The sequence below is a fragment of the Henckelia pumila genome, chromosome 4, assembly GCF_033568475.1.
Source record: "Henckelia pumila isolate YLH828 chromosome 4, ASM3356847v2, whole genome shotgun sequence".
In the NCBI taxonomy this organism is placed as follows: domain Eukaryota; kingdom Viridiplantae; phylum Streptophyta; class Magnoliopsida; order Lamiales; family Gesneriaceae; genus Henckelia; species Henckelia pumila.
This window is the reverse complement of record NC_133123.1, coordinates 203,763,303-203,835,391: the sequence shown is the minus strand read 5'-3', so window position 1 is coordinate 203,835,391 and position 72,089 is coordinate 203,763,303. Positions and strand designations below refer to the sequence as shown.

The window sequence follows — 72,089 nt, the reverse complement described above, 5'->3', positions numbered from 1 at the left end:
ACCTTGGTGGTTGTCCAGGTGGGTTATTGAGGTAAGCTACCTTAGTCTTGAACTGTTGCACAATATTAACAAGGGATATGATCAGGAGAGTTTCCGAAGATTGTGGAAATCTTTGGGATTCTTTAGTTATTCTTCTTGGACTTGACGAGCCGTGGTGTTCATTCTGAATGAACGAGGTAAGGATAGTGAGTCCAGTGGTTGCGCTAAGTACTGTCTGATATTTCAGAGATTGAGCGTAGGATTTTCCATGGGATGGAAATGGGCTTAGTTTATCTTAATGTTTGCCTTGGGTGAACAAGACAACGATTAGTAGTGCTAAGGTGGCACGGGATCTGTGCTAGTGACTACTAGTGGTTATTGGATAACTCTGTCAGAGTTAGAATGGTTAAGTTCAGAATACGAAACAGCGGTAAGTAGTGCCGAAAAGGCGCGGGACTTGTGCCAAGTAAACTACTTATGTACTGTGATCTGACACCGTTTGGAAATGGTTCTTTGTGACAGCTGAGTCATAGTTATTGACCGAGCCATGTAGGTTGGATGATCAGTGGTGGTCTGATCTGATAAGTGCGAGCTTAAGTAGATCGACGAATTCGATTGGTTGAGCCAATCAGGGTTGATCAGGATGTAGCAATTAAGAAATACTTGGGATAGTATTTTGTCGAGTAATGCTTATGGGAAGAGTACTGAATACCATCTCAGAGAAATCGGAGATTTGAGTTATTTAGTCTCAATGATCGCCAGAGATGAATCTTCTGGGATTATTGTAATCGGGAACGATTGCAAGTGGACTTGTATGATCAAGTTAGGTGCTAACTTGACAGTGGAGACAAGCAAGGGATTTGGTAGTTTCCAGTATAGTGCATTCTTGTTAAGAAGGAAACTGATATTGATCCAATCAATTGCTTAGTGATAGCAATAGGTCAGGAAAGGATCATGTTGTTGTTTCATGTGAGAGTTTTCCATTGAACAGCAATAGTGAAGATTGTTGACTGGACATTTCGGTTAAGTGAGGGCATCTATGTGTACCGTTGTGGTTGGATCCGACGAGTAGTTAGAAATGCTAATGGACATTAGCAAGGAACATTAGTTGTCTAATCGTGTGGTATGACATTAGCTGGGATCTAATTCTCGAGATCCAGCAGGTTGTGTCACTAGTCTTCCAGCGAGTGATGTGCGATATCTGACTGAGATAGTCAAGGATCGACTTAATAGCCAACGAGGTTTGCCTTTAGGGGTCGAAGATTTCGCAAGATCGTGACGGATCGAGTTTGTTCTATCGAGTCAGTGAGTCACATCTATGCAGACTGTTTGTAAAAGAATATTGCGTTGTAGCAATAAAAGACAATCAGAGACGCATTGTGTGACAAATTACTTCGAGCACAAGTATTTCCCAAGATTGACTAGGGAATCGACGAGTTAGATCGTTCAGTACTGAGACTGATGCGTTCAGCAAGGGAGCGATTTGACTATTGAGAATCCGTTGGGATTTAGTTCCAGGATCAGTATGTTCGACCTTGGGAGGTTGGTATGAACTAATGGTATTATCAGAGACTCTGAGTTGAGTTATACCAGGTGCAATGACTGTCGAGTTTTGAGACGGAATAGGAAGCGTTTCCATATGTCTGTGCACTGTGGAATGTCCCAGTCGAGCATATTCGTGGGAGCTTGCCTTAGTCTTGATGTGTGTACAGTGATTGCGAGTATGTATAACTAACCAGGATGTCTATCGATTGAAATTCATGAGGTGAATAACCTATGATCGAGATGATGTAGATCATCAGAGGCGTAATGACTTCCATTGCAATGTATGCGTGACTTCGCAGGCCAATGGCTAGGAGATGACTTAGTGTCATTATTAGTGATCGATGATAGTTTTTATCAAGGCACAGTTTTGAGTTATACTGAGAAACGTGGACAGCAGAATGCACTAGACATGATGGTTTAAGTTCCCAGTATTCCTTGGGAAGCCGGTTGTGCTTCAGGGAGAGTGGGGAGGGTAACCAGTCTAGGGAACATTGTGAACAGTTACGTTGAAGTATAGACTTGAGTCCACTGGATTATCTTAAAGCGAGATTCATGTTAGAATGTGTCAGCACAATGTTGGGATTAGTGTTTTCCTGACTAGAGGTGTTGAGCACCGAGAACTTTTGGAACCATTAGATGGTTAATTTGATTAGTGATTCGACGATTGTCGTAAGCCAGTCAGGATATGACTTGGTCTTCGTCAGTATAAGATTTCCTTTGAGACGATAATCTCGATCAAGTGGATGTTGGTATCCTTCGTGGTCAGGAAGATCGTGGTCCGAGTGAAAGATGTATCAGTGTTACGATACGCTAGCGCTAGGGAAGTTCGACTATCGACCAGTAGCGCAGTAATCTTTAGTGAAAGAATATTAATGTGGTTAAGCATTAATGGAGCTTAGGGAATTCGACGAGAGTCTAAGTGTGTCGGAAGCTATTTTGACCAGACACTCGAGCAAGGGTTTCTTGTACGTTCTCGAGGTTTTACCCTAGATTTCGAGGACGAAATCTTTTAAGGGGGGGAGAATGTAGTGACCCGTATCCAGAATTGACGATTAATGAGTAATTAATCATGTAATCATGTTTAGATTAAGTAAAACATGATTAAGGAAATTCCAAAAGGGTTAACGGAGTCCAGAAATGGATTCAGAACACTCGAAAATGGTGGGTAAGGTTCGAGGGGTTCGGACACTCCGAACTTCGGTTCGGAGGATCCGAACATGGACGGAGCCAGGCTTCGGAGGCTCTGAAGGCTTCGGACGATCCGAAGTGGGTTCGAACGATCCGAACCATGACCCAGCCAGTTGTCCTAAATATTATGTCATCGGTGATGTCATTCAGGGTAAGTTCGGATGACCCCAATGGTGGCTTCGAACCATCCGAACAGTGTATCGGACAGGTTCATGGTTGCATGCAATTGGATTGACACGTGGCGGAGATCGGAATACAGGTATGAATATACATTAGATATGTTGGGAAGAATAACTCAAAATCGTATTGAGTATCGAGTTTCCTAAAATCACATACTTAAGTGTTTATATGCTTTCATATGAATTGTTGTTTGTTATTGCTTGGCTTGATTAAGTAATTTAAGTGTTCAAGATGTTTTACAGTATTACTGCATACAGATTATGTTGCATTCATCTTGAACCCTACCTTGATAAGCACAGAGGGCTGAATGGCCTAGATTGCAGATGACCTTTGGAGAACTGTAGTTGAGTGGCACGAAATGTAGATTTACTTCCAGAGTCAGATGACTCATGGCACGGAATATAGATTTATTTTCAGAGCTAGATAACTCACTATAGTTGAACCAACGTCAGGGGATTGAGAGATTTGACGCCACCTCGATTGGAAGAGCCGGTGGTTAGTTAAAGATTTTATTTCCCCGGGATCCCAGAATTACGATTTATTGATATCAGATTCGATAGCCTATTCATTGGCACATGCATTGCATTTATGCATTAACCTAGAGATTTTTAGGGATTAGAATATGCGTTTATAAATGCTAGCATGTTATGTTATGACATTCAAGATTTGAATGAGTTTATATACTTGGTATTAAAGATGAACATACTATCATGTTTTACCTCCTATTACATGATTGAAGATTTATGATTCATTTGGCATATAGATATCATATGTTTAACTGATGTATATGCATGTTGTTCATACTGAGATTTATTCTCACTGGAGTTATCCGGCTGTTTCTTTGTTTGTATGTGTGCATTGCATCAGGTTTGGGGCATGAGCGAGTCAGATGTGGCTTGGATAGCTCAAGATTGAGAAAGATTAGCATGTGGTGACTTCGGGCTAAGAATAGATTGCTGTCAAATGCATGTTAGAAGGTGTTGATTTAGTTTGAGCTTAGAAAACTTAGAATTGAGTTTATTGTATTGCACCTTAGAAATATGTATGCGATTATTGTTAGGTCTAGATATGCATGTGTTTATGTTTTGGACATATTGAGATTAGGTATGCAATTTTTCAGATTTGAAATAGCCCTAGCAACTTTGATCTTTGTTGTAGCCTTTGATATTTTTTGTAAATTTTTGCACCAACCCTTCTTGGTAGAATGAGCATAACTTTTTACTGAAAACTCTGATTAGGGTGCGGTTGGCGGAATTGGAAAGCTAAGACAAAGATCTACAACTGTTATGTTTATCATTTTACTAGATTCTGTCCGAAACCTATGCGCGGGCGCGCCTGAAGTGAGGCGCAGGCGCGCGTGGGGTTTTGAAAAAAAAAAATTTGGTTTGAATATTTTTTTATTATATGATTAATTGTTTATTAATCGTTTATTGCCCTAAGATGAGATTAGCAAACTGAGGTCCCCACAGTCACGAAGTTAATCGGGCATATGTTATGATAACACTATTAAAATACGGAGATTAATAATTGATAAAGATAAAAGTTAATTTGAATTAAAACATATGGTATACTTCATTTTAAAATGGGCTAAATGAAACGCTATTTAATTTTATTTTTTTTATTTATGTACCCGGCTAATATATCATTTGTCCAAAAATAACATGCAAAATTATTTATAAAAATATATAGTACACATTAAAAAAAATTAAAAAAAGGGCCAACCGGGCTAAAGCCTGGGTAGCACTATATGTGCTTCCGCCCGCATCCGCCCTTGGGCATACTAATTAATATCCATAAATATTGCTACATTCCAAGACACATTGTAAATATGGAATGGTTGAGATAATCAAAGCGTCAGAAATTCTCTTATATAAACTTCTTGTGTCATAAACCAATTCATCATAGATCTTGCCATTTGCCTCTACGAAAATGGCACATAGAACACCAATGAAGAAATTTCGAAATAACGAATGCTCTGTTCCTCCATCGCCGAAAAGCATGGAGGCGTTGTATCTTAATCTCAGGGAAGAACAGAAGAAGCTGACAGAGGAAATGAAAGAGCTGAAGGAGGAGGTGAAGGAGTTTATGATTAGGATTTTCAAAGACACCACAGAGGAATACGTTAGAGACATGTTGCTCGAGGAATATCCTCTCCCAAATACATATGAGATGTTTCTAGAATGCGTGAAAGAAGAAGTTGCTCGTAAACCTATCGATGTGATTGTGGTTTCCGATAGCTCTTCTGGAAAATAAATTTATTTTCAATTATGGATGAAGTGAATGTATTATCCATTGAAACAATATGGTCTAGCAATGAATAAAATTATGTTTTATGGTTTCTGTAAGCCCGATTTATTTATATGCAAATTTAGCTTATAAGACATACGAAATTGAGCTTATCAGCTTGTTCTGATACAAACTCTAGCTCATATTAATGCTAAAACTGTGTAATCAGTCAAAGGACCAGTGTTTTGATTGTAGAAGCCATTGAAACAACGTCCAGTCGTCTTTATTTATTTATTTAAAAAATTAAATAATAATACATATGAAAATTGAGCTTATCAGTCTTGTTCTGACTACACACTCAAGCTGGTATTCGGATCAAAGTGATTAATTAAACCATATAACACTTGTTTTCATTGTAGTAGCAATTGAAACTAAAATATTTCTAAAAATTGTTTGTGTATCATCCAGCCATCTTTATTTAGCCACAAAACGAGCTTAATATGACTGAAACAAATTGAGCTTACTAAACGTGTTCTAAAAGGTGAAATCAATTCAAATTATATTCATTAAAAAAATAAATTTAATTTACCGCCCTTTGTTCCAGTTTTCAAGTATTCAAAATTTTAAACTTATACATAAATATGTGGACACGTGACTGTAAATTATGCTTACACGATTGTTTCAACGGCATCGTATAAAAACCCCCTGATTTTGATTTGCATACCTAATCTTCTTCCCAAAAATTTTCTAATTCTCAATCCTCTCGAAACCCTATTCTCTCTCAAAATATTTATCATTTTATTCACAACAATCGCTAGAAAATGTCTTTGTACACGGGAAACATACTTCAAGTTGACTTTGAAAATGTCCTCAAACTCCAGGATCCTGGTATGGTTGAGATGTTCTCCATACTTTAAAATTCTGGATTGACCACATTTTTGAGCTGCGGAGATCACATTTACAAGGAAGCTCTGTCCTCTTTCTTTGCTTCAGCTAGAGTTGAAAATGGTACTCTCTATAGCTCGATCAGGTATGTTCCAATCTCTATCACAGAAGGAATCTTTGTTCGAATGTTCAAGCTGCCGAATGAAGGTATAACTGATTTCACTAATCTGCCAGCGGAATTAATTGATAAAATGAGAGTAAAGTTTTCTCTTAATGGATTTCCTATCAAATCATCATGTAAGAAGAAAGAAAATAAAACTGGAGTATCATCTTCTTGCTGATATAATCTCCAAATCACTAATGACAAAAGCGGGATCTTTCGATGATATTACAGTAGAGAAGTTCAAAATCATGGTAGCCATAAATGCTGGCATCAAAATCAACTGGGCTGCTGTGCTTTTCAAGGTTCTCACCTCAATGATTATTATTCCAACAATTCAGTCCCAAGGGTTTTCTGTTCAGATCAGTTATTTTCTAGAAAGCTTAAATGCCGAACTTGGACCCTCTAAGACACTCCATTTCCACAAAGTTCTCAATGAAAGGTCTATCGTTGCACACAAGTCCAAAAATATCATGTCTGTTCAGGAATTTATCGAAGTTAAAAAAGAAATTGGTGAAGATGAAGAAGCAACAAAAAATATGACAATTGATCGTACCAAACGGGGTCATACCAAAAGAAAAGGAATTCGTGACTCAACTGATTCTGAAGAGGAAGAGTCAGACGATCAAGGCAAAACACCAATCAACAAAGTTTTATCTCCTCCGAAATCATGTAAAAAACAAAGGAAAAAGAATCAAGCTGATCAAGCACATCAAATGTTCTCCCATCCGTCCAGCACCTATTCCAGCTATAAGTAAGTCAAATCTTCCTGATAAAATCTTGATGTCAAAAATAAGTGGCGTCATCATGGAATCTGGTATGGCTGAGCTCAATCCACAAAGTAAGGGAAAATAAAAACTAGAAATCGGCCTGTCAAATGTTCAGACGGCCATTAATCTGGCAATGCAAGAAGTAAACTCAGCAATTGAACTAAAAATGAAGTTCTTTGACAAGTGGGTAGATTACAGGAAAGTGGTCCATTTTAATCATATCAAGTCCTTCAACGCTTTGCAAAATCTTGCTTCTCTCGAATAGAAAATTTTGGACTGGTCTGAGACCAACCTAATTTCAGAAGCATTAACTCGGAGAGAGTTCATTGCCACAATGCTCAAGGAGAGTGCATTAAGAATATTGTTGGATAGAAAAAGGGCCAATTTTGATAAACATAGCCCAACAACAAGAGATGATGCAGCTGTGATCAGTCAACTTGAAATGAATGATGCGACTCTCTCCAACACTGTGCACGTCATGAGACAAGATCTTCAGCTTTCTTTGCAAATTGCTTCAGGTACAAGTCATGAACATAAGGATGAACAAGTTCAATCGAGAACTACAAAAGAAAAGTCTGGTTTCCAAAATCAGACTGGTCCTAATGAAATTGTTTCAAGCAAACAATCATCTGAGAAGCTTCCTGAAGTTACACTAACTTCGACAGACAAAATGCTGAAGTCAATTACAGATGTCGTTCCGCCAGATCCCCTCAAATGAGATAGTTCTACCACTCAAACATATTTTCAAGAAGATTCTGACATACCAGCAAATATCATTTCAGATTAATATATTACTCAGCCGACATCTCCATAAAAAAATGCAAAAATACCAACCAAAGATGTTCTTTCAAATGCTCCAGAAATTCAAAATCAAACTAACAAAATTACCGAAGCTTCCAACAATTCGACAGACCAAAAGATGAAGTCAATTGAAGATGTCATTCTGCCAGATCCCCTCAAAGGAGATTCTGATTCTAATGCATTCATACCGAAAAATATCATTTCAAATGATTTCATTGCAGCTGAGCCGACATCTCCAGAAAAAGAAGCTGCTCTACAACAAACAAAGGAGCTAGTTCCAAATGCTACAGAAATTCCAGATGAATCTAACAAGCATCCTGAAGTTTCCCTTACTTTCACAGATGAAATGGTGAAGTCAGCTGAAGATATTATTCATCCAGATCAACTCAAAGGATATTCCACTTCTGCGAAAGTATAGAATATCCAATTTGAGTCCAGTTCTCTATTAACTGCAGTTTCAAAGCTTTCTGAAATAGTAGCATCTATTCAAGCTGACCAGATGAGTTCCCAATCGTTGTTTGAGAACTTCAAAAATCAAATGCTTATCAAGTTGGCCGATGTTCACAATCATATAACTTGCCGAATGGAAAGAGTGCAAGATGAATTGACTTCTCAGTTCAATACTATTCAATCCACTTTTGGCACTCAGCTATCTGAAATTATGAAATTCCTACAGCATGAGCCTTGTGATGCCATGAAGGAAGGAAAGGCACCTCCATCAAGAAAACAATCTCTTCCTAAAAATCCCTGAAGTGATGGCAGTAGCAGTCAGAGTGGCGGAAGTTGATTGCGGAAGTTGAAAGAATTAATCGTCGTGTAGTCCTTATAGCCATGAAGAAAATGTATTGATCAGATTTTTTTTATTAAATTTTGGTTGAACTATCAGATCAATATATCAGTTATGTTAATTTCGCCTGAACAACTTGAAATTAAATTCATAAAGAGCACCTCTTCGAATACTTTTTAATTAATGCATGTCATCTTGGAAAATACAATACATCTTTATTACGGAAGAGAGAAAATAATTTAAAATTTTAATCTGAAATATGGTGGAAAGGTTAAAATTATCACTTAAAATATGATATTACATGTTTACCCTTAATGATTAGCCTGAAAATTACTAAAAAAAAACCCATTCTGGCTGTTTAGCAGCGTCCATTTACTAATTTCTTGCAACTAATTGGTTTTCTCATCATCCATAAATGAAAAACTGAGGTCAAGATATTCCAGTGATTAAAGATGAGATACCCAATCAAGATTTTCACTATGAAGATGATTGCTAAGATCAAGATATATTAATTTGGAAATATTTCCAATACTTTGGAGGAACCGTTCCACCAAAATTGGAATAAGAAAGATTGAGATAATGCAATTGGTTGAGTGAACCAATGAACTCTGGGATGGAAGAATATCCAAGGTCATTGTGACTTAGGTCTAGGTAATTTAAATGCTTCAGTTGAAGCAATGAAGGGCTGATTGTACCTTGTAGAGGAGCATAGCTATAAAGTGGTAATGGGCCACTAAGATTCAATCATGTGACATGATTAGTCTAGTTATGGCAGTGGACACCTTTTCATTTGCAGCACTCCCATTTATTATCTCATGTTTCCCAAGACGAAAGTCAGCCATTAAACATACATGATGTCCTTGAATTGTTCTGACGTTTATGTAAATTAAGATATACTTCACATAGGACTCTCCCTGATACTATTCATTTCTCATGAATGTGTTTGTTTTGGCCATGAACACACGTCTGGTTCTGCAAGAGGGTTTAGAATTGAACCTTGCAATATTTTTGAAGCGTCCCCACTTCTCTCTCACATAGGTGATTCTATGTTGGCTTTCATCAGAATCATTAAAATTTATATACTTATCCTCAACATTCACTGTTTACAATAGGAATAGATTGGGGATAACCCACACAGTGATCTACCAAACCAGTGCGATTAGATTGTCCCATTGAACCTAGTTCTTGATATCTCCATTCAGCGTAGGTTGGGTTTTCCTTCACACAAATTTATTCTACAGGCTTCAGTTTCATTCTTTTTGACGATTTTTCAACTAACTATCTGTTTAACCCTTTGGTTAATGGATCTGCTATATTATCCTTTGACTTTACATAGTCAATAGAGATAACTCCAGTTGAGGGTATTTGTCTAATGGTATTGTGTCTACGACGTTTATGTCTAGACTTACCATTATACATATTGTTTTGTGCCCTTACGATTGCAGATTCGCTATCACAATGTATGCAAATAGCCGGCACAAGTTTTACCCATCCTGGAACATCTTTTAATAATAGACGCAGCCATTCAGCCTCTTCAGCACACTTGTCTAGTGCTATGAACTCAGATTCTATCGTGGATCAGGCTATTACAGTTTGTTTAGAAGATTTTCATGCAATTGATGCACCTCCTAAAGTGAATACAAATACACTTGTAGATTTTGAGTATTTCATATCAGATATACAGTTTGCAACACTGTATCATTCAATAACAGTGGGATATTTGGTATAGTGCAGCCCATGGTCACGAGTGTACCTTAAGTATCTCAGCAATCTGACAATTACTTTCTCCTGGAATAGTACTCGTGAATCTGATCAATTTGTTTGCTGCATAAGCTATGTCTGGTCGTGTACAACTCATTAAGTACATCAGACTTCTAATTACTCGAAAGTATTCTAATTGGGAGACACTCTCACCCCGATTATTTGATAGATGTTGACTCGTATCTATCGAGGTTCTAGCCCATGCAGAGTCATCCTTATTGAACTTCTCAAGTATTTTGTCCACATAATGTGACTGACTTAGAACCATCCCTTCTGATGTTCTATGGATTTTAATTTCAAGGATAACATTGGCTAAGCCTAAATCTTTCATGTCGAATTGCGTTCAACAATTTCCTAGTGAATTTAATCATCTTATCATTGCTCCCGATGATAAGCATCTCATCTACGTAAAGACATAAAATGACATAGCCACTTTCAGTGTTCTTAACGTATACACATATGTCTTATTCATTGACTTTAAATCCACTTTCTAGCATGGTTTTTTTCAAATTTTTTGTTTAAAATTCCATTTATAACCTAGTGTTTTGCTTTTCGGAGGAAGTTCCACTAGTTCCCATGTATGATTTTACAAAATGAATTCTATTTCTGAATTTATAGCCTCTTTCCATTGAGGTCCTTCAGATGAAATTAACAGCTTCCTTGAAGTTTTAAGATTCGCTTTCCATCATGAAAGTGATGAAATCCGAACCTAAGAATTTCTCAATCCTAGCTCTCTTGCTACGTCTAGGTACAACCTCATGGTTAATCTCTTGTTCTTGTTCCATTGTCTCATGTAATATTTTGGATGAACTAGGTTCTTCATTAGATTTGCAAGGAAACATATGTTCAAAGAACGAGACATTTCTTGATTTCATTATCATATTCTTATGAATGTCAAGAATTTGAGATTCATATACAAGGAATTGATAAGTGCTACTGTTGTGTGCATATCTAATGAAAAAGCAATCAACGGTTTTTGGTCCAATATTTACCTTTTGTTGGAAGGATTGAAATTTTTTTTCGAGCTTTGACCATACTCGACAACATTTGCTTTAGCAGCAACCTAAAAAAATAGTCGTCTTTCAGAACTCTTGTTGTCTTCCTCGATACGAAGTTGAACAATGAGCTCTTCAACATTCATCTCATTGTGCTTGTGTTTCAAGTAGTTTTTGAAATCCTTCCATGCTGGTGGTAGCTTCTCAACAATGGCAGCCATTGGAAGGATTCACTCAGGGATGAATCTCGTGAAGAATCACTTGGATCTCTTGAACTTGGCTGATAACAGAATTGGAATCCACCATCTTAAAATCCAGAAAGTGGCCTACAAAAAACTTCTTGACCCTCGTATCCTAGGTTTTGTACTTTCTGTCAAGGGATTCCCAAACCTCCTTGGCCGATTTATTTTCGCAATACACATTGTAGAGTGAATCGGCCAATATTTTCAGTATGTATTTTTGGCATAGGAAATCAGAATGATTCCATATCTCCAAAGCACTGACGGATTCAACATCTCCCTCACCCTCCTTGAACTTAGAAGAGTCCTCTGATACGAATCTAGCTAGGTTTAGCGTTGTTAAGTAAAAGAGCATTTTCTGCTGTCACCTCTTGAAGTCCACACCAGTGAAATTCTCTGGCTTTTATCCATGACTATTAGGCGGATGAGCAGCAGCACCACTGGGGCAACAGGAGGAACGACACGAGGTGGAACATTGATATGATGGGCAAAAATAGTTGTCCAACTTGAAGCAAAAGCCATTTTTGAAACAATTCACGTAATGAATACACGGATCTGTTTTAAGATTGTTATCCAAAATGCTAAACTTAAAAAACGTGAATATATAATAGAAACAGTACAACATGAGTAATTAATAAAGAGAACAAGAAATAATTTGAAAAGTGTAAAGCAAACTGAGGCCTGTAGATAAGTACAATTTTCTTAAAACAGAGTCGTCACCTCCACAAGATGTTTGAGGATCAACACGTACAGACGTCTGTTTCCCAGGATACAACGGTTGAACCAGTAGCAAACTAAGCACAAATTCACTACTCTAGAGAACGAGAATCGTACCTTCACTTTATCACCAAAACTTAACGGAGGCCAAATGAGAAGCTAACAATATAAAATGCAAGAGAATAACTGAATGCGATCTTTAATATCTTTTTGTATGTGTGGATTGAGAAAATGAACACACTATTTATAGGATCCAAAAGACACACCAAGAGTCATTCAAGATTAATTAACTCAATTAATGTTGGAATTAACTCAAGAATGTGAATATCCAAAAATCTCAAATTAACTCAAGAATGTGAAAAGTCAAAAGACACTCTCACATTCATCAACCATAATTTTCATTCAAAATTTTAATTGAAAACAAATTTCCAACAATCCCTTTGTTTCTTAAATCTGTTGTATCACATGATTTGGTGTGATTAATGTATTCAACTTTTTGTCCAAAAAAAGGTATATTTGTAGACTAAAAATATTACAAAAACAATTTATTATATATTTTTAAAAAATGATTTTGCACCCCTTATTTATATTTTAAAATTAATTCTCATGATGTAGGCTCCTCATTAATAGAGGTGCACATGGTTCGGATATCCAATTGGTACTATGATATTAATTTTTTTTATATCTATCTAATTCAACTTATCGACACCACATCTTTTTCCATCAGTTTTCATTCAATCAATCTATTGTGAGAGCTTATAAAATACTATCAAATAGGGTGTTAATTTTGGTGAGTTCGGATCGGTTGGCAAAATATTATTTAAAAATTTTTCAATCCGAACTTGAATCAACTCGAAAATAGTTAATCCGAACTCGAATCCGATTAACCCGATTAACCCGAACCCGACTAACCCGATTTTTATTTTTTAACAAAATAATTATATAAAAATTCAAAATATATGATAATAATATTAATATTTAATTTAATCGCATAATAAAAAAATATAAACTTATACATAATATAATATGAAACTCTATTTATAAAAATTTAAGTATACTTACTAAAAAAAATAAAAAATAAAAAATAAAAAATCAAAGGAATAAAAAATTATTTGTACATTAATTTTTTTTTTTAAACATACAAATATACAACGTATAAAACTGTAGCAAATCTTTCTTAGTATTATATAATAATTATAATAATAATAATAATAATAAGTTTTGGGTCAACTGAACTCAACCCAACCCCGATTAATTTTTTCGGGTTATAAGCTTTCGACTAAACTCGATTCGACCCGAACCAAAAAAATCTCAATCTTTACCTGGTCTTTCTCGGGTCAACTCGTGCCCGGTTGACGAGTTGAGTTGATTTTTGACACCCTACTGTCAAACAAAATGCTTATAAGCACTGAATTTTTTTTGTAAAATTTTAAAAACAACTTATATAACGTCAAAATAATTTGTTTGATATCTTATAATAATGTGCATATACATGCACATGAATATAAGTGAGTTCGATGCTACTGATTTTAGTTAGAGAATATGAAATTCATATTCAAAGATTGGGTGCTCATAATTCTCATCTCACTATATATTAGTAACATCTCTTACTATTTATTAAGTATAAGCCCCTTATAAAAACTGTGGTGTCTTGGTCTATTTTATCATTATCCCAAAATACCCCTACACCCATATTCATTTTGAATTCATCCCACGTTGTTCTTCTCTTCTTCCCATCTTCCCACGTCAAAACATCGTTTCTCTAAAATCGAACTCCCACGCCCGCAAAATCGAACAGAATCAGATTCTTTGAAACAGAAAGCTCGCAAAGCAAGCATGGTGGTTGTTGCTTCTTCTACTCCGAAAAAACATTACGCTCGTGGTGAACTTCATGTATTGTTTTCTCTGATCATATTGCTGTTTGATCTCATGATTTGTGTTCAGTTTCTATTTTCCTTACCTCCTTGTTTTTTGAGTTTAGTTGATTTTCTAAACCGTTTCTGCACATCAAGCAAATGTTTATTTGGATGAAGAACGCTACCTGCTCGACGAATTGCCAGAGATAAATTTTGTATCACTTTCTGGCCCTTATCCCTTTTGCTTGAATACTTCAGCCAATACCCCACATTTTAAATTCTCTCAAACGTCGTTTTAGTTTGGTTAGAATGTCGGAGAACATCTAGATTTCTTCCCGTCGACATGACCGAACTTCCTCAGGTATCAATTGTTAATATGACGTGCTAACTTCTCACACTTTTTAGTAATCAATTTGTGTCGATTATTTATGGGTTTTTCTTTGTTTGGGAGCTTAGTTAATATTCTGTATAAATAGAGAATTAACACCATGTCGCAAACGTCATTTTTGGTTTGTTAGCATATCGGATAATTTTTGTAAAATTGTGTTGGAAAACTGGAAAAGTTGGACAAGATGTGAATGAGAATTTAATTTCATCCCACATTGAAAAAATAAGGAAATGGAACTCAACTTAAATAGCCCAAGTTGAGCAAATGGGTTGAGGCCCCAAGGGGTACCCATGTTTGTTAAGGGGAGCGGACCTAGACTATGCTAGGTTCGAACCATTAGCCGCGCGTGCGCCGCCGCCCGTCCATCCGACCGGGCGTGGGTGTGGGTTGGTTTTGGCACATTTTTAAATTTTTGGATAAAATAAACAATTTATTTTGTGTGTGCGTCCCTTAGCCTAAATCTGTGCATCTTTTCAGATGACAGAGTGCAACCTCTCAGTCCGAACCGCACCTTTTCGCATCGAACCAGGAACCAGTGTATCTTTCCGGCTGAGTTGCAGCCAACTGATGAATCTGTCTGCATGCAGCCTTCCAATATCTATAAATAGGCCAATCCACTTGCATTAATTTTACTCATCCTTCTCGTTCTTCTCTTGTCTTGCATAGAGAAATCTGATCTCTCTTCCTTCTCTTGCTGAAAAGAGTTTCTGAAAACACTTTTTGTTCGAAGTTCTTCAAGTTTGTTGTGTTACTACTCGAGGTTGTCAGCGTTCTATCTTGGGAGATATTTTATGCTAAACCCGTAAACACCTAGGCGGGGCAAATCTGTCTTAAAGATAAAGAGTTAAACTCTTGGCTCGTTGTTTTGTTGTTGTGCCATTGATTGCGCACTAAGGTTTTTCGTGATAATATTGATAACAAGTTTAAGACAGATTTTTATGATGGCTACTGATCCATCGGCTACTGAAACTCTGCCCCCTATTACGCAGCCACCTGTTACACCGCCTGTTGTCATGGCCCCTGCCGCTTCTAATGCACATAGAAACCTGAGAAGTTCTCTGGTACTAACTTCAAGGCATGGCAACAAAAGATGTTGTTTTACCTCACAAAACTTCATCTTGCGAGGTTTTTGAAGGAAGTTGTTGATGTTCCGGCACCAGATGCTGACACACAAGCAAGGTCTACTTTCGATGCATGGTCTCACAATGACTTCTTTTGCCGGAACTACATTCTGAATGGGTTGGACAATACGTTGTATAGCGTATACTCTGCAACCAAGACTGCTAAGGAATTGTGGGAATCCTTGGAGAAAAAGTACAAGACTGAGGATGCTGGCACAAAGAAGTTTGTAGTCGGAAAGTTTCTCGAATTTAAAATGGTTGATACCAAAACGGTGATAAACCAAGTGCAAGAATTTCAGATCATCCTCCATGAAATAATGGCCGAAGGGATGATGCTAAGTGAATCCTTCTAGGTTGCTGCCTTGATCGAAAATCTACCGCCTTTATGGAAGGAGTTTAAAAACTATTTGAAGCATAAACGCAAAGAAATGGGGCTCGAGGACTTGATCGTCAGGCTGCGAATTGAGGAAGACAATCGCAAAGCGGAGATTAAAGCTGGAAAGATGCCGATGGAAGCAAAGGCACACCTCGTAGAGCCGAACACTACGAAGAAAAAAAATAGTTTGGGAAATATGTGAAGCAAGGGAAGAACAAGAAGTGGAAAGGAACCTGTTGGAACTGTGGGAAGACGAACCACAAAGCCAAGGATTGTCGCTTACAGAAGAAGGACAATCAGTACCGGGCAAATGTTGTCCAACACAAATCTGTGCCTATTGACTTGTTTGAGTTAGATCTGTCAGCAGTAGTCTTCGAGGCCAACATGGTTGATCATCCTAGAGAATGGTTTATTGACACCGGAGCGACCCGACATATATGTGCTGACAAGGAGTTATTCTCGAAGTATACTCCTATAAGTGAAAAAAACAACTCTATATGGGTAACAATGCGACTTCCAACATCATTGGCTTAGGAAAAGTGGTGATCAAGATGACTTCGGAAAGGAGCTTACTCTCATCGATGTCCTTCATGTTCCGGACATAAGAAAGAATCTTGTATCGGGCTCTAGACTGGTTAAGGCCGGATTTAGAATAGTGTTTGAAGCCGGCAAAGTTGTAATCATGAAAAATGGACAGTTTCTAGGCAAAGGTTATATAGAAAAAGGACTGTTTAAGATGAATGTAATGAACGTACTTCAAGATTTTGAAATCAATAAAGTTAAAGCTTTGAATTATTTGGTTGAGTGTTCTAATTTATGGCATACTAGATTAGGACATGTTAACTTCAACACTTTGAGGAAACTCGGAAATTTAAATCTTATTCCAAAGACTAAGATTAATTCAAACTACAAATGTGAAGTATGTGTTGAAGCTAAATTAAGTAAAGTACCTTTTCACAAAGTGGAAAGAAGTACGATACATAACGTTTGTAATTTAAAGTTTGTACAAACTAGAGGTGGGAAAAAGTACTTTATTACAATCATTGATGATTGCACAAGATTTTATTATGTGTTTCTTTTAAGAAGCAAAGATGAAGCTCTTGAAGTGTTTAAGACCTATAAAAATGAAGTTGAAAATCAATTGGGCAAACGAATCAAAAATATTCGTAGTGATAGAGGAGGCGAATATGTAGCTCCATTTGAAGAATTTTGCAATGAATTTGGCATTATTCATCAAACAACTGCTCCATATTCACCACAATCTAATGGTGTCGCAGAAAGAAAAAATTGTACTCTGAAGGAGATGATGAATTCCATGCTGATAAGTTCTGGATTACCCCAAAACTTGTGGGGGAAGCAATCCTTTCAGCAAATCATATTCTTAATAAGATACCACACAAAAGTAAGAATGAATCTCCTTACGAATTATGGAAAGGTCATAGACCTTCATACAAATACTTGAAAGTGTAGGGGTGTTTGGCTAAAGTAGAAATAACAAAGCCAAAACAAGTGAAGATTAGACCTAAGACTGTAGATTGCATCTTTATTGGATATGCCAACAATGGCAGTGCATATAGGTTCTTAGTGCATAAGTCAGTAATTCCTGATATACATGAAAATACGATTATTGAATCAAGGAATTCTGCATTTTTTGAGAACGTATTTCCTTGTAAGGAAGGGAAACAAAAGAGTTCTTTAAAAAGATTTCATTAATCCACTAATGAGGAAACTCATGAAAGTGACGAACCAAGGCGTAGTAAGAGAGCTAAGATAGCTAAAAGTTTTGGTCCTGATTTTCTTAGTTATGTTATAGAAAATGATCCAAGGACCTTAAGCGAAGCGCTATCTAGTCCTGACGCTCCGCTTTGGAAAGAGGCCATAAGCAGTGAAATAGATTACATCATGCAAAATCTTACTTGGGAATTAGTGGATCTCCCACCAGGAAGCAAACCTTTAGGATGCAAATGGATCCTAAAAAGGAAATACAAAGCTGATGGATCTGTTGAAAAACATAAATCAAGGTTAGTGGCTAAAGGATTTAGACAAAAAGAAGTGTTGGATTTCTTCGATACATATTCACCTGTTACGAGAATAACGTCTATTCGAGCTCTTATAGCAATTGCTGCTTTAAATAATCTCGAAATTCATCAAATGGATGTAAAGACGACATTTTTAAATGGTGAGTTGGAAGAAAAAATATATATGGAACAACCTGAAGGTTTTATTGCTCCTGGTCAAGATAAGAAAGTGTGCAAACTCGTTAAATCATTGTATGGGCTAAAACAAGCTCCTAAACAATGGCATGAAAAGTTTGACAAAACAATGATGTCAAATGGATTCAAGATTAACGAGTGTGATAAATGTGTTTATATAAAGGGCACACCTAACTCATATGTAATTTTATGTCTATATGTAGACGACATGCTCATAATGGGTAGTAGTCATGATATCATCATGAATACTAAGAAAATGTTGACAAAACATTTTGATATGAAAGATATTGAAAAAGCAGACGTTATCTTAGGAATTAAGATTGAAAAAACGTCTGAATGAATTACCCTAACACAATCTCATTATATTGAGAAAATACTTAGGAAATTCAATGCATATGATGTTATGCCTGTAAGATCACCCGTAGATTTACATTTACATTTATCTAAAAATCGTGGTGAACCCATATCTCAACATCAATATGCAAGGATTATTTGAATTTAATGTATATTACAAATTGTACTCGTCCTGATATTAATTACTCAATAAATAAATTGAGTAGATTCACAAGTAATCCTAGTCATGATCATTGGAAAACATTGGAAAGAGTATTTAAATACTTAAAGTATTCAATGGATTATGGATTACATTATGCAACATATCCTTCTGTAATTGAAGGATATTGTGATGCAAATTGGATTTCAGACACAAAAAACTCGAAGTCTACAAGTGGATATGTGTTCACCATCGGTGGAGGAGCTGTGTCGTGGAAATCCTCTAAGCAAACGTGTATAGCTCGTTCAACTATAGAATCGGAATTCATAGCTCTAGAAAAAGCTGGAGAAGAAGCGGAATGACTTCGTAATTTTCTAGAAGATATTTCGTGTTGGACAAAACCAGTGCCAACAATAATGATACATTGTGATAGTCAGTAGGCTATAGGAAGGGCACAAAGTAGTATGTATAATGGTAAGTCAAGACACATACGTCGAATACATAATACCATTAGGCAGTTGATCTCAAATGGTGTTATTGCAGTTGATTATGTAAAATCAAAAGATAACTTAGCGGATCCATTGACAAAAGGTTTAGGGAGAGATCAAGTAAACTGCTTATCAAGAGGAATGGGATTAAAACCTACAAAATTAAAGAATATTCATAGTGGAAACCCAATCATGTAGATTGGATCCCAAGATATTGGTTCAATGGGAAAATCAAGTTATGAATGTTCGCGTGCACTTAGAACTTCGTTCTATTCTCATTCCTAGGAAAAAAGTGCAACTTGTGCAAGTAGTGAAGTTAAGTTTTAACAAACTTTTAATGATTCCTATATTTTTTTAGGAAAAAGAGTATGACAGGATACTCATATAATAGGATCGCCTATTTAAGTGTGAAGACGGGCTTCAATGAAACACTTAAGAATCCAAGATGTTGTCCAGGGCCAAAAAGAACAAAACCATGAGAAAAAATAAAGTGTGAGAAAAATTATTGTGTGAATATTGTTGTTTAGGTTTACATCAACAGCTGAATAGTTCATGAAACGACCCTAACTCGTAAATTTTTTTTAAAAAAATATTACATATATGCATCTATACTTAAAATAGATTTTCATAAAATTTAATGCATAATAAAAATCGATTGCATCTTAAAATTTTAAAAAATCGAACAGGTTAAAATCCATGGAAACGACTATAATCTCAAAAGTATGCAAACTAATGAAAAATAGTAAGCATGTGCGCAAAATAGCTCAATACATAAAATATCTCATCATAAACTAAATCAACTGAAACATGAGCTGGAGAAGGTCACGGGTGTGCTAGCTCGCCACGGATGCACAGAGGTCTTCACCACCAGTCGGGACCACAACCTCCTGAATAACATAAAACTCACCTGCACACCATTTAGATCTAGTGAGCCTTGAGGCCCAGCATTCTCTACCTTTAATAACGAGTACTACTAAATAAAACCACATGCAAGCACATAACGTATATAAAAATAACCTGAGGATTCTAATTAGAACTGTCAAACGGGCCAACACATGGCGGGGCGGGCCGACCCACCATCCTGGCGGGCTCAAAATCCTCAATCCAACCCAACCCAAGGTGGGTTGCAGGTTAGGCGGGCGGGCCCGCGGGTTGAATCACAACAAATAAAAATAAATAAAAAATATTATAATTAATTATAAAAATCATTTCATAAATAAATATTAATATAAACATATTAATAAAAATTTTAATTATTGATTTCAGGTGTGTAAATTTTATATAAAGTAATTAATACAAAAAAAATTCACAACTTTTATTAAAAAATACGTATATAACAATAAAAATTAAATTAAATTATTAATTCTCTAGGCTCGCGGGCCAACCCAGGCCCGCGGCGGGCCAACCCGCGCAGGTCGCGGGCCAAGGCGGGTTGGCCCATCTAGTCCCACCTTTTGTTGGGTTGAAAAAATTTCAACACAACCCACTTAAATTGTGTGGCGGGCCAGGCCAACCTGGCGGGCCTAATCCAAATTGACGGCTCTAATTCTAATGCATGCATGATCGTAAAATTGTATGCATAAACTTCGTCGTAATCTAAATCATAACATAATACGTAACATAATACATAACATGAGCATTGGCATGTCATAAACATAAAAATTATTTTCTGTGGGTCATATCAATGAAGTGTAACCTAATTCGATTGATCAATCTAAATCCATCGTACGTGGTGGCGGCCTGTGGGGTGTACCCCTAACGCCATGTGCCACTTCACCCAACCTTTGGGGATCCATAGACTCATAATCGTAAGTGAAAAGGTCACCGGGCCCGGTATCCCGACCTCCAGTCCCGTGTTTGTCACAAATCACTTCAACTTCCCAAAAATATTTTCTTTACATGCCCGTTATCTCATCATAAAATACATGCATGAATCATGAACTTAGAAATATCATTTTCTTAAAATTTTGCTCGTAAATATATATTTAATTCATTTTTCATAATAAAAATCATACTTATATGAAAATATACATATACATCAATTAAATATATATTTATGGACTAATTTGTTTGTCACTGGCTAGTTCGAGTTGTTGCCCCTTAAATAAAGCCCATAAACTTAGACTGACTCATTAACATTTATACTGGCCAAAAAATACTTAGACTAGCTCAATCACATTTAAAATGACCCAATTAGACATATATTGGCACAATAGTACTTAGTCCAACCAAATAATTAAACAACTTAGGTTCATTAACAAATTTATCTCAATTATTAAATTATACCTCCAATAAATATCTTAAGCCCAATAAGCTTGGCTCAATAACTAAATCAATTCATTCAAGTCCAAATAACACTTTATTCCAAATAAATAACTAAGCTCAATAAATAAATTAAACTCAATAAACATTTTACACACAATAACTAAATTAAGCCCAATGAACATCTTAGGCCCAATAACAAACTTGGCCCAATGAATAAACCAAACACTTGGACTCCTAAATAAATTACCCGGCCCAAAATAAAATAATCCGAAACCAAACCATAGCATATGACCCTAATACACTTTATCCGACCCAGACAACCCACTCGCCCGAGCCCTTCCTGAGCTGCCCGCTAGATAGACCACCCTTACAACCATCCAAATGTTCACCTAGCCGACACTATTTCAAGACATCTTAAACCAACACCCAAAGGGACCTAATCCAACCATCAACCATTGAACAACAACTATGACCTAGCCATGGCAGAAAAATCATCCACAATACATAAAAACGTGAATAATGCATGAGTTAAAATTTGAGCTATCATATCCACATACAAATGCAACAACACAATTTAATAAGGAAAACAGTGAATATACTGATCTAAACGGTGTGAGCAAGAAAGGGTATAACATGTCTTTGCGTTTAGAACGCATGAAAAACTTATACGGTTATGGTTGCGTATATCGGGACTCGGGAATCCCATAATTATCCAATTCTGGAAGATCAAATTCCTAATATGCTAATTTCTGCCTCTAATTATCCTCAAATGGCTTCCGATCTGCGAAAAATCATACAATGGTCAAAAGTCAACCCTGGTCAACTCTGGTCAAACTTTGACCAAAAATTATCAAAATTTATTGCGCTCTCACTGCTTAATGATTTCGAATCTTAAATCGAAACTTGGATATTCGGATCTACCACGTCGAGACGATCAAAAATGGGTAACACATCGGAGGTCGCCGGAAAAGCAAGGGAGACGGCGGCGCGGCAGCGATGAGCAAATCAACTCCAAAAATTCTGAAATTTGGCAGAGTTGTAGATCTCGATGAGACAATTCTAACGCACTAGGCCACGGCCGGAATGGACCACCGTGGCGGCCGGAATCGGCGATAAACAATGGCGGCGGCGGCGAGCTTCCAAGCTCCGATCTATGCCTGAAAATGGCCTAAAAATTACGGGTTAAGGTTGGAAAATGCTCTACATCTCCTATGCCAAAGGTTCCCTAGCTCAAAACCAACAAAAACAAGCCAAAATCGCGATTTCTCACCGAAGAAGATGATGAATAGTGTCGCGATTCTCGGCTTCTTTCTCGCCAAATCGGACACCAAAACTCATGATTCTTGGTATGGTTGTGACCGCCTCGACGAGAGCTACAAGATGGGAGGGTCAATCGACGGCGAAGGGCGGCGGCTGGCGGCCGGAGGCGTGAATGGGGGTTAGCGTTTAGTGTGTGTTTTAGGGGTTTAGTGCGTGAGAGAGGTGTACCACTTAATATTATAAAATTTGGTCCTAAAATGATCCGGTCTGATCCATTTTAATGCTCTTGTGTTACTTTACTCCAATATGTAATTTAACACATTTTTACAATTATCTGAAATAGCGAACTTTGACCTGGCAACTAGACCAGTAAATTCCCAAATAAAAAAATTGAGTCATTCTTAGGCTTTGACCAGTCACACAAACTGATTAATTTCTACAAGTTAAATTATCTAGCATAAATAATTATTTTAATTCCGATATCTCAATAATTATCTCAAAAATACCAATATTACCAGATATCCAAAAATAGTCAAACTCATTGACTAATTGGAACGTGTATTTTGTAAATACACTCTATACTCATTTGGCAGTAATAATTATATTTTCTAACTCAATAATTATTTTAAATTGCCAATTAAATCGATAATAAATTTTTGGGGCGTTAAAACTCTCCCCCCCCCCCCCTTAAATGGAATTTCATCCTCGAAATTGGAGTAAGTACCGATAAGATTTGGAAAATACAACCGCATAACGACCTCGGCCTCCCAAAGAGCCTCCTCCTCTGACTGATTCTACCACCGGACCTTTACCAAGGGAAAAACTCGTGTTCTAAGTCTCTGCTGCTCCCGTGCTAAGATCTTCTCTAGTCGTTCCTCGGACGACAAGTCTAACGCCAATTGTAGAGGCTCATATCCATTACGCATCACGCCCTTCATGGGCGCAATACTCACAAACACATGGTCTCCAATAGCAACTCGAGGTCTCATAGTCGTCGATCAGCATAACTCTTCTGACGACTCTGTGTGGCCCTAATCTTATCCCAAATTCGAACCACGATATCTGCAGTCTGCTGAACTAACTCGGAACCTAAGAGAATCCTCTCGCCAACAACGTCCCAATGCACGGGAGATCTACACCTTGTTTCGAAAAATTCTCGTATGGAGCCATACCTATAGACGCCTGACAACTGATGCTATAGGTGAACTCCACTAAAGGTAGTCTCGAATCCTAAGAGCCCTGAAATTCAATCACAACAGGCTCTCAACAAAACCTCGATATCAACAGTCTCATGATTCTATATGATGCCCGCCAAACACTAAATTCTAGTGGTGCTAACAATCACTATCAGTACGAGCCAAAACAATGTCAAGACGACGTTCAGTATAACTCAGCTTGATAAATAACTTGCTGGGTCATAATCAAATCGAAATCGAAGAGACATGGTTCAGAACAATATCAAAATACAATAATCTGGAAAATAAATCTGCTAAAAAGAAACAATTCGTTTGCAGTCTAATACAAAGGGTGAGCGAATCAATTCAAGGCTCTATGAACAAGGGATACGAGCCAATCAATCAATATCAAATCAGGTGATCACCTGTCAATAGGTATGACATCATGCCCATCATCAATACAAATCAAAATCAAGGTTGTCAGTGTGGCTTGCACACGAGGAAATCCGCACGCACTCAACGAAAAAGAAATAAAATCCAAAGGTGTAATCCGATGTCAACAAAATAAAATTGAGATCCCAATGAAATAGAATAACAATACTCACCCAAATCAATATCCATATCTAGATTTAGAATTCAAGTTCTCAAGAAATATGAATTTCCAAAATTCATAACCGAAATATCATTCGAAGCCAAATTGACTGAATCTTCAATGAACAATGTCATGTGAATCAAGGAATGCATGAACTACAAAAAGGATTCCAATATTTTCAGAAAGAATCGATAAAATGGCTCACGTAACCAATTTTTCTCTATCTCAAAAGCACCTTCCAAATCCTTCACAAAATCAACTAAACGTCAATCAACATTTAATTACTCAATTAGGACTATCACCAAATTCCCAAATTTCATATCTGCAACAAAGTAATTCATCTCTCAATAGTACCCTTCACCCGAATCATTTGGCTCAACGATTTATAAGAAAAATGAAATCTGAATTCCTCAATAGCAATCAATCAAATCTCTAAAAGAATTCTCAAAACATTCTCTCCGACCCAAAATTCGCATCTAACTTATAGCAATCAATTACTAAAAATCCTCAAAAACTACTGAGAGATAAAAGAATGTAGCTCCAGAATCTAGCAACACAAACGTAACAATACCTCTAATGCTAATCTTCCTTGTACGCAAAATATTTCCCAACATATATAGATCATTCTTATTCTATAACAACCAATTAGCATCCTAAGTTCAATCCTAAGCATGCTAATTTAACAAATTCCCAATTCTCATCCTACACATCCATTTCTAAAACACAATTACAATAGTCAAGTAATTTCCAATGCAAATCTTAACTAAGCATCCCAATAATTGGAATTTAAGAACGCAAATTAAGATTATCCGAGATAAGATAAGTATCATGATCTGCATCCTCAGCCTGCACCACAAACAAGCGCCCTGTGGTCTGCCTCGCTCTGTGACAGTTCCTCAAAATAGTTCTGGATCCTTGCAATGGTAGCACCTGCCTGAACCAACCAAAAACTTTCCAGCATGAGGCCTCTGACACTGTCTGTAGAAAGGTACCCCTCCAGTGCTAGGAGCAACTCTCCCATGATGTTGCTGGCCCTGCGGCCTCTGCTGCTGCTGCCAAGAATGCCCTCTAGATGACTGTTAGAACTGCCTCTGCTTCTGAAAATCAGCTTGCTTCTCCTTCCTCCCCTTCTCGGACTGGTACGCTCGACTAGCCGCTACCTTATTCTTCGTCACGTCTGCCATGGAAACATAAGCTCGATGTCGGACATCAAGTCATCAGTGAAATATCGCAGCCTCTCGCTCTTCACTGTAGCAATCGCGGGCACGAAGTGACATCCCCACTCGAAATTCCTCACAAACTCAGCCACAACCCTGTCTTCCTGTCGAAGACTCATGCATTCATGAATCAGCTGGTCTCGCACATCTTCCGTGAAGTACTACTCAAAGAAAGCCATCTTGATATTTTTTCAAATCATCCTAGTCAGATCAAGACCAGTCACTATGTCTTCCCACCAGAGAGCTGCATCATCCTTCAACATGTAGATTGCGCATCTGGCCCAATCGGCATCCTGGGTCCCCATGTAGGCAAAGATCATCTCCAACGCTAGAATCCACTCCTCAGCCACAAGTGGATCACGGGTTCATGCAAACTCCTTCGGTCCCTGCTTGCAGAACCTCTAAGTGATGTCCTCCTCGTGCGCCCTCATAAGCTGTCCAGCCTGATGCTACAATTAAACTCGTGATACCAGCTAGCATGCTCATGCTGGCCTTCTCAAAAGCTGCGAGTGGTAGAGCTGCAGGTGAAGATAGAGGCGAAGGTGGATCCTGATTACCCGCATCGCAAACTACGCGACTCGGAGGCATACTGCAATTCCCAATAATTCCTCACGCAACCGTATTGCATAGCTATGTATTTTAATTTAAACGCCTTATAACATAAATTTCAGTGAAAACTCTAACTCATGGGTCCCATTTGTAAAACATAATTAAAACCATTTAAAACTCACAGGCTGACAATGCGACTTCTGAGCTCCACGTAACATACTAGCTAACCCTTCGAGGACCTTGCTCTGATACCAAATGAAACGACCCTAACTCGTAAAAAAAAATTTAAAAAAATATTACATATATGCATCTTTACTTAAAATAGATTTTCATAAAATTTAATGCATAATAAAAATCGATTGCATCTTAAAAGTTTAAACACTCGAACAGGTTAAAATCCATGCAAACGACTATAATCTCAAAAGTATGCAAACTAATGAAAAATAGTAAACATGTGCGGAAAATAGCTCAATACATAAAATATCTCATCATAAACTAAATCAACTGAAACATGAGCTGGCGAAGGTCACGGGTGTGCTAGCTCGCCACGGATACACAGAGGTATTCACCACCAGTCGGGACCACAATCTCCTGAATAACATAAAACTCACCTGCACATAATTTAGATCTAGTGAGCCTAAAGGCCCAGCATGCTCTACCTTTAATAACGAGTACTACTAAATAAAACCACATGCAAGCACATAACGTATATAAAAATAACCTGAGGATTCTAATGCATGCATGATCGTAAAATTGTATGCATAAACTGCGTCGTAATCTAAATCATAACATAATACATAACATAAGCATTGGCATGTCATAAACAAAAAAATCATTTTATGTGGGTCATATTAGTGAAGTGTAACCTAATTCGATTGATCAATCTAAATTCATCGTACGTGGTGGCGGCCTGTGGGGTGTACCCCTAATGCCATATGCCACTTCACCCAACCTTTGGGGATCCATAGGTTCATAATCGTAAGTGAAAAGGTCATCGGGCCCAGTATCCTGACCTCCAGTCCCGTGTTTGTCACAAATCACTTCAACTTCCCAAAAATATTTTCTTTACATGCCCGTTATCTCATCATAAAATACATGCATGAATCATGAACTTAGAAATATCATTTTTTTTAAAATTTTGCCCTTAAATATATATTTAATTCATTTTTCATAATAAAAATCATACTTATATGAAAATATACATATACATCAATTAAATATATATTTACGTACTAATTTCTTTGCCACTGGCTAGTTCAAGTTGGTGCCCCTTAAATAAAGCCCATAAACTTAGACTGGCTCATTAACATTTATACTGGCCCAAAAATACTTAGACTAGCTCAATCACACTTAAAATGACCCAATCAGACTTAGATTGGCACAATAGTACTTAGTCCAACCAAATAATTAAACAACTTAGGCTCATTAACAAATTTATCTCAATTATTAAATTAAACCTCCAATAAATATCTTAAGTCCAATAAGCTTGGCTCAATAACTAAATCAATTGATTCAAGTCCAAATAATACTTTATCCCAAATAAACAACTAAGCCCAATAAATAAATTAAACTCAATAAACATTTTACACCCAATAACTAAATTAAGCCCAATGAACATCTTAGGCCTAATAACAAACTTGGCCCAATGAATAAACCAAACACTTGGACTCCTAAATAAATTACCCGGCCCAAAATAAAATAATCCGGAACCAAACCATAGCATATGACCCTAATACACTTTATCCGATCCGGACAACCCACTCGCCCGAGCCCTTCCTGAGCTGGCTGCTAGATAGACCACCCTTACAACCATCTAAATGTTCACCTAGCCGACACTAGTTCAAGACATCTTAAACCAACACCCAAAGGGACCTAATCCAACCATCAACCATTGAACAACAACTAAGACCTAGCCATGGCAGAAAAATCATCCACAATACATAAAAACGTGAATAATGCATGAGTTAAAATTTTAGCTATCATATCCACATACAAATGCAACAACACAATTTAATAACCAAAACAGTGAATATACTGATCTAAACGATGTGAGTAAGGAAGGGTATAACATGCCTTTGCGTTTAGAACGCACGAAAAACTTATACGGTTACGGCTGCGCATATCGGGACTGAGGAATCCCATAATTATCCAATTTTGGAAGATCAAATCCCTAATATGCTGATTTCTGCCTCTAATTATCCTCAAATGGCTTCCGATCTGCGAATAATCATACAATGGTCAAAATTCAACTCTGGTCAACTCTAGTCAAACTTTGACCAAAAATTATCGAACTTTATTGAGCTCTCACCGCTTAACAATTTCGAATCTCGAATCAAAACTTGGATATTCGGATCTACCACGTCGAGACGATCAAAAATGGGTAACACGTCGGAGGTCGCCGGTAAAGTGAGGGAGATGGCGGCGTGGTGGCGATGAGCAAATCAACTCCAAAAATTCTAAAATTTGGCAGGGTTGTAGAGCTCAATGAGAAAATTCTAACGCACTAGGCCACGGCTGGAATGGACCACTGTGGCAGCCGGAATCGGCGAAAAACAGTGGCGGCGGCGGCGAGCTTCCAAGCTCCGATCTATGCCTGAAAATGGCCTAAAAATGACGGGTTAAGGTTGGAAAATGCTCTACATCTCCTATGCCAAAGCTTCCCTAGCTCAAAACCAACAAAAACAAGCCAAAATTGCGATTTCTCACCGAAGAAGATGATGAATAGTGTCGCACGATTCTCGGCTTCGTTCTCGCCAAATCGGACACCAAAACTCATGATTCTTGGTATGGTTGTGACCGCCTCGACGAGAGCTACAAGATGGGAGGGTCAATCAATGACGAAGGGCGGCGTCTGGCGGCCGGAGGCGTGAATGGGGGTTAGGGTTTAATGTGTGTTTTAGGGGTTTAGTGCGTGAGAGAGGTGTACCACTTAATATTATAAAATTTAGTCCTAAAATGATTCGGTCTGATCCATTTTAATGCTCTTGTGTTACTTTACTCCAATATGTAATTTAACACATTTTTACAATTATCTGAAATAGTGAACTTTGACCTGGCAACTAGACCAGTAAATTTCCAAATAAATAAATTGAGTCAATCTTAGGCTTTGACCAGTCACACAAACTGATTAATTTCTAAAATTTAAATTATCTGGCATAAATAATTATTTTAATTCCGATATCTCAATAATTATCTCAAAAATACCAATATTAACAGATATTCAAAAATAGTCAAACTCATTGACTAATTGGCACGTATATTTTGTAAATACACTCTATAACTCATTTGACAGTAATAATTATTTTTTCCAACTCAATAATTATTTGAAATTGCCAATTAAATCGGTAATAAATTTTTGGGGCGTTACAGTTCAAGACATCACGTTCACTAGGCAGCCTAGTAAATCCGATAGTATTGAAAGAGTGGGTGCCCGGTGAGCCAACTTGTGGCTAAGGGCTTTGATGACTCTTTGTATAAACAATCTTTTGTTTAATATGATTTACACTTTTATTAATGGCAATGACTTTATCTTTCTTCATATTGTTATATTGTGATATACTATTGTTGTTTTGATAAAGACCTTGAATATACTATAGTGTATGTAAGATGTGGTAGAACATGGAGATGTCTATCATGAAACACATCTTATAGTCACTGTATATTCTAAAGTGTTCCTAGTCGATTGAGCCGTCCGATAATAAGGATAAGGATCGCTCGAGTTTGAGACTAGCATTTGCGATGCAGAGTACCACGTTTCATTGGTAAGGAACATAGAGATGTTCGAAGCATGCAAATGGATATTCATATGATGAATGATTGAACTACCCTATCCGGACTTTCCAAGTGGTTATCACTTATCGAGTGGATAAAGTCCGCGGTTTTGGTTGTACACCATTAGTCCTTACTACTTGAAACATCATTGAGACTCTATATGCTAGTACTGTGCTTTGACACGTTTACCGACTCTATTGGGGTCATCAGGTGTCGGGATTGGGTACAGTTACAACACATATAGGAGTCGATGCTTTGTTGTCAAGGATTCACAAAACTTGCGAGTGTGGATATCCTATGCGATCTGAGGAGATATTAGTGTGACGAATCTCTGGCCAGAGTACATGATGTGTTAAGAAATGGTTTCTTAGTAGCACATGCGATGTCACTATTTGATCTTCAAGATGTATTGCATAGTTATCGAATCTCGAACGACTCTCGATATACCAATGGTTGTTGATTCGATCGGGATATATGGATGAAGGGACCGTACTGTACGCTAACCAAAATATATTGGTTCTTGCAGGCACTATCAGTGATACCTAGGGAATCATTGGGCGATATTGCTAGGCGCTCTTACCATGATTCGATGGGCAAGTCGGAAATTGTTGTTCCGAGTCACAAGGAGTTGTGAGCCCACGGCTAGCTGTATCCCTGAACCATTGAGGGTCACACAGAGTAATGGATTTTTAATCCCCGTTGAGATAGTTAAATTTAAAGAGTTAAATTTAATGAACAAAGAAGTTGGACTTCTTATTTAAGAGTAGAGGAGTAAGATTTCCTAAAATGACATAGGGATGGACATTTTTGGAAATCACTGAATTCGAATTCAGAAAAATTTATCTTGACTTTAAAAGGTGCAGAAATGGTTTCTGTGCACATTGGTGAAATCGGTTTATCAATCGGAGTCATGATGAATTTTATATTAATTTCTGAACATGCGGGCTTTGCTTGTCGGGCTTGAACTTATGAATAATGGGCCCTAAGCTGTTAGCGGCCTACATTATAAATAAGTTATTGCAGTACAGAAATTAAACACAACAGGTCACAAAATAATTTTCGAAAAACCCTAGAAATTAAACACAACAGGTCACAAATATTAATTTGTGAATTTTGAATTACAGTCTGGTTTAACGGATCAAATTCGTTAATTCTCTTCGTAGAAACTTCTGATAGATTTTCTAGTGCAATCTATCAGAGGGATTAAATATCCGTTCGTGGACCTGATTGAAGAACGAACAGTTCGTCCATCAGTTCCAGGGATATACAACAAGAGCAGAGCAATCTGTTGGTGTCCATAATCTCGATTCGAGATTGGAGGTAAAAAATTTATAATTGTTATTTAATTTTTACACACACAATTTAATCGTAAAGTTTTGATACCCATTATGGAATCGTTCCATATAAAATTTTTAAACTTCCGCTGCACCGGGTATCAATTCTGATTGATCTGATCGCCGCGTTCTCCAACAAGTATTTCACTAAGGAAGGTTCAAAGCCGCAAGATACCTCTCCCCATGCAATAATTTTTTGCAAAAAACTATGTTTTAGCATATGCATACATATTCGCATAAATCATATTCATGTGGGGGATTGTTGAAAAATTGTGTTGGAAAAATGGAAAAGTTGGACAATATGTGAATGAGAATTTAAGCTCATTCCACATTGGAAAAATAAGGAAATAGAACTGCCCAAGTTGAGAAAATGGGTTGGGGCCCCAAGGGGTACCCATGTTTGTTAAGGTGAGCGGACCTAAACTATGCTAGGTTCGAACCATTAGCCACACGCGCGTGCCGCCTCCGCCGTCCGCCCGATCGACCGAGCACGGCACGACACCGAGCGTGGGTGTGGGTTGGCTTTGGCACATATTTAAATTTTTGGATAAAATAAACAATTTATTTTGTTTTATTTTATTCCGAAAGATTCCTGTCTAAAGAGTTGTGTCTCTTGGTCTGATTTAAGACGGATGTGTGCGTCCCTTAGCCCGAATCTGTGCATCTTTTCAAATGACAGAGAGAAACCTCTCAGTCCGTAGCAGTGCACCTTTTCTCATCGAACCAGTGCATCTTTTCGGCTGAGTGTGCAGCCAACTGATGCATCTGTCGATCTATAAATAGGCCAATCCACTTGCATTCATTTTACTCATTCCTTCTCGTTCTTCTCTTGTCTTGCATAGAGAATTCTGATTTCTCTTCCTTCTCTTGCTCAAAAGAGTTTCTGAAAAAACTTTGTGTTCGAATTTCTTCGAGTTTGTTGTGTTACTACTCGAGGTTGTCAGCGTTCTATCTTGGAAGACATTTTGCGCTAAACTCGTAAACACCTAAGCGGGATAAATCTGTCTTAAAGATAGAGAGTTAAACTCTCGACTCGCTGTTTTGTTGTTGTGTCATTGATTGCGCACTAAGGTTGTTCGTGATAATATTGATAACAATAATATCTCGCTTTCGTCCACTTCACGTGACCAAACTTGCTCGGGTATCAATTGGTAATCTGATGTGATTACTTATTTAATAAACTCTGTTTGAACCAAAATATCTTTTATGTTCACAAGTGCAGCAAGGGAAAAACTGAAGGATAAAAACAAGAATTCATGGAAGGGGAGGGAAAGGAAAAAGAGTATGTGGAGACAATTTTCAAAAAGTTCAATTTTTTTTACTCTCTCGGTGTGTTTTTAAATTTTGAAGTACATATTTTCTGTTTTGTAGTAATTTTCATCTATGAGGGTTGGAAGTCGAGTGAATTTTCTTATTGCTAGAAAGAAATTGAGTCGATCTATTTGCAATTTTTCATGTGTTTAATTGGCTTCATTTTGATTTTTTTTCTTTTTTTTTTTGTGTGTAGATGTTAATACCAAAAGAGGATAGGATATAGAACTGCATAAAATAATGAGGTCGAGAGACCGAGAACAAGGTTGGAGGTTAGCTATTCTCTCATTCTTCGAGACTTCGTGGATGAAACGTGTTCCCGTTCCTTGGATAGGCCAATGCACATTAAACATATGTTTATGTTTGGTCTTTGCTATTTTTTCGGTATTCAATTTTTAGTTTAAATCTATATACATATTGCTTAGTTTTGGTTATCCTTCTTATTTCTTAATAGATTCAATACAAAGATTAAAGAGTCCTACGGTAATTTGTATTTTCATTTTTTTGAAATAATTCGTAGTATTATATATCATCGGGTTATTTAATAAATCACATGCAATAAAGTGTATTGTGGAATATATGAATATGTGGTTCGTATGCATGCAAATCTATTGTGTTTTTTTTTTTATGTTGGAATATGTAAATCAATTTTTACCTCGGTCGCTTATATGTTTTCTCTATTTGGTCTGCATAGAGAGCAATATGTGTATTGATTTTTCTTATAATTTCTTGTATATTGTTACAGGATGAACCTCAAATCCACCCTCACCAAATCTCAAGGTTTACTTATTTTATTTTACTTTCTTACTTGATTCAATTTTCAATTGCTATGTTTTTATTGTTAATTTAAGATTTTGTGTGAGTAGGAGGTTACCGTAAATTGTAATCAAGCATAAATTATTCAAATGACATCTCTTAAAACAATATTCCATTGCTCATAGTCTAGGTTCATAGTTTATCAATTCAGTTTCCGTATGATATTTGACTGTTTTTTTTTTGGTTTTCTTATTCATGGATTCATGGGAATGTTTCATTTCTTTGTATTTAGTCTTTAAATTTTTAGTCACCAGTCAAATTGTAGAAACCTGTAAATGAATTGTCATTACATTTTATTATTATTATTATTATTATTATTATTATTATTAATAATAATATAATGTTCTCTACATAAATTTTCGGCCATCTTTTTCAAGTGATATGATGATAAAATACTTGCATGTGATTTCATATTTTCTTCCCGATAGAAAGTTTGTACTTTATACAACAAGTGTTTCATAATTTTTATAAACCAGATCACTAAATTAAATTTTCATTCATTTTGTATATATATATATTTTAAAAAACATATAAACTTAAAAATAAAATTAGATTACACATATACAACACATGATATAACAAGTGTTTCATAATTTTTATAAACATTTTTTTGTTACACACACAACGCATGTGCCACGATTACTAATTTTAATTAGTGGTTAGCATCGTCACCACCCTCTTTATCATATAAAAAAAATCTGAAGGGACGATCCAATTTTTGTATTTTATTTTGCTATTTTGTAGGTTATAATAGCAAAATATCATCATGAGAAAAATTAATGGCAGAATCCCAAATTTCGATGTTGGATGATTCAGGTTAAAAAACTTTTACGATCGTAAGTTTGAGTACTAATGAGACCCGATGAATATCCATCCGGGACATCAACATGAATTTTATTTCTTTTGTAATTGAATTTAATTTAAGTTTTTTTATTCATTGTTCACATTAAATATTAAATATATATATATATATATATATATATATAAATTAAAACTGAAATTTCATTAGCTAGTTAGATAACCCGAATCACAACTCAACCAACCTTCAACACCAAATATCCAATATCTTTATTTAGGTGATTATCCATCCAATATTCTCCATTGGATGATGCTCTGGCGTCCGGACACGTATCAAGAAACAAATGCTCACAGCTGTTAATTCGTAGATGAGAGCTGTACCCAAATTATTGCAGGCCACGTGGCGAAGCTCCCCGAAGGCCTTGTCCTTTTGCACACGTTGCACTTGCACCCCCCCGAAACGGCGTCGTGTCCAGCGGGCCTGGTTTTTTCTAGCATTATCGTTTCCCCAAAAACCCATACACAAGTAATCTTTATCCACAATTCCCCAAGTTGACTCATCGATCGTTATATACCAGCACTTTTTCCAGCTGCAGGAATCATTCATTCTGGAAAAATAAAAATGGTGGGTGGGAAGATGAGTTATCTGGCCATGAAGACCGATTACGCGGCGGAGAATGCGCTCATCAGCTCCGATCTCAGGGACCTCGGCAATTCTTTGCAGCAGCTGGCCAATCACGCTTTCCTCGGCGGCGGCCTTGGCTTCGGGACCTCCTTCCTCAAATGGGTCGCTCTCATTGCTGCTGTGTAAGCTTCTGTTTAATTTCCTCAAATTCATTATTAATTAGTAATGTCTGGTAGTGGAGTACTTCTATTTGAAATTGGAATAGCTTATACAATATATACATGTCTTGTGATGAAGTTCAATTTGGGATTAATGTTTTTTATTAATTTTTGTTTTTGTGTCTGCAGTTACTTGTTGATCTTGGATCGAACAAACTGGAAGACCAACGTCCTTACAGCCCTTCTAATCCCTTACATTTTCTTCACTCTTCCGAATTGGTTGTTCCATATTTTAAGGTATTTATTTAAAATAATTAAGAAGCCCTTCCTTCAGTACTTGTCATGATCTTGTCCAATAATTTGTTAATAATTAATAACTTGGTTTTTTTCATGTGACAAAAAATGCAGGGGAGAAATTGGAAAGTGGATTGCTTTCATTGCTGTCATCCTACGCCTGTTCTTTCCTACGCGTTTCCCAGGTACATGGCAGAATACGTGGAACCCGTGACCGTGAACAAATTATGTGCAAGAATTAATTGTTTGAACTAGCTAGTGTAATTTTTGTGTTCTTGGAGATGGTAATTCTCCTTGTAAGCTTGTGTCTCATGCATACATTAATGTATAGAATGAAGCTCTTGTCCCAGAGATCGAGGTTTACATTTTCACTAAGTTTATTACTTTGATTCCAACATAACAAGTAAATATATGTAATTTGTGAATATAATGCAGATTGGCTGGAACTGCCGGCAGCATTGATCCTATTACATGTGGTGGCTCCGAGCTTATTTGCTGATAGTGTGAGGGGGCATTGGGTGGGGCTGGTAATCTGCCTCATCATCGGAATTTACTTGCTGCAGGAACACATTCGTGCATCCGGTGGGTTCAGGAATTCCTTCACCAAGACCAACGGCCTCTCCAACTCTATCGGAATACTACTGCTCTTCGTTTACCCGGTTTGGGCTCTCATTCTTTGGATTCTGTAGATGGGAGTGAGTTACTTGTGGAGGTGCATGGATCCATTTGCTTTTGTTTGAACATCAGTTTGTGAATGTGGTTGAATAAAGGGCATGTAGCAGCATGTTCTCTGGGGTTGTTTGTATCTATTTTCTTAGCAGCAGCAGACCTTATTGACATTCAAATTTTCTTTTCGTTTTACTTTTGTTCCAACTAGTTATTATCTATAACATGCAATCCGATTATATAACTAATCCGACGTTAAAATATTCAAATATAGATTAATTGATAAGTCGAATTCCATATCTTAATTTTAATCTATCTTTTTGTCACGCTGAAAATACAAATATATAAATAAGTCCCCGAAGTTCGACTGGGAATTCGCGCAGGCCCATTCGTGGAGATTTTGACAAGAAGTCGAGCCAAATCTAGTTTATCGATTTTATGAAATATCAAATCAAACCATTAATAAGAAAATTCAATCCTACCCCATGGATTTTATTCTATGTCTTTATTTATCATGCAGGATTCACATAATTTGAACCAATTAAAAAGTTACACGTATCCAAGTATCCCCATTAATGATTGATGACAAGTCCAACCAAATCTAGCTTTTGCGTATGATTCGGGTGATCCGACATTTAAATTCATTCCTTTTAGGGTGAAAAGATTAATTTTAAATTTAAGTAAGTTTTCTAATTAACTAGCTATGGTAAGCAAACGAGTATCAAAATATATGAAGTATCGAAATATTGGATAATATATAATATGTTATGATGAATAATGACAATTGATTTAATGCTAGCATAAAGTTATACGAACAAGTGGGATTTTTCAAATTTTGAAGAATCTTACATAAGATAAATCAAAATGGACGGTTAGATATAAGAAATATTTCCAAACACCATGGATTTTTTTTAAAACAAATTTATTAAAAATCCATAATCATTTTTTAAGGTTTGCAAAACACTCCCACAGCCAAGGTTCTAAGGTTCAAAAAACGCGAAGCGTTATGTTCAAACTTTACAAGTTTAAGCGAGTTTAGAACAAGGTTAAGATAAGCGAGTTTAGAATAAAGTTAAGAATGAAAAATTGGTTTTTAGTTTTTGTATAATTTTAATTATATTAAATTACTTAATAGAATAAATAACATATAAACTTAAATATTTTAAGAATAAATAAAAAAAATTCAAGTTAAAAAAACGTAAATCTCAAAATAACAAATTATCTAGAGTAAAATATTTGTGTTAGGTCAGATTTCAACTCTTAGTCGCAAAGAAAAGAAACGTACGAAGAAAATTTAATATGCATTTAAGGGTTTTTTTTTTAAAAAAAAACTTATATTATTAAATATTTATCATTTAAAATAAAAGTTAAAAGTTAAAAATATTAAAAATAAAAATTTAAATTAAATATTATTTTTTAAAAAATTTATGTTTTTCACGTTTTTTCACAATTTTTTTTGCACTTAATATGGTCAACCAAAATATTGACCACTTTTTTTCATATTTTTGCCCAAAGCAAAACTTTTTGTTCATGCTTCTTGTTTAATCACACTTAAACTTAGCGAAACTTTTTGTTCATACTTCTTGTTTAATCACACTTAAACTTTTTCTTCGCATGAGGCCATTAGATGTTATCCTTGTCAAATCATCATTAATTGTGATTGAGAATAAAATTTTTATATTCTTTTTGTGTTGCATATTTTTTCTCAATTATCATTATTAAAATTTTGGAGCCTGCGATAATGGTCAATATAAAATATTGTAAGGAAATAATGTTTTTTTAATATATATATATATATAAATATTGTAAGGAAATAATGTTTTTTTAATATATATATATATATAATTTATCATAGTTTAATAATCACTATATTTAAAACTCAATTACGATATTTCTATGATTAAAAATGCATAGCAAATGAATTTTTTAACAAAATATAATTTTTTGATTTATGATAAAATCCATTTAAAAATCTATTACTATTAATAAAGCAAGATCATATTATACTAAATACTTTTGAAATTTTTAAGTTTTCTGAAAAAATTGTCCTTCTTTCAAAATTATAATTACATGCATTGCTAACTAAAAAAAAAGTAAAAACATTTAATACACATACCTATATTAGTCCTAAAATTCCACATGTTCACTTCTAAATTAACACACACGTGCATACCCACTTACATATCCATTAACTAACTTCCAATTTTTTTTTTCATAGTTCATAGTATTTGTTCTTTAAAAAATTTCATCATATTAAGATTTTAAAAATAATATTTATTTCAATTTAAAAAATATATAATTTTATATACACGCAACGCGTGTGCTTCGTGGCTAATATATATAATTTATCATATTATTAATAATCACTATATTTAAAGGGAAGTGTTATTTACACTCCAAATAATGTTAATCACACTTCAAATTATGTTTTTATTGTACTAGTTGACAAAACTATCTTTATTTATGACTTTCTTATTATATATAAAATCTTGTTTGACATTCTAAACTTATACTTTTACATGTATTATGAAAATTATTATGTTTAAATCATTAATATTTTTATTTTACATATAATCAAAAAAATAAAACTTTAACAATTCAAGTGCACATATATTAATATATTTTATGTTTTATATCAAATTTTACAAAATATTATAAAACTTTATATTTATGTACACTGAAATTTTGATAAATTTTTTTAAATCAAATTAAATATTAATTATATTATCTAAATTTGTGTATAGTTTGATTTGGTTATATCATGATTATCTCGATTATTAATTTTAAAAACATATATTATTTTATTTCAATTCATTAAATATTCGAAAATTTGACAAAGAAATAAATTAAAGTTTCAGGAAGATATTTTTTATTCTTATTTTTATTTTTATTTTTTTATAAAAGATTTCAATTGTATTTTTTATTGAAAATATTTACTTAAATTTATTATTTAGAATATATCATTTTAAATATTTTATCTTCCTGGTTCTCAAATAAAGTGATTACACAATATTATATACATTATTTAATTTATAATTTTAACTAATATTACAAATTCAAGACATATTTGTAAAAACTAAAAATAATATGATATCTACCTTTTGAATATAATATATTATTATTAAAAATATATATTATTACTTTAATAAACAAAGTATCAAGTGGTATAAACTATAAACTAATGTAATTAAGATGCATAGAAATTTTTACTACATCAATATTTAACAATTCATTTAAATTTTAAATATTAATGCTATTGTATAAAAAATTAAAATTCTTAAAAGTCATTCAATATTATGAATTAATTGTAGGCGGTTTACTAATATAAATGTTTTTCTATATTGAACATTAGTTTTAAAACTTTCTATTAAAATAATAGATTAATTTTTTATTTGTTTATTAATTATACAAGAAAATTAGTTCATATTAGATATGTGCTTAAATTTTAGAATGATTTGAAACTTACTAAAAAATATGAAAGGATAATATTGTTAATATGTAAAATAAAAAAGTAGAGTGGAGTGTGATTAATATTTTTTGGAGTGTAAATAACACTCCCCATATTTAAAACTCAATTACGATATTTCTATGATTAAAAATGCATAGCAAATGAATTTTTTAACAAAATATAATTTTTTGATTTATGATAAAATCCATTTGAATTTTTTTAAAATCTAAACTTTGGACCAAATCGTTTTTCTGATTAGATTATTTTCTTAAATCGAACCGTGATCCACCGTCACCCAACCAAACCCAACCCATTATTTGATTCAGTTTTCTGATTTGGTTCGATTTTCGCTCACCCGTGGTTTCCAATGCGACAGGACAGATCCCAACTAATCCGGAGGCAGGAGTTTGTACTGGGACCAACATGATGTAGTCTTGCATATCACCTTAATTTTAAATCCACCTTAATTTATTTTTTTTTTATAATCTTATTTTACTATTTTGAAATATCCAGTTTTATTATAAATAATTATTGAGTCTCTTAAAAAAAACTAGTTAATTTTTTTTTTATATAGCATCCCTTTTTTGAAAACTCTGATAAATAAAATATTTTATATGTTTTAATGATTTATTTTGTCTAAATATTTCAACTGCTTAGTTCTAAAATAACAACTTACAAGCTAATAAGTTTGTAAAACAAGTTATAAGAAATAATACCATGTAACTTATCTTTCCCTATATATAAAAAATCTATCCCTTAGACACCATTTTTTTATTTGCCGAAATTGCCCTTATATGATATAAATATTACACTTTTATTTTTATTTGTTTTTTTTAATATCAATATTTCAAATTCCTATATTTTTCTCAACTAAACATTATAGATAAGATAAATTGATAAATAAATTTTAAATTTATTTTTATATTATTTTAAAAATGAAAAAATAAATTTAAATATTATCGAAAAAAATAATATTTAATTATTTATACATAGCATACAATATTAAATATATTATATGATTTTATACACGCACAACGCGTGTGTGTGATTATGTTAGTATTTATAATAAATTTGGCCCAAATAAGCTCCACTCAGTGCTCCAGTGCCACTATTTGTTTTTTCTTTTAGTTTTTTTAAGGCCATTTTTATTATTTTTTTCGCGTGACAAAACTGGGCTTGAGCTAGTCCGGTGTGTGAATTTGGGATTGGAGTTTGGAGTTTATGGGCCAAGCTGGGACGACTTTACATATTGTTTTTTTTTTTTTTTGGAAATATTGAAATGGTACATTTAAGTTATGAAAAATATCAATTTAGATGATATCATTAATTTATATTTGTGAGACGTATTGACACCTTCATATCTAAATTGGTTTATTTATTAATTTAAAAGGATTGGGTTGTATTTTGATGGAATAATTTGAATTTAAGCAGGTATTTTAAATAATTTTATATTTTATATTGATATTGGTTGGCTCATTTTCCACCTAAAATAGGTGAATTGATGTTTTTTTAATCCGCCTAATGATGGGTTGCAATGTATTATAGACTGGTTCACCCGCTAACTCATTTTGACATCTCTAAACACACACACTTCTTGGAAGCATAAAAAAACCCTTTCTTGCTTAATTAAATATCCAATCAGATTCAAAAAATTACATTTTAATTAGATAATAATTTATAATTCATCTCATATTAAAATCTCAAAAAATTCAAACTAGATATCGAATTCAATGTCTAAAACCCAAAATAAAATAAAAATATAATTACATAGTTTTGCCTAACCAACAGCACGGTCATCAAAGCCCGCTTTCCTCTGCCTATATCATTAAATTCCCCTGCAAGAACCCGAGAAAGCGTGACAGTAGTAAAATAAAAACGCAGCCAGCTATTTGCATTAATTATAATCTCATCTCCACCGTCCCTTCTATCTCATCTCCACCCTCCAAAAAATAATCGTATAAATACATTAAACTACACCTACTCAACACATTTTCTACACAAAATCTTTTAATGCGCCACTCTCCATTTAATGCTTCCCATCAGAAATCTTCAGACGCCATCCTTCATCTCCAACCGTCCACGTGTCTCCCATCCTCACCGTCTGCTAAACCTCTCCGGTGAGAGCAGCGCTTCGGGGTCGCCGCTCCTCAGCCGGCTCGGGGAGAATGCTCCGCCGGAGGATCTCATGAACATCGGGCTTGCGAAGGACTTGCTCCGGCGTGACGACCCTAGCCGGACGCTGGACTCGGACAGGGGGAGGAATCCGCCGATGCTTCGCCGCCGGAAGAATGGGGATTTCATGCCTCTGTAGTAGCGGAAAGAGAAAACCCTGGGTTTTGTGAGTGAGGTGAAGGGGGAAGGACGCTTGCTCCAGAAGCCTCTCCGGTACCTCCACGGGGAGGCTGTTACTGGTTCTAGGGTTAATCTTTCGGATCCTAGGTTTCTTTCGAAGCCGAATGAGTATGATCTCTTGAGCAAGAAATCGCGGCGGTTGGGCCTCATGTCTTCGGATTGATTATTGCTCCGCCGAGGAGAGGGCTCCTGCTGCGTGATTTCTTCCATCGTTGCGGTTTCTGTTTCGGTCAGTGGTTCGAGGATTGTGCTCTCGAGTATCATGTCATCTAAGCTCGGTCTAATCCTAGCTGCCATCAATGGCATGAACGGCGACTCCTGGCGTAATATTCCGGCGCGGCAGAGGGGGCAATTCGCGTGCGAACGGAGCCAGATGTCTATACAGTCAACGTGGAAGGCGTGCGAGCAAATCGGGAGCGTGCGAACGTAATCGTTCTCTTCGAACTCGATCAAGCACACCGCGCAGTCGTGGAATCCGCTTTTGCGCATGTAAGCGGAGAGAGGAATGGTCTTGATGATCGCCTCGTCGATTCCGTAGGGCGAGAGCACATGGAAGGCGTCCGTAGGGTTGAAGGAGTAAGGCTGCGACTCGACTTCTCCGGCGGACGAGGACGGGACGTATCTCCGGCGACGGCAGCGCCAGCGCCTGTAGCGGCGGTAGTTGAGGAGGAACTGGCGGGAGAGGAGGCGAGAGTAGGTGATGATGACGAATGCCGTTGCAATGATGACGACCATGGCGATCAGCGGGGGACTAAAGTTAACAGGTGGTTTTGAGGGCTGCGGGGGAGATGATTCTTTAGACGAGGCAATCGAAGGCGGCGGTTCAGCACGCTGTGGCCGGGGATGAAAGGCGGAATTGAGGTGGTGCGGCGACGGCGCGGGGGCTATAAGGTGGTGGAGCATGGCGGAGGGTTTTCTGAATGTGGAAGGTGGCAGCGGTGGTTGACTGAGTTATTTTTGTTTCAGTAGAAAGTTTTGGGTTTGGTTGGCATTCGACACGTCATTTTACTGAATTTAATGCCACACCACCACCCTACTACTTTCTACCATCTCCAGTCCACTTTTATAATCTCTTTTCGTTTTATTAATTAATATATATATATATATATAATAATATTTTTAAAGTAAACCTTTTTTTGACTAGAAACCTGTTTTAATTATTATCATTACAATTTATTTGAGATGCAATAACAATTTACGTGTATATCGTGCTTGCTTTATTTATTTATACAATTTTTCATCTAAAGATTTGATTGTAAAGTGATGATTTATCACAAGGTTGATCATAACATTTTGAATTAATTGCATATATAGTGTAAATTAAAATCAAATGCTATTCGTTTTGTAAAAATAATTTACATTTAATAATTCTTTCGAAACACAAATGCTGAACATGGAAGCTGCTCTAGGGAGTACAGAAATGGTAAAGAGTGTTTTTCTCCTCTCGATCAAACATCAAACAATGGAGAAATGGGACAATAGTGGCGTACAGAATGTATTAATCAAAAAGAACAAACCAATTTTGGAGCAAGCTCCAATAACTAGCATAAAATCTTAATTCTCGACCTCTTTCGCCCCTAAATTCAATAACGTAAATTATATGACGTTCAATTATATATTTGAAATAGTTACTTTTTTCAAACATTTTTCTTTTCATCCCGATCAAATATATTTTAGTTTTTATATTTAATATTATTTAAAAAATATATTGTTACCGATCAATCACATCCTTGAATACGTTTACTACTTCCAACCATTTTTCTTTTTTTTTTTTTTTACATTTTAAAACATTAATTAAATAATGATATTGAAATTTATTTTTAAAAATCTACTTATTCAATAAGTTTCATAATTTGTGTGAAAAATATACGCAAACTTAAACATGAGAGACATATGAAGTATAGATGACTTCTCTACACAATCCCAAAAAAATAATTCCACTATTAGATTTTTATTTTACTGTGATATAATTTATTTTCATTATATGAATGAAGTTAGTTTTAAATATTTTTTTAATCCCAAAAAAAAAAATCCCAAAAAAAAAAAAGATATTATGTGGTTTTACATTATGCTGGCATTTGACTATTTGGTTGGGTACTTATTGAAGCTCAGACTCTTCTAGCATTGGAAGACAACACCATTATGATTTTGTTTGATCATGGATGGAGGAGCCCAGAGGGTTGACCTTATAGATTTGGAATTCGAAAAATAGTAAATTCAAAATGAGAGAAAATCCAGTCAGCCAATGGTCTAAAACTTATTTGATACCAAAATGGAGAAATTTCTCTGATAGATTTGTAATTTATCTAGCATTAAGGTTCCAAAATTTGAGACGAAACATCGATTGATCGAAATCTAGACTCAATTATTACAAAATATCTTCTTTTTCATCTCAAAAAAATTCGAGAAATTTCATGTTTACAAGTTGAATCCACTGGAAAAATCAATAGACTGATCATCTATCCGTAAAAGTTTAGGACAGTACGTTTAAGTTAAAGGGTAAACATCCCATCACCTAAGTTACAAAATTCTGGAACTATCGATATTCGAGATATAATCATGATAGGGTTATGAAACAAAAGTAGTGTGTTAAATAGGGAAGGGAGTGCCTTTTTTTTTTTTTTTTTTTTTTGGAAATATCTCCACAACCCAAAGGTGGACTGAGGCCCAATATTAATTATTGGGCCTATATCAACTAATCCAGCACACACACACAATAACCCATCCCATCCCATAGCTAGCACAAACCACAAAACAAATAGATAGAAACCGAGGGCTTAGGGTTTTACATTCGTCTCTTCCAACACAAAGCCACACGTATCAATCGGAGCGGCGAAAATGTTTCCTGGAATGTTTATTCGAAAACCGGACAAAGCGGCGGCGATTAAGCAGCTTAAGAGCCACGTGGCGATGTTCGGGGTTTGGGTCACGGTCATTCGCGTCACTCCTTACATCCTCCATTACTTCTCCGATCACAAGGAAGAGCTCAGGCTCGAACTCTAGCTTTTCCGAGGTGCCTAAAATATTTAAGATCGAATTCTTTTGAAATATTGATTCCTGAAGAGTTTTATTCTATTTTACTGAATTGATATCTACTCCAGTTACTTAATAAGATCCCAAATAGCTATGTTTTGTCTCCTAGATTGTCTTTTTATTAATTGATCGTTTAATTGTTACCATCTTCAAATCGTTGGATTTTAATTTGTTTGGTGTTAATTGAAAGTTAGTTAAAATGGTAAATGGCGAGACGTGTGTGTTGTTGCTTTAAAAAAGTAAAAGGATCTAGTGACACTTTGAACAATTTTACAGTATGTATAGATTGATTTAGTTGGTGTAGGATTAACAACTTTAACTGAGAATAATGGATAGTTTATTGAAACCGAAAGTTCTCCATTATTTGCACCTAAATTATGCAGATTACCCAAGTGTGGCTAAAAGTAGCGGATACATTCAACTCATTCGCATATTAGCTTCTATTTGGATGGCGATGGTACTAAACTTTGGTTAAAGTTAGGAAAGAATAGTTGAAGAACAAAGAATCTAGGACTAGCATAGGCTCCATTTACTGATTCACCACATCATCATAGTCTATAGATTCACTACCCTGGAGACACATTAAAGCACTCCCCTCGTGTTAAAATGTTAAACTTTTATGCCTAATTTTTTGAAGAATCGAGTTTTGCCCCACTCTGTCCATGAATTTTATCTCTTCCCCCGAGTGCAAGCCATACTTTAATACTTTAACAGCTTGCTGTGTATTGAAGTGATAGCCTACAAATTCTTGTCAATACATTATAAAACAGATCAGTTTCCTTATGAGTGAGTAGTTACTTTGCACGTGAGGTGGCATGAACCTCCGTAAATATGAAATCATTGTGACTTGTGAGCTGCAGCGAATTTGTGAAAACCTAAAAGCCCCCACTCCCACCGTGTGTATCGCAAAAATCTTAATAAGTAAATACATTCCATATCTCCTGCTAAGGTAAATATTTATGCAAGTCATGTTGAAGGCCCTGTTAGTTCCATGGAGAATGTTGGAAAATGTGGGGTAAGTGGGAAAAGAATGAGCAAACATAATTTAATGGAAAAGTATTTCTTTGCTATAGCTTGTGTTCTAATTTTTTTTGGATTATTCCCCCGTCTCTTGCCAAAAACAAAGAAAATATATATATTAGATACTTTTGCGAAATGGCAACTTATTAGGAATTGAACCGAACCCAATTTATCCTATTCCCCAGATCGGTGTATGTTTTATAATATTTTTCATGTCGAATGCAAACAACTATTTTTTTGTATTAAAACCAAGCGATGACGAGATTTTATATTAGGTTCCTCATTCCTCGTGACCACGGAGTTTGCTGATTTTTTACTATCTTGTCTAGTCTTCATGCAGTTGATGCGAATGAGCGCATCGGAACAGGGATCCAAGACTAGTGAAGTCGTAATTTCCTTGTGTTTTCCAAATTATCATCCCTTTTACGTTATCTTTTGAACCCTAAGGCCATGAGTAGCTCAGGTGTTTTAGATACAGAACTGGTGTTCGAATTTAATTTCAAGTTTGCTGTTTTTTTGGTGAGGTTTCTGTGTGGTTTAAGGGATACCTCATTACCATTTGCATGAACATTTTCATGCTAGAGGAATATTGACTGTGATGAAATCAAAAGTGCCGCAATTTTCTCTGTTTCACTGAGAAAAATTGCTGGAATTTCGGAAACATCTACAGGTTAATGTGAAGTGAATAGTGATGAAGATCTGATACATCCAATATGAATTTTAAAAGATTACCAATTGCTAATTGCTATATTATGTTTTACATTTTAACTTTTGCTAAAAAAAAAAGTCAATTTTTTCGACATTTGAGAGTAAGCCGATTTTGAATTATGGCCTACATTTTTTACGATCATATTTTTTTAAACGAAAACGATGATGCGAACATGTGATGAAAAATGTCACACATTATTATTAGGCTACATAACTCATGGTCTGGAATGAGCATGCTATCTTCAAAACGTTATTATTCACACTCTCGATAAGATATTTCAGATGATGATTATATATATATTCTCCACACTAATTTGATATTTTATACGATATACGGTGTAATGATATTAATAATTATTATTTTGGAATAATAACGATGAAATGTATATGTATGTAATGACTAATTGTTAAATTATCGATTTTTCTTCTTGTAAAATAATAATTTTTTTTCAACTTTATGTTAAGACGACGTTATTTCAATAAATGTAATGTTATTTAATAATTTTTAAAAAGGTATTTAGTAGTTTTCTAAAGTGGAGACAAGAAGTTATAAATTGAGTTGCACGATATATTTTTTGAATATATTTATAATTTGATGCAATGTTTACACGTGGCATAATCCCACCACATTAAAAAAAGGGAGACATGAGCCAGACTATGCTTTTGATTAATGGTGGCAAGGGAGGGTCGTTTATTGTTTAGTCATCAATATTTTTTGATGAAATAAAGTGATTTTTACTAGATTTACTAGATAGTTAATTTATTTATTACAATATAACACACGACCATGTGTAAACAGTGTAGGTCCCATATTTTAATTAACACAATATTTAGAAAATCGCCGAATAATGATAGATTCGCACTCGCTGGATTAAAAAAATAAATTTTATTGTATATAAAATAAAATTTAAAAGAGACCATACATTACCATAAAATTAAAATCAAATACTACATTGTCAATGTGTTGATGGCCGATGATTTGTCCCATGTAAATATTAATATCAAATATAAAATTCACTTTTTTTTTTAATAAAAAAAATCTACTTTCCTCCTTTTTAAGGTTGTAAATGTAATCATCAATGTTAAAGGGTTGGGCTTCGGTGTTTGAAGGGTTTGGGCTAAAATGGGTTGGGCAATAGTTTAGGATAGCCCTAATTAAGAATTCATCAATGTTAAAGGGTTGGGCGTCGGTGTTGAAAGCTTTGGACTAACGAACAACTTACATCATGGTTAACTAAAATGGGTTGCGCAATGCCTAGATAACGCTAAGGCATCGTTTAGTTTGAGTGATATGATAAGTAATACATAGATAAGTAATATAATTTAAATTAAAAATAAATAAGAAAAAATAGTTAATATATTATTTGATTTGATGGATAGATTATAATTTATTTGATTTAATTGATATAAAATTAATAATTAATAAATAGAAAAATAATATAAAAAAAATAAGACGAAATTAATTAGGATAAGTTATACATAGATTAATAATACATCAAACCAAACAATGCTTAATTAATATCCGTCTCTGCGAACCATGATCAAACTTTATAATATTCGATTAACAAAGCTTGTTAGTATGCTCATAAGTCAGTTTTTATATGAAAAATAATAGTTTTTGTAATAAAAAAATAATAGTTTTGATATTTGTTTTTGTAGATTTTACGCTTTTACCTTGACAAATATATAAAAACCAATTACATTTATTTATTTAACTAAAATTACAAATTCAAATTTCAATAAAATATTATATTTTTCTCTAAATATAAATAATGAATTCAATGAATATTTAAATTTATAAATATTTATTTAACTCGTTTAGATATAATAAAAGTTTATGAACCATGAATATATTCATAAAATAAAGTTCGAGCTCGATTACATCTTTATATTTGTTCCCCGAGCATTTCAGTTCTCAAATTACAGGCCATCATTTCATTTCCTAGTTTCATATACCCATCAATGAATGCAGCATATATCTCCAAACCAGGTTCAAACCCTTTCACCACCATCTCTGCCTGAAGCTTCAAAGCCTCTTCCATCATTCCTGCCCGACACAAAGCCCTTATCAACAACATATAATTCTCGTCCTCTAGAACAAATTCATGGTTGTTTCCTTCCAACCTCAAAAGCGTCATTGCTGCAGAAACTCTTTCCCTGTCACAAAGTGTTCTGACAATTACATTAACAGTTGAGTTCTCTGGACTAAAACCTTTCCTACACATATCCTTGTACAACAGCATGGCAGAATCAATATCCCCTGTTTTACAATATCCATTTATGAGATGCTCGAGAGTTCTACATGTACTCTGAATACCATTCACCACCATTTCCCTGTATATTTCCTCAGCCTTCACGACCTCCCCAACCCTACAATACCCGTCAATAATCGTATTGTATGCCAATGCATCACATTTTAAGCAACTATTCTCCATCTCTTTCCTTACCCGCAACACATCCTCCATTCTTCCATCTTCACAAAACACCGCCATTAACATTGAATATCCATACACATTGGGCACACAACGACAACTCTCCATTTCCTGCCACACCTCCACCACCTTCTCAAGCAGCCCTTCTCTATAGAATCCACCCATAACAACATTAAATGTGGCTGCATTCGGTACAACACCCTTCCCATAACTCCCTTTTCTACCCACATCATCATAAAGACAAAAAATATCCTTATACAAATCGTACATTGGAAAACAACCTCGACCTTTTGAGACTAATTCAATCAAAGAATTACAAGTACTAGTTCTCAAAAACAAGTTCTTGGATCTCAGCATTTTATAGATTCCAATAGCATCATCAATCTTTTTAGAATCTATACAAGCCTTGACTAACAAATCGAAAACAAAAGGTGCAGAATCACAAGCTCTATAAGTTTTGATCAGAGCCTCAAAGAGGGCAATTGGAGTTGAAGATTCTTGGTGATGAGCTTCAGAAAACACAAGCATGGAGGATTTTATCAGAGCTTGAGCCTGGGATTTGAGCCGGGAGCGAGAAAGGATTTGGACAACAGTTGCATAAGAAACCAGAGTGTGGGAGCAGAGGGAGTGATTGAGAGTGAAATTAAAGAAAGCAAACGAAAGGTGGGGATTGTTTCGGAGTTGGTGGACTGTTTCCGAGAACTGAGCAGGCGTAAGGCGGCGGTTTTGGCCACCTAGCAGAGACCGGAGATTCAACCATCGTGATTTTGAGCGATGGTGTTTCAGGATCGAAACAGCAGCTGAAACAATATCTTCAGAGATTGGTGATGAACAATATGATATCTTTTTGGTAAATTGTGAAGAAAATGGGAGGAATTTACAAGAAGTCCATTCAAAGAACGCCATTGATCTCTTTCAGTAATTTCATCAAACAGATTAATTGCCAACTTACTCCGGCCCGACAGTTCTTTAGACGAGGCAATCGAAGTCAACTGCTGGTTTTGATGGCTGCGGTGGAGATAATTCTTTAGACGAGGCAATCGAAGACGCCTGCAGCTCACAAGTCACAATGATTTCATATTTACTGAGGTTCATGTCATCTCACGTGCAAAGTAACTACTCATAAGGAAACTGATCTGTTTTATAATGTATTAACAAGAATTTGTAGGCTATAACTTCAATACACAGCACGCTGTAAAAGTATTAAAGCATGGCTTGCACTCGGGGTTAGAAACAAAATTCATGGACAGAGTTGGGAAAAACTCAGATTCATCAAAAAATTAGGCATAAAAGTTTAACATTTTAACACGAGGGGAGTGCTTTAATATGTCTCCAGGGTCGTGACTCTATAGGCTATAATGATGTGACGAATCAGTAAATGGAGCCTATGCTAGTCCTAGATTCTTTGTTCTTCAACTATTGTTGCCTAACTTTAACCAAAGTTTAGTACAATCACCATCCAAATAGAAGCTAATATGCAAATGAGTTGAATGTATCCGCTACTTTTAGCCACACTTGGGGTAATCTGCAAAATTTAGGTGCAAATAATGGAGAACTTTCGGTTTCAATAAACTATCCATTATTCTCAGTTAAAGTTGTTAATCCTACACCACCTAAATCAATCTATACATACTGTAAAATTGTTCAAAGTGTCACTAGATCCTTTTACTTTTTTAAAGCAACAACACACACGTCTCGCCATTTACCATTTTAACTAACTTTCAATTAACACCAAACAAATTAAAATCCAACGATTTGAAGATGGTAACAATTAAACGATCAATTAATAAAAAGACAATCTAGGAGACAAAACATAGCTATTTGGGATCTTATTAAGTAACTGGAGTAGATATCAATTCAGTAAAATAGAATAAAACTCTTCAGGAATCAATTTTGCAAAAGAATTCGATCTTAAATATTTTAGGCACCTCGGAAAAGCTAGAGTTCGAGCCTGAGCTCTTCCTTGTGATCGGAGAAGTAATGGAGGATGTAAGGAGTGACGCGAATGACCGTGACCCAAACTCCGAACATCGCCACGTGGCTCTTCAGCTGCTTAATCGCCGCCGCTTTGTCCGGTTTTCGAATAAACATTCCAGGAAACATGTTCGCCGCTCCGATTGATACGTGTGGCTTTGTGTTGGAAGAGCCGAATGTAAAACCCTAAGCCCTCGGTTTCTATCTATTTGTTTTGTGGATTGTGCTATCTATGGGATGGGTTATTGTGTGTTTGCTGGATTAGTTGATATAGGCCCAATAATTAATATTGGGCCTCAGTCCACCTTTGGGTTGTGGAGATATTTCCAGGAAAAAAAAAAAAAAAAAGCACTCCCTTCCCTATTTAACACACTACTTTTGTTCCATAACCCTATCATGATTAGATGATCTCGAATATCGATAGTTCCAGACTTTTGTAACTTTGGTGATGGGATGTTACCCTTTTAACTTAAACGTACTGTCCTAAAGTTTTACATATAGATGATCAGTCTATTTATTTTTTTTGATGGATTCAAGGTATAACGTATTCAAGAAAATCCGAATCGTAACTTAAAAACTATTTAAGGTAGTCCTTAACTGAGATATCACAATATCATAGCACATGAACAGTCTCCATTTTATCACCAACCTAAGATGTTACAAGGTCGTAGATCGTCCATGCCACCGGAGAACCCCAATAATACCACCTCTGCCAAATCAAAATTTGCTGTAAATTTTGACAGATTTTGTCACCAAGTCCTTTTTTAAGCCACATTTTGGACTACTTATCTCAGTACGTATCTTCAAAAAGCTGCAATGAAAACAACAAAAGAAGTGAGTGCCCATCTAGAAAAAGAATGAAAGTGCACAATCTATACATTCAAATTTTATCTCCAGTTTTATTCTATGAACATGGATAATTATATAATATCAATAAAACTCATTGATAATGCACTATATATACTTCGTTTTTGAAGAAATCAATCCGATTAATGTCTCCCGTAGTCTGTAGATATTAATGTAGCAATTTTTATTGTAATCCAAATAAAAAAATCTATGCCTTACAAAATGTTAAACTCGCCTATGTCCCTATGGGCTATGTTTTTCTAATCTCGCGTGTGACTATATAAATCATATCTACACATTCTTTGAAGATGTCTATTTTTTCTTTAATTTCCAAAGATAATGAGCGAATTATTGAACAACACCTCGAAATATTGAATTCGGGTATCACTAATTTAAGTGATATATATTTATTCTATTTGATTTGATTATTTGATTGGATGGTCCACTAAATAAAATATTCTCTTTTTTAAAAAATAAAATATTTTCACACAATATTGTGTGTTCAAACAATGATATACAAGAATGTTCAGAAATTCGAAATTACAGTGGTGATTAAAAGAACAATGAACACCTAGCTAGCTTTCTTGCAATTTTTTTTAGAAAAAAAATCTATAATTACTTATTTTTAGAGGTCGCAAACACTTCTTTAATGCATGAAAAAATTGTACATTTTAGTTTCAATAATAATGCCAATAATTCATTGTTTCAATGTGATAAAAATACTTTAGCCTGTTTTCTAAATAATCTGCAGTTGTTCCCCTAAATAAATTAAAGGGCCGTTCATTTCCGTCCCATATATTTAAGTTTGTGTGTATTTTCATGATACGAAAAAATTTACACGACTCCAAGAGAATCACATCTCATTTTAGGCTCAGTTTGGTTTGAGTGATAAGATAGATAATATATAGATAAGTAATGTAATGTAAATAAAAATAAATAAAAAATGATAGTTAATTTAGTATTTGATTTGATTGATAGATTATAGTTTATTTGATTTTATTGATTAAATTTTATATAAAAATGATAAATTACTATTTTGTCCTTTTAATAATAAATAAAATATGAATAATATTGTTTATAAAGGGTAATATAGTAATTTGAATTCAATGATTTGATTGATGTAAGATAAATAATTAATAGATGGATAAATAATACGTCAAGAAGTACGCATGATTGAATAAAATAAGTTATACCAAGATTAATAATAATCATACCAAACGGAGCCTAAAACCATTGGAGTCCATGAAAATATGTGAACAAGGATAGAGCCTGGAAAAGTCTATTTGTAGAATGCAAAAATTAATTTACGAAAACACCACTTTTGTTTTTTTTCACCATTTATTTATTTATTTATTTATTTATTTTTGGTTTTACGTCACGAAAAACAGAGTGTATAAGCACGCACGCATCAAGCTAATTACTTAGTTAGTAATTAAATATTTATTATAAGGTAATATGAATAACACATGACAACAATAACACATAAAATCAACACGAATAATGATGACACAATAACACATAAAATCAACACGAAACCAGCAAAGCAATAGAGCAAAGAAACAAAAAAAAAATGAGGACCCTCAAATGCAGTACTCATGACAACATATATAAATCTCACGATTAATGAAATCAAACCACAAGAGAAACACCATATGGTAGTATTTGAAATTGCTTAAAACGAAGACAGTTATGGCAGTATTTTCGACAGATCAATCGACGGATCAACCGACAAAGTTAACGACGATGCTTCTGTCAAAGCCTGCAGACTTTTTATTAGAAATAAGTTTTTAGTTAGTATATTCTTGTTTAGTTTGCTTACGTGTAAAGTTAGCTCAACTATAAATAGATGAGCTACAGCTGTAAATGTAAGTCAAGATATTCAGTCAATATACGAGAGATTCTTTTTCTTCTTTTCTTCTCAACAATGGAGATTATGGTATCAAAGCTTAATCATTGCTCCAATTGTTCTGAAGATTATTGATCTTTACTTCAAATTCAATTTTGTTCAATAATGGCGAGAGGCGGAGGAAATCAGGCTCCAAATCCAGCTCCACTGATTCGAGCAGTTCCAGAAGATGCAAGTAGTCCATTTTTTCTCCAAAATGGAGATCATCCAGGTTTAACTCTTGTATCTCATCATCTTGTTGCATCGAATTACAATACTTGGAGTCGTGCTATGATTATGGCATTGACGTCGAAGAATGAGCTTGGTTTTGTGGATTCGTCAATTCCATGTCCGCGAACCGATGATTTGTTATATGGATCCTGGATTCGGTGTAACAGCATGGTTGTATCTTGGCTTTTGAATTCCATAGTTCGAGATATCGCAGAAAGTCTCACATATATGTCATCTGCCAGTGAGATATGGAAAGATCTTTGTGATAGGTTTCATCAGAGTAATGCACCGCGAATTTATCAAATTAAACAACTCCTTAGTGAATTGCAGCAAATATCAATGGATGTTAGCTCTTACTACACAAAATTGCGAACACTTTGGGATGAATTACGAGATTATCAACCTATTTCTGTTTGCAATTGTTATTCGATGAAGGATTGGGTGAATTACAAAAATCAGGAGTGTGTAATGTATTTTCTCATGGGGCTCAATGAGTTGTATGCTCAAGTTCGTGCACAAATTCTACTGACTGAGCCTTTACCTATTATTGCGAAGGTATTTTCTCTTGTGATACAAGAAGAGAGGCAGAGATCCATGCATTGTGGTATTCCTAAGCTACATGTTGATTCATCAGCTGATCTTCATTCTGTAAGTTCTCCGGCTGCTACTGCTAATGTAGCATCTACAAAACCATTTCAGAGATCACAAGGAGGAAGAGTGGATAAGATGATATGTTCTTATTGTCATTTTACTAATCATATGATTGACAAATGTTTCAAGCTTCATGGTTTTCCACCAGGGCATCCTAAATATAATCATCAGCCACGACTTCATAAAGCGAAATCTCATCAAGTTTCTGGAATGGCAGAGTGTACTACAACTTCAGCAGAAAACTTGACTCATAATCAATGTAGACAACTTATTGAGTTTCTGAGTGATAAGCTTCAGGCTGGGACTGGTGTAAACAAGGTTGTTCAGCAGCAAGAGCCTACTGTGTCTTGCTTTACTAGTATATATTCCTTATCTTCTTCTATTCATTCCATTTCAAAAACAGATTGGGTGTTGGATACAGGTGCTACTCATCATATCTGCTGCTCTCTTTCATTATTTACTTCCTCCAAATCAGTCAATTCCACAGTTACTTTGCCAAATGGCACAATTATTCCAGTCACTCTTTTAGGATCTGTTCATCTCTCCAAAGATCTCATACTTAATGATGTTCTTTATGTGCCCAACTTTTAGTTTAACTTTTTGTCCATTAGTTCCCTTACTAAATTTCTCATGTGTTCCGTCTCCTTTGTGTCTGATTTCTGTCAAATCCAGGATATTACAAAGACCAAGATGATTGGGACGGGTAGAAGAGTTGGGAATCTATATGTGCTAACATACAAGCCAGATGAGTCATCTTCTGTTGTTTGTACTGTCCTTACAAATAAGTTGTGGCATTGTCGTATGGGACATCCATCTTTTGCTAAAATTTCTGTTCTTGATGACATTTTACATTTCAAAACAGATGTTACAGATACAAATGATTTACCCTGCTCCATATGTCATTTGTCCAAACAAAAGCGTTTGCCTTTCACTTCATATAATAAAGCCTGTGATATTTCTTTTGATCTTGTACACATTGATGTATGGGGTCCTTTTAATACCATTTCCATTGAAGGATATCGATATTTTCTCACAATTGTTGATGATCACTCTAGGTTCACATGAGTTTATATGTTAAAAACTAAGTCTAAAGTTTCCAGTGTCTTTCAAAATTTTAGCCGCATGGTCAAGAATCAATTCAATGTTTCCATCAAATCAGTAAGAAGTGATAATGCTCCTGAGCTTGGTTTCACTGATTTTTTCAATCAAGAAGGAATTATTCACTCTTATTCCTGCGTAAAAAGACCCCAACAAAACTCTGTTGTTGAAAGGAAACATCAACATATTCTTAATGTTGCTAGAGCTCTTTTGTTCCAATCTCATCTTCCGCTGGTTTACTGGTGTAATTGTGTTCTTACTGTCGTCTACTTAATCAATCGTACACCTTCTCCTTTTCTGGCTAATAACACTCCTTTTACAATATTAAATGGGAAACCGCCTAAGTATTCTCATTTAAGGGTGTTTGGCTGTCTATGCTATGCTTCCACATTGTTATCTTCACGCCATAAGTTTTCTCCTCGTGCACTTAAGTGTGTTTTTCTCGGCTATCCATCAGGCTATAAGGGTTATAAATTGCTAAATCTGGCCACTAATGAAATTTTTATCTCCAGAGATGTTGTTTTCCATGAGCATATTTTTCCCTTTCAAGATTCTGTTTCATTGACTCCTCCTGATATCTTCACTGATATCATGTTTCATGTTCCTCCCGTGTCTTCTTCTTCTATTACACCATGTTCTACAACTCATTCTAGCCGACCAAGAAATAAGCCTATTCATCTCAAATATTATCATTTTTATATGGTTGATTGTTCTATCAACTCATCCACTGCACACCCCTTGTGTTATGTTCTTAGTTCCTCAAGATTGTCTCCTTCCTATAAAGCTTTTGTTCATCATCTTTCCTCTGTCTTTGAACCTGACACATTTGCTCAAGCTGCTGTTTTACCTGAGTGGAACCAGGCTATGGCTGATGAGCTTAAAGCTTTGGAATTTAATAAAACCTGGTCTATTATGTCTTTACCTCCGGGCAAATCTGCAGTTGGTTGTCGATGGGTTTACAAGGCCAAGTTTGGGGCTGATGGCACTTTGCAACGTTATAAGGCTCGCCTAGTTGCTAAGGGGTACACTCAACAAGAGAGTCTTGATTTCCTTGAAACCTTTTCCCCGGTTGCTAAATTGGTCACTGTTAAAACTTTACTTGCACTAGCTGCCATTTGTGATTGGTCTCTCATTCAACTTGATGTTAACAATGCTTTTCTTCATGGTGACTTGGATGAGGAAGTATATATGTCCCTGCCTTCGGGTTATTGCAGTGAAGGGGAGTTACCTGTGAATGCCGTGTGTAAACTTAAAAAATCAATTTATGGTCTTAAGCAAGCCTCAAGGCAGTGGTTTGCTAAATTTTCATCTACTCTTCTCAGCATTGGTTTCATTCAGTCTCATGCTGATAATTCTTTATTTACAAGGAATCGTGGCACTGGTTTCTTAGCTCTTCTCGTCTACGTTGATGATATAGTGATTGCCACTGACAATGTGTATGAAGCTACTGAATTACAAAAGTTTCTCAATAATAGATTTCGTTTGAAGGATTTGGGCACTTTGAAGTATTTCTTGGGTATTGAAGTCGCACGTTCTTCAATTGGTATTTCGATTTGCCAGCGAAATTATGCTCTGAAATTACTATCTGAGGCCGGACTTTTAGGATGCAAACCTCGTAGTACACCAATGGATGTCAATCTTAAACTCACGCAAGATAATGGTGAGTTGGTAGGTGATTCTTCTTCATACAGAAGGTTGATTGGCAGGTTATTATACCTCACCATCACACGTCTTGATTTGGCGTTTGCTGTGAATAAGCTAAGTCAATATGTTTCTATGCCTCGTGTACCTCATATGGAAGCAGCTCATAATGTGCTTTGATACATAAAGGGGACACTTGGTCAAGGATTATTGTACAAGACAGACTCAGATTTGAAGCTTCAATTTTTCTCAGATATGGATTGGGGTGAATGTTTAGATACCCGACGTTCTGTTACGGGTTTTTGTGTTTTTCTTGGAACATCCATGGTCTCCTGGCATGCCAAGAAGCAACAGATAGTCTCCAAGTCTTCTGCTGAAGCAGAATACCGATCCATGGCTGCATCAGTATGTGAAATCCTATGGATGCGTACTCTTCTTCTAGATCTTGGTGTTTCTTGTGACAAACCAGCAACCTTATTCTGTGACAATCAAGCTGCTTTGCATATATCATTTAATCCTGTGTTTTACGAGAGAACCAAACACATTTACATCGATTTTCATATTGTACGAGAAAAAGTTCAAGCTGGAATTATCAAACTCATGCACGTTTCTTCAGAATCGCAATTGGCTGATTTGTTTACTAAACCATTATTGGTTTCACGGTTTCGTAGTTTGTTATCCAAGATGGGAATGCACAATATTCATTCCTCATCTTGAAGGGGAGTATTAGAAATAAGTTTTTAGTTAGTATATTCTTGTTTAGTTTGCTTACGTGTAAAGTTAGCTCAACTATAAATAGATGAGCTACAGTTGTAAATGTAAGTCAAGATATTCATTCAATATACGAGAGATTTTTTTTCTTCTTTTCTTCTCAACAATGGAGATCTTCATTTTCTAATACTTTTAGTAGGGTCTTGTAATAAGCTGCGGTATGCTCCACTTGTGAAGGACAACGCCAATAACATTAGAGACACCATAAAATAGTAATTGAGGGCTGCCATTTATTACAAGTATAGAAGGATTATATATATGTGCTATAGTTCTATGGTACAAGATTGAGTGCATGGGACCATGTATATATATATATATATATATATATATATATAGCTTCAGTACTGCTTGCAAAAATTCTGTATGTATTTAAAAAAAAAGAAGACACCAAATGGATGGATCGATATATGTTTGATGAGATGTGGTTGGCCAGAGGTTAAAAGATCATTATATTGTTTTATCTACCTTCCAAGATTGGGATCATAATATTGTTTATTGTAAGGATGCCAAATTAATATATAATATATGAAGAGATTTTAAACAGTTTCATATTGAGTTATTTTAATTGATATTCGTGTGTGCATATGCCTTATTACGTACCTACCACAAATCCTCAAGTTTTTAATTAATAATCTTTAATGCATTCCTCGATGAAATAATGACCTTAAGAATGTCAACCTAATCCATTTTTTTCACAAGAAAATATCATTAATTAATGGTCCATCGTGATTCCATTTTTATAAAGAGGCAAGGGTCTATATCCGTGAAATGGATCAGTCCTATCTGTATTCAGTAGAAATTAATAATTTTGTTAATTCTTTCGGAAAAAAGATCACTCTTTTTATATATATATATATATATATATATATATATATATATATATATACCCAAATTCCAAGAGTAAGTATCTTAATATTGTATATTGTAAGGATGTCAAATTAATATGAAGAGATTTAAAACAGATTCATTTGGAGTTAAAATGTTCAATAACTCCCTGATAGAAACTTGAACTTTGTTGTCAGCCCCTGCGTCAGAATTTTTTTCTTTCAACTCCCTGACAAAACACTGACAATTGTTTGAGCTCCCTAATTGAGCTGAAACTACTAAATTGCCCTCAAATGTTATTGAAACTCATCAATGCCCATTTGAACAATAAATATTTTTTTAATATAATTCTCTATCCTTTCAATCTTCCGTCTCCCCAACCTCCTTCTACTTGACCCTTCATGGCTAAACCAGCAACGATCTATAAATTTGCGTCGAATTTTGGGTTTAAAAAAATGAGGCAAAAGGAGTTTAAAGTGAAGAGGTGTCGGATTTTGAAAATCTTTGTGAAGAATCGACATCCAAACAACAACTTCAATGCATTATTTATTTTTTTATTGCTGGAAAATTAAGAAAATTTTTAGATGTAATTTCATCTTGTTGATTGTTTCTTTTTTAATTTTTTCCAATTGAGTGATTCTTTGAGGTTTGTGTTTATTGTGTAGGGGTTATGTTGAAGTTTCGTACATCGTTTGAATTATATAGATTTGATGGCCAATATTTAGGTTTTTACGTTTCTCAGTGGGTTTGCGGTTCATCTCAACCAATTATTGATTGATTATCTGAAATTCGTTATTGTTCTTGATTATAACGATTTTGTTGTCAATTTTTATAGTTTAGTACTGGATTATAAAGATTATATAGATAGTTTTTATAATATTCGAATCTGCTATTTAAAAGTGTGATTTTGTGATATTTGTTTTTGCATAATGGGTTATGATAAAGTCACGATCTTCATTTTTTATCTTGTTGTATTGAAGGTTATGTTTTTATTGATTATGTTGAAAATAAAATCTGTAAGTGGTTCTTACAACTTATTTTTTTTGTTGTTATACATACAAAAAACATATGTTTGTGATCTCAATCTATAATGGGTGTATTTTAATGGATATATTTATGAGCCTCGACAGAAAACGTGCATATATTTCTTTGGAATTCATGATTATGCAATACATAGCACCATATCATAAGATGTTCGTGTTTCTAAAGATGAAGATAATGTCCTTATTATGATTAATCTGTACATGTGAATGAAACTCACAATGATCGAACTGAGGGCAGATAGCAAACATTAACATCTCAACAAATTTTTTTTTTTTGAGAGGTAATATATCTGTGTGTGTGTGGTCATATTGCGTTTTTTTATCATGGTTTATGTTACATATATTAATATTGAAATTATGTTTTGATATTATTGTTTTGTATATTTGATCAATGTATTAGTACTAATATTATTTACATTATGTACCTTGTATATGAGATTTTATAATTATTATTTCTTATTGATATTTTTAATTTTATATTAAATTGATAAGGGTTCGTGAGGAAGACACACAATTAAGGATCGAAAATTGGATACATGCGTTGAAAAAAACTATATAGAAAATGAAATCGTAGAGCCGATACATATTAGATCGCGAATGTGGTGAAATAAAAATTGAGATGTGAAGATCTCTTATAATGCTTCTACTATTCAAAGCAACTTGCAAAGAGATTATAGGGTAGAGTTAGACTATTGCAAAGTGTGAAAAGACAAGAAATTGGTGAGACAAGATATTCATGGCACATATAAAGAAGGCTAAGATTGATTATGATGGTACTATCAGAGATCCAGAGATTATCAAGACAGTCGAGAAACTATTTGTTGGGAATCGTTTTTATCTATCATGTGAAATTATTTTGTAATTATGATTTATTTAGACTTTTTGTTGCTAAAATTTATTGTTGTGATTGAGAATGATGCTAGACACATGAGTGATATATTATGTTAGATTTTGGTACATGCTTTTTTTTTTTAATTTATTGAGGTTGTAGGAAGAATTAGATGTAATATGTTTATGAAATTTTGATGTATCAAAAATTCTTTTATTGGTTCATTTATGAATGAAAAATTGATATAAATGAGTATTCATAGTCAAACTATTATTTGAATACAAAATTTGTTATAAAATTTAAAATTTCAGGTATACATTAATTCATATTTACTAATTAATGATAATTTGGTACTAGTTGGTGAATTCGATACTAATCGGTAGTCTCTTTTATCCCAGAAAATATAACAATTTATACTGAATTAGGCCCCATGTATACTCTTTTTGTTAATGTGTTGTGCCAGACTCCATGATCAGGCGTGCAAATGTACTTGAACGACAATTCATTCGACAATAAAAACATAAATAAATTTTTTGTGTGTGTGCAGAGAATGAGTCTCTCTCATACCCAATTTTTTTTTATTCCGAAAAAAATGGATACAAATTGTTTCTTTGTTTATGCCGTAAATATTTGAGATTGTTCCAAATTAATATGAAATGATTCTGAATCCTGGACAATTTGATCCTAATTTATTTTAACTTGGCAATGTTGGTCTTGGTGGCTAAAATTTTATCCCGGTAAGTAGAATAATTTATGCTAAATTATTTCGCATTTGTGCTCTTATTGTTTATGTGTTGTGCCAAACAATATGATCATACATGCTCTTTTAATAGTGGACGTCAAATATAAGTTTTATCTTACTAATTAAGCTAATCAATGTCTAAATATTATATTTAACAAATTTTAAAGTTTATAATGACATCTAATTTTGCAATTGTAGTCATTGTACAATGAATAATATCACCATATGTGATCTCATTCAATAATGAACAATGCATTCATCTTAAACAATTGCCAAAGTAGTACACATGATATTAAATGACCAACACCAATGTAATTTGACGACAATTCATACAACAATGAAAACTTATTATAAACATTATAATATGTATTATGCACAAAATCATAACATCTTCGTGTGTCTGTAGAGATAATGATTCTCTCTTGTTTCTTTGTTTATGTCGTAATGTTTGAGATTGTTCCAAATTAATATAGAATGATTCCGAATCCTGGACAATTTGATCCTAATTTATTTTCACTTGAAAAGTTTGGTCTTGGTGACCTAAAATTTATTCTTGGTAAGTAGAACAATTTATGCTGAATTATGCCACATTTGTACTCTTATTGTTCATGTGTTGTGTCAAACAACATGATCAGACATGCTCTTTTAATAGTAGAGTTCAAATATAATTTTCATCTTACTAATTAAGCTAATCATGTCTAAATATTATATTTAATAATTTTTAAACTTTATAATGACAACTAGTTATGCAATTGTAGTCATTGTACAATGAATAATATCACCATATATATGTGATCTCATTCAATAATGAACAATGCATTCATCCTATATATTTGACAAAGTAGTGCACATGACATTATATGACCAACACCAATGTAATTTGACGACAATTCATACGAAAATGAAAACTTATTATAAAAATTATAATATGTGTTATGCACAAAATCATAGCATCTTCTTTTAATAGTGAAATTCAAATACAAGATCCGTCTTAAAAATAAGGCTAATCGATGTATAAATATCATATTCAACATTTTTTAAGTTTATGATTACATTTAAATGCGAAATTCTAGACATTAAGTAATGATGATATCACCACAAGTGGATCTCATTCAATAATTAGCAGTACATTACTCTTCTACATTTTTCAAATTAGTGCATATGCCATTAGATTATCAAAACCAATGTAATTGAGCGACAATTCTTACGACAATAAAAAATCATCATGGACATCATAATTATGTGTTATTCACCAAAATATTACATCTTCGCATTGGTGCAAAGAATGAGTCTCTCTTATCCAATTACTTCTCTATTTGTGTCGCAAATGTCCAAGAATGTTCCAAATTAATATAGAATGATTCCGAATCCAAGAAAATTTGAACCTAATTTATTTTCATTTGGCAAGGTCGATATTATTAGACCAAAATTTCATACCGATAAGTAAAACAATTTATGCTGAATTAGGTCACATGTGTACTCTTATTATTCATGTATTGTATCAGACTCCCTGATCAAACAAGTGAATCATCGTCTAAAAAATAAAAAGCAAAAAATTTGCATGACTTATGAATAATAATTTGTCCTCCAATAAAGTTTAATGTTGGTTGTCATAGAGTGTGTTTTCCAAGTTAATTTCACTACACTCTAATTTCACTAAAATTTTCTGTTGATTAGTCGTTTGAGGCCTCAAAGGTTGTGAATATGAAGAATGATCAGAAATTATTAATCAATGCTAAAAATCAAGAAATTGGCGATTTATGTAAGAAATGTCATTTTGTTCGTGGTATAACAAGATGCTTGATTACCACAAAATTTGAAGCTCCAAGACCATCATCTAAGTATTTTGTCTTCAAAGTGTCAATATTATACCACAAAATTTCAATTTTATTCTTAAGATCATCATCAATAGCTTACAAGTTTATGCATTGTAAATTATTATTTTGCCATCAAATTTTGTTATATCTTTATTCCATTGTATTGTAGGTTCACGCACAACTAAATTTATTTTTGACAAATTATTTACAAGTTTATGATAAAAATTAATTCCGATCATAAACAAAATATATTTTCCAACTTCCAGTTTTAAAAATAAAAAACCTTCATTATAAAATCCCATCCATACATGGAATTTATCGAAGGTCTGTGATTTTTTTTCTTCCGGCGTTCGAAAATAGAGTAGGAAATAAATTAAATATTGAAAAAAAATAGAAATTTAAAAAAAACGGGAAGTAGAATGATCGACGATGTGGCAGCGGCAAAATAAAAGATTTAGCCTGCGATTTCTGTAATTCCCACTCATAAGGTTGGAAGAAATCCAACTCCAGTTTTGTAGACTCTAAAAAAAATTTGGCTTTCTTGATTGAATAATCACCATTACAAGAAGAGCAAAAAAAAAATAAAAATTGAAGATAATAGAGGAACTATATGTGAAAATTTGTTTAGATTTCTACAATGAGTTTTTTTTAAAAATTTTAAATACCTCAAATGAAGAAGTTTGTTGGAAGAATGTGAGGGAAGAAGAAGGTTGACGTATGATTGGAGAGAGAAGGACAAAATTGTGAAAAAGTTGATTAGGGAGTTGAAACAAATAAATAGGTTATGTCAGGGAGTGTGAAACATCCTAGACTTATAAATTTCAAAAATGCGGAAAATTTAAAAATTTTTCTTTTTCTTTTAATTTTAAAATAAATACTAAGTAAAATATTTATATATATATATATATATATATATATATATATATACATATATGCCCATACATATATGTACAACCATAAAAGAGATTTAAAATTTAATAAATAATTATGCAACATAAAAATAATTACTAAAACGTCTGAATCATGCAATACTTAAAATAATTCAAAACAATTTAATCAACAGTGCATACACTAAAAAGTTGCGTGAAAATAATACTTAAATCTCAACACTGGAATAAAATCTTCAAATAAAATAGTTTTTAAAATATTCATGCATAGAACACTAGCACGATGCAGACTACGGTCACGGGGCCACTGCAGCTCCGCTCATACGTCCTCACCACCGGTAGGGGTAACCTGCTCCTCTACGTACTCACCTGCACCATATCAGTGTAGTGAGCCTAGAGGCCCAACATGCATACTAACAAGGGTTTAAAATAATTTAATACACTTTCATACATAATACTTAACCTATAAATGCATGAGCATGCCTCAAAAATAATAACATAAATATTGCTTAAAGAAATCACTGAATTATACGTAACATACATAATATCATACATACTTGAGTTGTTGAGCACTTATTTTCTTAACATCGAATGGTCCTATCCGTAAGTGTGACCCATACTTATAGTGCGACTGATCAGTCTAAGAAACCATCGTACGAGGCTGGTGGCGAACCACCCATACATAAATGGCAGAAACTGCCCATACATAAATGGCCACACTACTTCAATTTTCACCTAAAATATTTTATTTGCTCAATCATAGAACTTCAATCATAGCCTAAAAATTGATTTCATGAATGCATGTACTTTAAATAAATTGTGTGTCCTTCATTTATATTTAATTTATTTTCTAATATCATATAAATATTCAAATAACTTTTCATGCATAAAATAATTAAATATAAACTCAGGACACATGAAATTTCTCATGGTTTGATTCAACTGCTGGCCCTAGACATACAAGCCCATTAACTTAAGACTTGGCCCATTAGTGTACTTAAGCCCATTAACAACTTTTCTAGGCCCAATAAATCAACCAAAGCCCATTAAGACTAACTTAGGCCCAATAACACTGTCCCTGGCCCAATGGGCCCAAAAGCCCAATAACAGGCCCAATAACTTTCATGGGCTCCCAAGCCCATAAAAATTTCTGGCCAACTTAAAAATTTAAATAAAAATTAATAAAAGCCCAAAATAATTAAATTAACCCAAAATAATTTAATGGAGCCCAAATAAATTAAATGGTACTAATTAAATTTTTGGAAATTTAATTAGCCCATTTAACTCCTAATTAACTTAAAAACTTAAAAATAAAAATACCCGAGCCCAATTAAAATAACCCGGACCCGAACTAACTTGACCCATATTATTTTAGACCCGACCCGGATCCACCTGACCCGACCCGGATCCACCAACAACCCAAAACCCGAAACCCTAATACTCCCTCTTCCCCCTTGCCGCGGCCGCACGAGCAGCAGGCCTTCACGGCCTGCTGCAGCCCAGCTCCGACCACCGTGGCCGGAGCCCCGCCGGAAGGACCTCCCCAGGGTCCTGCCGGTTCGAACCATGCCCTGGCCCGAACCCCATGCTGCCTCCTTCCCCAACACCGAACCCTCTTCCAAGACAACCCTAACCTGCGCGCCCATGGCTTCCCTTCTGAAACTCGATCGGCCGTGACTCCTAGCCCCAACCCAGCCAAAGCCGACCCATCTAGACACTCTAGGGACCCCGTAGGACCTAGCCAGCAGCCCCCTTCAAGCCATGGATAGAAAAACGTGAGCATGAACATCACAAAGCCAAAACCGAGTGCATAAGAGAAAGAATTCGAAAACTTGCTGTCAAAAATGATAGGTCCCGATGCTACACACCCACACACATACATACACTGATATAGGATTGAAAAGAGAAGAAAATCATGCCTTAACACCGATTTGATAGAGCTAAAACGTGCACGACGGGCTTCGGGACGACGGGGCGACGACGACGAGCTTCGGACCTACACAAGTGTGGCTATGGTGTTCTTGAGCTTTCTGGATCGAAGGAGCTGATGAAGATGGTGGGGTGAGGCGGCTGAGTGAAGGTGAGTAATCGGTTGAGGGAATTTGGGCGATGATTTGGGTAGTGTAGGATAATAATTTAGGTAGATAATATTTTAATAACTAATTAGGAGATATTAACAACTTAAAAAGATCTCCTAACTAAATCAAATACTAGCTAACTTAATAAAATAATTAAATCCCGAAATAAAGAATTAAGGGAATTTTAAAGAAAATAAAAAGTCATTAAAATGGTTTAATTTGGATAAAAAAATGGACTCCTAAAATTATATAAAATTAAATACTTAAAATTTTGAGATAATAAAACTCAAAAATAATATTTTAGGGCTCTAAAAAGACTCGTAAAATAATTTGGCTAGAAAGTTGTCATCTCGTCCGTCCACGGTCCCGTCTACGCGATCAAATAATTAAAATACTAAAAATCATAAAAATCACTAATTATGGGTTAAATGCTTAAAAATAAATTAAATCATGCACAAATAATTCACATAATTATTTAACCCATAAATCTAAAATTTAAATAATTAAATATCCTAATTATGCATGCGGATTTACGTATTTAAAAAAAAAAATACCGGGTGTTACAATTCTCCCCCCTTAAATTGAATTTCGTCCTCGAAATTAAAGTACTTACCTGAACAACTCCGGGTAGCGAGTCCTCATGTCTGCCTCGGTCTCCCAAGTAGCTTCCTCCTCTGAGTGATTCAGCCACTGGACTCTGACCATCGGTATGACCCGCGTCCTAAGCCTCCGCTCCTCCCTTGCCAAGATCCGTACTGGTCTCTCCTCATACACTAGATCTGGTGGCAACTGTAAGGGCTCGAAATCCAACACATGCGACGGGTTGGAGACATATCTCCGAAGCATGGATACATGGAAAACGTTGTGCACTGCCGCTAGCCCTGGAGGTAGAGCTAAACGGTAGGCCAACGTGCCAACTCTCTCCAAGATCTCGAATGGCCCTATATACCTCGGATTAAGCTTGCCTCTCCGGCCAAAACGCACTACTCCCTTCATAGGTGACACCTTCAGGAATACGTGATCACCTACGGCGAACTCCAAATCTCGTCGTCTGGCATCTGCATAACTCTTCTGCCGACTCTGAGCTGTCCTCATCCTATCTCGAATCTGAGTCACAATGTCAGCTGTCTGCTGCACAATCTCTGGACCCAGTAAAATCCGCTCACCAACCTCATCCCAATGCACAGGAGATCTACATCTCCTCCCATACAATGCTGCATAAGGAGCCATACCTATAGACGACTGGAAACTGTTGTTATAGGTAAACTCCACTAATGGCAGTCTAGTCTCCCAAGAGCCCCGAAAATCAATGACACAAGCTCTCAGAAGATCCTCGAGAACCTGAATCACTCTCTCAGACTGACCATCTGTCTGGGGATGAAATGCTGTACTGAACAGAAGCCTAGTCCCCATAGCCGTGTGCAGACTCTTCCAAAACGCAGATGTGAATCTCGGATCCCTGTCTGACACAATAGACACTGGTATGCCATGCAGTCTAACAATCTCTCTAATGTAAAGCTCTGCATACTGTGTCAAAGTATAAGTAGTCCTCACCGGCAAGAAATGAGCTGACTTGGTGAGTCTATCCACAATCACCCAAATCGCTGTACAACCTCTGGCACTCCTCGGTAAGCCAACCACAAAGTCCATCGTAATATTCTCCCATTTCCATTCCGGAATGGGAAGAGGTCTAAGAAGTCCTGCTGGACGCTGATGCTCTGCCTTGACTTGCTGACAAGTCAAGCACTCTGACACCACTCTCCCGATGTCACTCTTCATCCCGGGCCACCAATACAATAGCTGCAAGTCTTTGTACATCTTCGTACTTTCGGGGTGAATGGAGTACGGAGATGTGTGAGCCTCTGCCAAAATCTCAGCTCTCAACTGATCGACGTTCGGTACCCACATCCTACCACGGTACTGAACAATACCATCCTCCACTGTATACAAGAGATTACCTCTAGCCTCATCTCTCTGTCTCCATCGCTGTAACTCCTCATCAGTAGACTGTCCCTCTCTAATCCGATCTCGCAGAACTGGCTGCACCGTCAACACTGACAAGCTCGGTGCATGGCCACTCGGATAACACTCCAAGCCAAAACTCTGAATCTCGCTCTGTAGTGGTAACTGTACGGTCAGACATGATACCACTGACGACTTCCGACTCAAAGCATCGGCCACTACATTAGCTTTACCCGGATGGTAGCTAATGTCACAATCATAGTCCTTCACCAACTCCAACCATCTGCGCTGTCTCATGTTCAACTCCTTCTGTGTGAAGAAGTACTTGAGGCTCTTGTGATCGGTGAAAATCTTGCACTTCTCGCCGTAAAGATAGTGCCTCCAGATTTTCAACGCAAATACCACTGCTGCAAGCTCCAAATCATGCGTCGGATAGTTCTGCTCATGAATCTTCAACTGTCGCGACGCATATGCGATAACTCTGCCACTCTGCATAAGTACTGCGCCCAAACCAAGCTTGGACGCGTCGGTATACACCACTAACTCCTCATGTGGCACTGTCATAGCTAACACAGGTGCTGAAGTAAGTGCATCCTTCAGTTGATCAAAGCTCCTCTGACAATCTGGACTCCAAATATACTTCGCGTTCTTCTTGGTTAAGGAAGTCAAGGGTACTGCAATAGAGGAAAAACCCTTGATGAACTTCCTATAGTATCCTGCTAAACCCAAGAAGCTGCGAATCTCCGAAGCATTCTTTGGAATCCCCCAATCCCTCACTGCCTGCACCTTGGACTGATCCACTGCAATCCCATCCCTAGAAATAATGTGGCCTAGAAACGCCACCTGCTCCAACCAAAACTCACACTTACTGAACTTTGCAAACAGTCGATGCTCCCTCAAAGTCTGCAAGGCTGTATGCAAATGTTGTATATGCTCCTCAATGCTCCTCGAGTAGATCAATATGTCATCAATGAATACAATGACAAACTGATCTAGATACGGCTGGAAGACACGATGCATGAGATCCATAAAAACTGCTGGAGCATTGGTCAACCCAAAGGGCATCACCAAGAACTCATAGTGCCCATATCGTGTTCTAAAGGCAGTCTTAGACACGTCTGAATCTCTGACTCTCAGCTGATGGTAACCAGATCGCAGATCGATCTTGGAGAATACCGAAGCTCCCTGCAACTGATCAAATAAATCCTCTATCCTCGGTAGTGGATACTTATTCTTCACTGTGACTCTGTTGAGCTCTCGGTAGTTGATGCACAATCTCATGCTGCCGTCCTTCTTCTTCACAAACAACACTGGAGCTCCCCATGGAGAAAAGCTAGGACGAACAAAGCCCTTCTCCAACAGCTCCTGAATCTGCTCCTTCAACTCTCTCATCTCTGTAGGAGCAAGTCGATACGGTGCCTTAGAGATAGGCACAGTATCCGGCAACAACTCAATACTGAACTCCACCTCTCTCACTGGTGGAACTCCTGCAACATCGTCAGGAAAAACATCTGGATAGTCACGTACCACCTCTATATCTGATAAAGATCTGCTAGAAACGTCTGAGGTAGTGACCACACTAGCAAGAAAGCCTTGACATCCATGGCGCAATAATTTCCTCGCACGAACAAGTGATATCATATGAGGAATACTGCTAGACTGAGATGCAAAGAAAGTAAACATCTCACCTCCTGCTGGCTTCACTGACACTGTCCTACGTCGGAAATCAATCGAAGCTCCATTAACTGATAGCCAGTCCATACCCAAAATCAAGTCAAACCCGGTCAATGGAAGAACCACTAGATCTGCTCGAATGGAGTGTCCCTGCAACTCCAATTCCAGATCCCTGATAACACTAGTGGTAGTGATAGTCTGTCCGGATGGCATGGTAACATCGTAACCACAGTCGACAACCTCCGGTGTAATGCCTATCCGTCTGATAAAATCTCGGGAGATTAACGAATGCGTGGCTCCTGAATCTAGCAACGCAAACATGGAGTTGCCTCCAACTAGAATTCTCCCTGCACGCAGAAGATTCCCAACAATTCATACCACTACGCTCCCAAGGTTAAAACACTACAATCCTTAATTCTAATCACAAAGAAACAAAATTCTTATTCTAGCATGCTGATAGTTAAACTCAAGTAACAGGCATTCAGATATAATCGCAATAAACAAAAGCAAAGAATTGAAAAAGTTCTAGGGGTTAGGTATACCGGTGATCAAGGAGGTATCTGGGTCTGCCTCCTCTGCCTGCATCACATATACTCGCCCACTGACGTTCTGCCTCTGCGGGCAGTTGGCAATCTGATGCCCCGGCTCTTTGCAACGATAGCAGACTCCTGCTCCCATAAGACACTGCCCGGAATGCATCTTCTGACACTTCGGACATACTGGATATCTCCCTGGAGTAGGGGCCCCGCCCCTAGTCTGCTGCTGTGGCTTCCCCTGAGGCCTCTGCTGATTCGGGCCCTTAGATGGCCCTGTAAACTGCTTCTTCGCAGGAGGCTGCGAAGATGGTCGCTGATACCCCGTCTGCTGAAACTGCCTCTTACCCTGCTGCTCTCTCTGGATCTCTCTCCGACCCTCCTCGGAACGCAAGACCCTACTGACTGCAGACTCATAAGTAAGTACGTCTGCCATGCGAACATCATGCTTGATATCCGCCTTCAAACCTTCCACAAACTGCCTCAACTTCTCTGGTGGACTATCAGAAATCATAGGCACAAAGCGACAGCCCCTCTCGAACTGTCTCACATACTCGACCAGTGTCTTGTCCCCCTGACGGAGACTCATAAACTCCCGGATCATGCGACTGCGCACATCCTCAGTGAAGTACTTGGCGTAGAAGATACGCCTGAACTCGGTCCACGTCAGTGTAGGTAGATGGACTCCTCTAACTGCACCCTCCCACCAAAGGGCTGCATCTCCTCTCATCATGTACGTCGCACAGCTCACCCTGTCGGTGTCTGTGATCCCCATATAATCAAAGATGGACTCAAGAGAGCGAATCCATCCCTCAGCCACCAAAGGATCGGTGGTACCCACAAACTCCTTGGGCCCCTTCTTCTGGAACCTCTCAGCAACGTCCTCCTCATGGGACAGTCTGGGACGTGCAGCCTGCTGCTCCAACAGAGCAGTAATACCCGCCATCATATTAGCATTGGCCTGCTCCAATGCTGATAAAGGATTCTGCGGAGGTGGCGGTGGAGGCGGAGGTGGAGGTCCCCCACGTCGGTTCACTGGTCTGGGAGGCATTCTGCACCACCACATATTACTTTACGTAAATCGCCATGCATAACTAAGTGGTTTAAAAGTAATGCTAACTTAAATTCAAAGAATTAAATCATGCTATAAACACTTAAAACTTACAGACCGGTAGCGTGGATTTCTGAGCTAGCATAGCAGTAATGACCCCTCCAAGGACCGTGCTTTGATACCAACTGAAACATCCTAGACTTATAAATTTCAAAAATGCGGAAAATTTAAAAATTTTTCTTTTTCTTTTAATTTTAAAATAAATACTAAGTAAAATATTTATATATATATATATATATATATATATATATATATATACATATATGCCCATACATATATGTACAACCATAAAAGAGATTTAAAATTTAATAAATAATTATGCAACATAAAAATAATTACTAAAACGTCTGAATCATGCAATACTTAAAATAATTCAAAACAATTTAATCAACAGTGCATACACTAAAAAGTTGCGTGAAAATAATACTTAAATCTCAACACTGGAATAAAATCTTCAAATAAAATAGTGTTTAAAATATTCATGCATAGAACACTAGCA

The 72,089-nt window shown here is 35.6% G+C and overlaps 5 protein-coding genes across 6 annotated transcripts; 2 read left to right on the top strand and 3 right to left on the bottom strand.

Annotated features, from left to right (window-relative positions):
- Positions 1 to 34,778: 34,778 nt before the first annotated feature.
- On the top strand, positions 34,779 to 36,194 carry LOC140865807 (cold-regulated 413 plasma membrane protein 1-like). Its single transcript, XM_073270581.1, has 4 exons — positions 34,779 to 35,063; positions 35,229 to 35,336; positions 35,448 to 35,518; positions 35,769 to 36,194. Exons 1-4 carry the CDS (start codon positions 34,879 to 34,881, stop codon positions 36,020 to 36,022), a joined length of 618 nt encoding a protein of 205 aa, XP_073126682.1. The 5' UTR covers positions 34,779 to 34,878; the 3' UTR covers positions 36,023 to 36,194.
- Positions 36,195 to 41,131: 4,937 nt separating this feature from the next.
- Positions 41,132 to 43,005, bottom strand: LOC140865473 (RING-H2 finger protein ATL65-like). Its single transcript, XM_073270133.1, has one exon. It carries the CDS (start codon positions 42,700 to 42,702, stop codon positions 41,542 to 41,544), a length of 1,161 nt encoding a protein of 386 aa, XP_073126234.1. The 5' UTR covers positions 42,703 to 43,005; the 3' UTR covers positions 41,132 to 41,541.
- A 1,535-nt stretch (positions 43,006 to 44,540) lies between these two features.
- On the top strand, positions 44,541 to 46,370 carry LOC140865936 (mitochondrial import receptor subunit TOM6 homolog). Of its 2 annotated transcripts, none has more exons than XM_073270777.1 (2): positions 44,541 to 44,812; positions 46,182 to 46,370. In XM_073270777.1, exon 1 carries the CDS (start codon positions 44,638 to 44,640, stop codon positions 44,800 to 44,802), a length of 165 nt encoding a protein of 54 aa, XP_073126878.1. In that variant the 5' UTR covers positions 44,541 to 44,637; the 3' UTR covers positions 44,803 to 44,812; positions 46,182 to 46,370. The 2 variants fall into 2 exon arrangements, with proteins under 2 accessions (XP_073126878.1, XP_073126877.1); XM_073270776.1 differs by having other exon boundaries at positions 46,128 to 46,370.
- A 2,013-nt stretch (positions 46,371 to 48,383) lies between these two features.
- On the bottom strand, positions 48,384 to 50,034 carry LOC140864753 (uncharacterized). The gene has a single exon (XM_073269097.1). It carries the CDS (start codon positions 49,896 to 49,898, stop codon positions 48,447 to 48,449), a length of 1,452 nt encoding a protein of 483 aa, XP_073125198.1. The 5' UTR covers positions 49,899 to 50,034; the 3' UTR covers positions 48,384 to 48,446.
- LOC140864754 (mitochondrial import receptor subunit TOM6 homolog) lies at positions 49,905 to 51,164 on the bottom strand. Its single transcript, XM_073269099.1, has 2 exons — positions 50,921 to 51,164; positions 49,905 to 50,042 (listed from the first exon to the last, which is right to left on the bottom strand). The coding sequence occupies exon 1, from the start codon at positions 51,093 to 51,095 to the stop codon at positions 50,931 to 50,933; it is 165 nt and encodes a 54-aa protein (XP_073125200.1). The 5' UTR covers positions 51,096 to 51,164; the 3' UTR covers positions 49,905 to 50,042; positions 50,921 to 50,930.
- Between the last annotated feature and the right edge of the window lie 20,925 nt (positions 51,165 to 72,089).

Excerpts from the sequence above, each read along its gene's own strand:
- LOC140864754 (XM_073269099.1), bottom strand. The coding sequence starts at position 51,095 with ATGTTTCCTGGAATGTTTATTCGAAAACCGGACAAAGCGGCGGCGATT.
- LOC140865807 (XM_073270581.1), top strand. The coding sequence starts at position 34,879 with ATGGTGGGTGGGAAGATGAGTTATCTGGCCATGAAGACCGATTACGCG. Across the intron at positions 35,064-35,228 it reads GTCGCTCTCATTGCTGCTGT|TTACTTGTTGATCTTGGATC; the intron begins GTAAGCTTCTGT and ends TTGTGTCTGCAG. Across the intron at positions 35,337-35,447 it reads TGGTTGTTCCATATTTTAAG|GGGAGAAATTGGAAAGTGGA; the intron begins GTATTTATTTAA and ends CAAAAAATGCAG.
- LOC140865473 (XM_073270133.1), bottom strand. The coding sequence starts at position 42,702 with ATGCTCCACCACCTTATAGCCCCCGCGCCGTCGCCGCACCACCTCAAT.
- LOC140865936 (XM_073270777.1), top strand. The coding sequence starts at position 44,638 with ATGTTTCCTGGAATGTTTATTCGAAAACCGGACAAAGCGGCGGCGATT.
- LOC140864753 (XM_073269097.1), bottom strand. The coding sequence starts at position 49,898 with ATGGCGTTCTTTGAATGGACTTCTTGTAAATTCCTCCCATTTTCTTCA.